The sequence below is a fragment of the Mesoplodon bidens genome (genome assembly GCF_964165515.1).
Source record: "Mesoplodon bidens genome assembly, chromosome: 6".
Classification (NCBI taxonomy): Eukaryota; Metazoa; Chordata; class Mammalia; order Artiodactyla; family Ziphiidae; genus Mesoplodon; species Mesoplodon bidens.
In genome coordinates, this window is record NC_138162.1 from 33,356,062 (window position 1) to 33,428,150 (window position 72,089).

The following is a 72,089-nucleotide window of genomic DNA, read 5'->3' on the forward strand; positions in this document are numbered from 1 at the left end:
CCAACAGGCCTGGCTTCAAGTCCCAGGACCAGGCCCATTTAGTGAGTTCTCAGGAAGTGATTCTTGTTTTCTCAAATTCTTGGAGTTGACCTGGTTTCTTCTCCAGTCTCTGACAATTAGACCAAGTGCAATGCGAGAGGCTGGAAATCAACTATGCAGTTGTGAAACCTTTGATTGGAAGCAAGATTCTAGGTTGCTCAAATGTGAGTTATGTAACCTACACATTGTGCAATGGGCAGGAGGACCTCACTGTGAGCGCAGATTTGGAGGTTATTTCTATTATAATAGCACCTCTGCCTCATTTCTACTGAGGCATCAAACCTCCCAGCCCCAGCACAGCTCCTGGTCCAAAGCAGGAACTTAACACAGATTTGCTATTTCTGGGGGACAAGAAAAGAAGCTCAAAGGAGAGAGGATCCTGGGAGTCCTTCCCTTATCTTCTCTATAAGACTGACCTACTTGCGGAAACCCATGTTGGCTGCTCTGGAAGCCATTTCCCCATTCTAAGATAGTAATTAGGACAGAGGAGGCAATCTCATTACTGATGATGAGGTTGACTCTGTAGCACTATATGTTTGGATGAAAAATGCCATCACAGTTCAAAGTAGTCATTATTATCTTATTATGTTACTAATCAAAAAAAATTTTTTTTTGCTTTTTTATGGTATGAAAACCACTATTTTAATATTCTTAGAAAACAATTCCTGTTCCATATTCATTTCTTCTACTTTTTCTATTTGGATATCCTTCTGCCAAAGATTTCTACCAGAAGAAAGAGCTGAACCAAGCAAAACTAAATCTAAGATGGCTACATGGCAGTCGGGCTAAAGGAGATTAGGGCTATGGTCACCCCAAGATGTGGAGCCATCGGGGGGCCATGGTTGTCAATCCATCTCAACCCTGCTCAACACTTCCTTCCCCTGGAGGTCTCCCCTTGCTCCTCAGCCAGAGGTGGCCTTTCTTCCTCCACACCTTGTTTCTCTGAAGACACTTCCCACAGCTGTTTGTGTGTCTTAACACTCTTAGTAAATTAAGAATTCCTTAAATTTGAAGACTGTGACCACATGGTTTGGTGGAAAGAAGATACACTCTGGAGACAAACAACCTTGGATTGATTATTTGGTTGTTGTTGATTAGCTGTGTGACATTAGATAAGTCACTCAAAGTTTCTGAATTGGCTTTATCATCTCTGAAACAGGGATGACACCACCTACTTTGCAAGTTAGTTGTGTTGATGCGGTAAGATCACATAAACACGGGGTTTGGCAGTACAAGTGAGTGCTGTGGCAGTAGACAGCCTCTCCCACTAACCAGCTCATCAGTTCTGTCAAGCTACTTAACCCGCTAAGCCTCAGTTTTCTCTTCTGTAGTATAGGGTCAACAGGACCCTCCTCATAAGGTTTTGAGAGGATTAAATGAGTTAATACATATGAAAAAACTTTCCAGCTAACTTGACACAGAGAGAATGCTCAATAAATGTTGGCTATTATCAGTGCTTCACCCATTGTCATTTCTCTCCCTTCCTCCTTGCTCTTCTGAAGCATCCTACACATTGCCTGGCAGAGAGGCAGGAGATACAGCTGAAGTGAAATGACGTTATGATGCACAGTTCATCACATAAGCTTGGGTGTTCATTTCCCCTGTGCTAATATTTTACAGTCTCAAGGATTTTTCCTTGAAGTTAATTTCCATATTTAAAAGGAAGACTTCAGCTAAAATGTCCAGATTTAGTTAGTTTAGAGGGGAAGGGAAATAAGTGTTATAAGAAAAAGAGAGACAGAGAGAGAGAGATTGGAGGACAGGAGCTACTAAAATGGGAAGGGACAGAGAACATTCTGGAAGATGATTGCTAGGTTACCCTAGCACAGGTCACTATACTCCTCCTACACTCATGTGTCTTGGATTTTGGAGGTATGCTCATTGTCGCTAGAGTGGGGATGGCTGGAGGATGGTTGGAGGTTGGCACATTTCCTACCTAAACCAGGAAAGTTTAGCATCCAGGAATGTGACCAGGACAGCCCCAGCCCCATAAGCATTTCTCATAAGAAGTGCAGTGAAGTCCCTGTTAGCCCCACAAGCTGGTGGCCCCAATGGCCCAGAGCGTGCTTCTCCAGAAAGCGAGTGTGTCATTCTTAGTCAGAGTTGTTCCCTCTCAGAGTCCTCTGGAGTCTCGGCCAGGCCCCTCCACCCTTGGTCTAGCAGCAGAGACCAATCCAGGGCAGTTGCTGGGCCATGGGCCATGCTGTCCTTGGCCAGCTCTCTCTGCTTCCACGGAGTCAAGCCTAGCATGCAGCCTGCAGAGTGGTTAGAGCCCTGGGTCTCTGCTGCAATTAGAGCATGTGATTATAAATTCCAAGATGATTCTATTTGGGACAATTCTCTTTTCACCAAATCCCAAACAATTCTTAAAAGCCACCCAGAGATCCACACTTGCAGCAACATTTCCTTTGTTTCAGAACCATCTCTGGGGGTGCCAGGGGCCAGGAAGAGAGTACTGTCTTCCTTTTGTTCTTTGATTCCTGGATGTGAATAGAAACCTATAGCTACTCTGGGAAGGGCTCTGAGGTCAAGGACATGGGGTGTATACACAGGAGGTTTCACCATATCCAAACTTTCTATCAAAAAGTTAGGTAACGGCATGGACATAACGTAAAATAGATAGCTAGTGGGAAGCAGCCGCATAGCACAGGGAGATCAGCTCGGTGCTTTGTGACCACCTAGAGGGGTGGGATAGGGAGGGTGGGAAGGAGGGAGACACAAGAGGGAAGAGATATGGGCGCATATGTATATGTATAACTGATTCACTTTGTTATAAAGCAGAAACTGACACACCATTGTAAAGCAATTATACTCTAATAAAGACGTTAAAAAAAAAAAGTTAGGTAACGGCTTTGGCCCACCCATTGGACCCGATAACATTTCCTTAAGGATCCTGCAGGAGACCCCATCTCCTTATCCACACAAGAATTTTCCAGATTCTGGAAATCATGCTTTAGGGTAAAAAGCGGTTTAACTTTTCTACAACTTGTAAATACATTAGGTCATGTTTCACTTCTTTCTTTGACTTGTAACTCTCCCAAGAAAATATGGGGGCTTGGCATCCTCCCCCTCCCCAGGATGTTTAGGAAATTGTATATTTGTGGTTTCCTTATGTTAAGGAAAATTTCCTTTCTTCCCTCCATCCCATCCTGGAGTTGGGCTTTGCTTGGCAAACTTTTACTGAACAGAAGGTCCTCATCCTATGGTCTTGCCTCCCATGTTTCTTGACTATTCTCTTCTCTACAGCAAACGCCCACAAGGAATATTCTTTTTATGCTCATGCTTCCACATAGCAGTCCCATGCTGGAAACAAACACTTCCGAATGCTTCCCCCCTCCCTTTTTCTTCAACTATAACTTTAAAAAAAATGAGATGTAATATACCTGCAATAAAGCTCACCAATCTCAGATGTACAGTCCAGTGATTTTTTGCATATATATATATATATATATATATATATATATATATATATATATATATATACCTGTGTAACAACCACTCTGATCAAGACATAGACCATTTCCAGCTCCTGGGAGCCTCCTGTGTGCCACTTGTCTGTCAATATTTCCCCACCAAAAGCCATCACTATTCTGACTTTAATTTTACCTGTTCTTGAACTTCATATAAATGAAATTGTACAGCATGTACACTTTTGTGTCTGGTTTCCAATGCTTTTCTACTGGGAATTCACCTTTTTTGACACGTGAGGGGGACTGAACAAATATTGACTGAAATAAATGTATAAAAGATCCATGTATGAATCTGATTTTTAAAAGAACATGTATTATAAGGAAAAGAGTTTCAGGGCCAGATAAGATCTTCTCTAATAAGGAAAGTAAGGGCATTAGCAAAACCGTTGCTCATAGGTAATATTACAAAAGAAGAATATGAAAGATATTCTTCACATACTTCCTCCTCCTCAGCACCCATAATGGTAAATTCTTTCTGCTGTTAGGTTCACATTGGATTATTATTTTTGAATTATTATTTTCGAGGAGGAGCCTGACCCCAGGGAAGGGGCACAGCTCTGAGTCAGGGGCTGGGTTGACACCCCCGTGAGGATGGCACAGTGGAGAGAGTCAGGGGACCTGGTCCAGATGCTTACTGGTTGTGTGTGCTTGGAGAATCACTCAGCATTTCAGCCTCAGTTTGCTACCATAAAAAAACCTATTGAGTGGATTAAAGAAAATGATGGCTATAAATGTGCACTGAAAGCTACAAAGCACTAAGCAGATTAGTTCCATAAACCAGTTGTGATGGTTCATTTTATGTGTTAATCTGGCTGGGTCATGGTGTCCTGATATTGGGTCAAACGTTATTCTGGATGTTTCTGTAAAGGTGTTTTTTTTAGATGATATTAACATTTAAATTGCTGGACTTTGAGTAAAGCAGATTGCCCCCCATAATATAGGTGGTCCTCATCCAGTCAGTTGAAGGCCTTAGTTGAACAAAGACTGAACCCACCCTGAGCAAGAATGAAGCCTGCCAGCAGATGGCCTTTGAATTTGAACTACAACTCTTCCCTAGGTTTCCAACCTGATGGCTTACTCTGCAGATCTTGGACTTAATGAGACTCCATTATCACATGAGCCAATTCCTTAAAATAAATCTCTCTCTCTCCCTCCCTCCTTCTCTCTGTGTGTATGTGTATCTTTGTGTGTGTGTGTGTACATATATATATATATATATATATATATATATATATATATATGTATCCTGTTGGTTCTGTTTCTCTGGAGAACCCAGACTAATGTGCCATTTTTCATGTACTTTACTGATACTAATGATTTCTTATTTATTTTGCTTCTTCTTTCATTCCAGATGCTATCTAGTTTATTGTTTCTTTTCTGTATCACTGAAGAATATATTTAAATTACATTTTATTTGTTTTGCTTGTTATTAGATCTATTTCAAGTAATAATTTTTCTCATCCATGAGAAAGGAAGGTGGAAGTCACTTTTTTGCAGACACACTACACGTTGCACTCTGAGCTAGGTTGTTAGTGACATTTAGAGACATTACTTCTTACCACCCCATTAATTTCAGCATGCTATGCTTATTGGTCATGTATCTAGACCTACTGGCTCACTGCTAGGCACACTCCACCCTCTGTGACACCAAGGTCAGGCTAAAATTTCCCTAGAAGTTTCGATGTAAATGCCAGTATTTGAATTGAGTACACCCAGCTTTGTCTGACACCTAGAATCCTTCTTCCTTCCCACCATAGTGAACTGATCAAATCAACATGTGAAACTTTCTGACATCTCTTTGGCCCTTCCCTAACACAAAGTTTCAATCCAGAATTATTTCTTCTAGACCCCTCCTTATCTTTTCTTGAGGGCCTTCCAGGCAAAGAGTACACCCAGTCCTGGCTTACTTTCTATAGAACCTGAGGAAAGGGAACTAATAGGATTTGGGGGAGAAATTTTATCTTCTTCCTTCCTAGTGAAGGCCCCACCCCAAATAATGGCCAGTTGTGTGTCTTTGATGATCACAAAGCGGGTCAGTGTGCTGTCAGACAAAAGGAAGTGGGGTCATTGTGGTCTGTGTCTTTTGTCATTAAAAATCCTGCTCTTGTTCTTAGATTGCTTCACCGATACATGCATAATTTCAGATTTTAAAAATTCCCATGTGATCAGATAGCTTTAGCTTTATTACTTTCATCTGACTTTGTTGAATCATGACTATATGAGAATATGATGGGTAGAATTTCAGTTTATATCACTGAGTTCATCTCAGGTCTCTATGAGCTCTCTTCTTCCTCCTCTTCTTCCTACCTCCTATCCCTTTCTTCTTCTAAAGAAAAGTTATGGAGGGGGGACTATTTCCCAGATTTTAAAAATAGTTTTTCCTGATATCTATCAGTTCTGTATAAGCACTTCCTCTTTTATTAGTAGGAGATGTTCTTCAGGTCTTTGATCGCACACTGGTTTTATATCAATAGATTTTGAGACATGCTCATTAAGCCATTCAGTCATATATTAATAGCCGAAAACGTCATCATTTGTTGTTTGGTCTTAGATGGTAACTTATTCTCTCCATGCCTCACCTTTTTCATTGGTAAAGAAGGGACAATAATATTCATCTTTCAATGGGTTTGTGGTGAGGATTACAAATAATGATTATTTCTCATTTATAATAAATGATTATTTATATTATTATCAGCTTTGAAAACTACTGATGCATTACATATATGCTTTTGTTTACATCAAATGTTTTATTTAAGAGAAAATAAATAATGTTTATGAGGTGCTTGATGTGGTGCTGGATATAACTCAATATAGGTACTCAATAAATGGTGGTTACCATTGTAGTTATTACAAGTTCAAATCATGGGTCTACGTATGAGAAGAAATGTCTGAAACAAGCATTTAAAGCGCTCAGTCCAAGCCCTGTGTGAAGCATCATAAGACATCATAAGCCCAAATAACAACTTCCCACCCCAGGGGAATATGTTCATAATCTAGCTGTGGTAGCACATAAACATGGCTGGCAAAGGCACAGGCCCAGTCTGTGCTCTAGAGCAGTGCTTCCCAAACTCTTCAATGTCATATCACACAGAGGAAATAAGAATATAATAAGGTTGAAGGGGACTGGAGGTGTCTATACGGAGCTCGATTTTTAAAAAGTCACTAATTTTTTCTTTATATGATAAATTATGATGAAACAAAGTTTTAAAGAATATATTAAATATTAAATTTATATAAAACTCCCAAATAAATGTTTTTAAATTTTTCAGTGAGTAATTCAGCTTGTGTTCATTAGCATAACTTTTAAAAATCTCAGTCCTTATGCTTGAAATGACTGCACAATCCCTGACCATGATTTTTTTTTTTTTTTTTTTCGGTACGCGGGCCTCTCACAGCCGCGGCCTCTCCCGCTGCGGAGCACAGGCTCCGGACGCGCAGGCTCAGCGGCCATGGCCCATGGGCCCAGCCGCTCCGCGGCATGTGGGATCTTCCCGGACCAGGGCACGAACCCGTGTCCCCTGCATCGGCAGGCGGAGTCTCAACCACTGCGCCACCAGGGAAGCCCCTGACCATGATATTTTAATAACTGTCTCTTCAAATTCTTGACCAGAAACTTTTCACATAGATGTGGTTCAAATTATAAGACATTTGCATAACAATTAAAATTTTCTACAGTTGAAATTGTATTTAAAGAACCTAACAACTCTTCCTCTTTTATTGGTAATAATGGATTGTTTATAATAATACAAATGGATTTCAAATCCCATTGAATTTATGTCAAACTTTCAAAATAATGATGAAGCTCTAATTTGTAAGACATGCAGGCATTCTTAGCGCACACACCCTTCAGCCAGCTAGTAAACCACTGTCAATGGAAACATCTCGCTTTACGGCTTTAGTCTGATTCAGGGTATCCCAACGTTGGCACTAGTGACATTTGGGGGCAGATAATTCCTTATGTGGGGACTCTCCTGTGCACTATAGGATGTTTTAACAGCTTTCTAGCTGCTACGTACTAGAAGCAATAACCCCCCGCATCTCCAGACATTACCAAGTGTCCCCTAGGAAGCAAAATTACCCCATGTTGAGAACCACTGCTCTGCGTATTAAATGAGAAACTTGTAAGGCACCTGCTTGCACACAGCATTGCAGTTATGAGCTGGGTTCAGACCCATCTCTTCCCCTTGCAGGCTGTATGACCTTGGAAAAGCCACTCAAATCCTCTGAGCATCATTTCTTCACTTTAAAATGGGAGCATCATCCTTACTGGGTCTGTCTCACTGGGTAATTAATGAAAATCAAATGAGATCTCAGATACAGCAATGCTAAGCTATCTAAGCTGTCAATACCGGCCTTGACACACTAGAACTGTGTGAGGGATAGTGTGGCAATGAGGCCTCATGGCTCAACTAAAATCCCTTCAAAGTGACTTGTGACGTCAGAGCGCTCAATACATTTTTGCTTCTATTGTTATCATCCCCATTCTTCAGGCGAAGCAGCTGAGGCTCTAAGAGGTAAAGGAGCTTGCCCGATATTGCACAGCACAGTGCATGGAAACAGGGTTAATTCAGAAAACATGAACTCCAAAGTTGTGTGTCTACAACATTCACGTGCTTCCCAGTGAACACAAGTGCCATGATTAGAAATAAAAAGCAGCTCCTTCTGTGAGCAAAGGGGGGTTGCCACTTATAAAACAGATCTCTGCCTTATGGTAGGGGTTGAAGAAAGTACCACGGGACAACAGGATAAGATAATTTAGATACGTTTCTCCTGCTTTCAATTCAGAAAAGCCAGATCTCCTCAAGAACTGCTTGAAGGAAGTTAAAAATGAAAGGGCAGAGCCAACCCTACCTCCATGCTATGAATCATTCACTCGGAGGGTTGAGTTGTGCCTTCCGCATCTGGGCTCTTTTATTTTTAACTTTGCAAGCCTCGGTTATTCTGGCTTCCTAGGGGAAACCCCTCTGGTGCCAGCAGCTTCATTTCAAGCCCTGGTCGTCCTGTGAGCCTCTGACTGGAGTAAGGGGAGCACAGAGGACGGCTGTCCTCTTAGCTGGCTTCCCTGAGGGAAAGTTCCTGATCTCTGGAGTCCTAAAGCCTGAGCCCAACCGCCACCATCACTGCTACCCGCTGTGCTCAAACACATTCAGTTCAGTCGCCTTGTAGAGGGAGTTCTCCCCTCTGGGTCTTGCCTGGCCTTGCAAATTATACTGAGCCAGGGGTGACTTCTCAAGCTCCCAATTCGTGGTTTGTGGTTACAGAATCATTAGGAGGGAAGCCTCTGCAGGGTGCAGGTTACACCCAGCCGGGCACCTCTTCTCTCCTAAGCCCCTGCTCTGGACACAGGATTCCCGGATTCCAGGCAGCCGAGGGTGGGGACAGTGCACGAAGATCAGCTGCAGCTCTTTCCAACAGAGTCCCAGCCACATGAAGAAAGAGGAAGTTTCGATTAGCTTGGGTACAGTGCCCTCCAGGAAGATGCCTGGCAAAGTCCTAAATGTATGTGAAGAGGTGGGATGTAGGGAGGGGAGCATCAGGTTTGGAGTCAGAGAAATCTGGGTTTGGAATCCCAGATCTGTCATCCATGAGCTGTCTACCTTCTACTAATCATTCAAAAGAATGAGCTTTTTCTCCTTTTTTTTTTCTTTCCAGATGCATATATATATTCAAAAAGACTAGTTCATTAACTTCTTCAACTCTGCACAATCAGGTAATTCTCTCAAACACAGTTGAGATGAGAATGTACAAAGAACATAGCACCCAGCACAGATGGGCGCTCAATAAGTGTTGCTTCACGTCCTTCCTTCAGCAACTCTTTGTTGAGCACCTGCTATGTGCCATTGTCCTGGGCCCAGTCCCAGATGGTCATTACTCTGCACTTTATAATGCTGCAAGTGTGGAATCTGCAGTCAGAACCCAGCCTTCACTCTAGTTCCTCTTCTTACCAGCCTGCAACAACAGGCAAGTCATTTCCCTTCTCTGAGTCCACATCTCCTCACTTGTAACATGGGGAGAACACTTACAGGATGGTTGTGGTGATGCCATGAGATCACACACCTAAGGCAGTGCCTGGTACAGTGAATGAGTTAATACATCTATCTTTTTTTTGCTTCTTCCTTTCTACTCACCTGCTAAGTACTTGAAACTGCTCAGAGGTGGGGAACTTCTAAAATGCTTCTGATTGTTGCCTAGATAGGTACAGATATTGCCCCTCACACTAGCTGACTGAATATTAGTAAGACTGGGTGTTCCTCACGCCAGCTGATACCTACAGGTTACCCTTTCTGCCTCTGTTTTAGCAGCACTAAACTCTGTCTATTAAATCACCTGGAGAACTTTAAAAAATGTAAGTGCCAAGGCCTTCCTGTGGAAGTTTCTAATGGACAGCCAGAAATGAAAACCACTGTTTCTTTTCCAGTTGTTCACTTTTCATTTGAAAAGGTCAAAGCTCAGAGAGGTTAACTGCGTTGCTGGAGGGCAATCAGGTAATATGGAGCCTGAATAGGAGTCCAAGCTAGTTGTCTAGCACAACAATCTTCCCATTACTTTATGTTCTCTCTTGTTGTCTCAGCGACCTTTAGGCACCTGGTTGGCTTTTCTGCTTTAAACTATAAATGAGGCTTGAGGAGGGCTCCCCAGAGCTGGTCTCCACAGAGCAGAGAGAGTAGGCCTCTCCGCTGGGCTTGGAATTTCATGGAGTATCTTCATTCCACAGATAATTCCTGAGACATCTGCCATGACCCACAAGCTGGGCTAAGCCTGATGATACAGTGTGAATGAGACAACAGCACCTGCTCTTGAGGAGTTCACGGCTGGTTGTTATGGGCTGAATTGTGCCCCCCTCAAATTCATATGTTGAAGTCTGAATCCCCAGTGCTTCAGAATGTGACTGTGTTTGGAGATAGAGCCTTTAAAGAAACAATTAAGTTAAAATGAGGTCATTAGGCTGGGCCCTAATCCAATATGACTGGTGTCTTTTTAGAACAGGAGATTGGGTCACATATACACACAGAAGGAAGAACATGTGAAGACACAGGGGGAAGAAGATGGCTATCTACAAGCCAAGGAGGAGGCTTCAGAAGAAACCAACCCTGACACCTCTTTGATTTCAGGCTTCCAGCCTCCAGAACTGTGAGAAAATAAATTTCTCTGTTTAAACCACACGGTTTATGGTACTTTGTTATGGCTGAGTCTGAGAAAACTCATACACTGGTTCTAAAAGGGAGACAAACAGGTAAGGAATTAGTCAACTAAAATACTCTGTAATAAACATCAGGATGATCATGAGCTGGGGTTGCTATAAGAGCCCAGGGGAGGTCCCTGGCCCTGGAGGAGGGGTTGGGAGGCTGGCAGAGATGGCTCCACTGGGGAAGAAACACAAGCTGTGTTTTCGAGAACAAGGAGGAGTTTGCTGGGGGAAGTGGGGGAGTGTAATACAGGAAACCAGACTAGGGAATGTGAAGGTGCAAAAGTAAGAGACAGCATGGCCTGCAGTGCCTGTGGGGTCAGGGGACAGGGGCATGTGTGGTGGTGAGAGATGAGGCTGTGAGATAGTCAGGGGTAGGTTATCCAGAGGCTTGGGCATGTCCAGCTAACAGGCCAAGGCTAGGTGAACAGGAGCCAATGAAGGGCATTTCCACAGGGGAGCACCAGGTCAAGTTTTGTACAGTGGCTCTGATGGTCACATGGAGGCTGGATTGGAGGGGAAAGACCAAAGGCAGGGAGACCATCAAAGAGCTGCTACAGCAGTCCTAGAGAGAAATATTAGGGGTCAGAACTAGTGCACAAGTCCAAGGTTTGGAGAGAATATAGTGAGTCCTCTGGTAAAACAGTGGTACAGAAAAAAGAAAGTGGAGAATTTTGTTTTAAAGACATTGTGATTGATTAGGTGAGAAAGAGAAAGGAATAGGAAAAGACAAGAATGACTTCCAGGTTTCTGGCTGGGACAAGTGGGTAGATGATGGTGTCAACTACTAGAGTAGAGTTCTTTTTCCCTCCTGTCTTAGTCAGCTTGGGCTGCCATATCAAAATACCTTGGACTGCGTGGCTTAAGCAACTGAAATTTACTTTCTTGGTTTTGGAAGCTGGAAGTTCAAGGTCAAGGTGGCAGCATGGTTGATTTCTGATGAGAGCTCTTCCTTGTTTGTAGATGGCCACCTTCTCATTATGTGGCCTTTCCTCAGTGAGTGCTTACAGAGAGAGAGAGCGAGAACAAGCTCTCTGGTATGTTTCCTTATATGGCACTAATCCCATCAGACCAGGGCCCCACCCTCATGATCTCAAATGACCCTAACTACTTTCCACAGGGTACATCTCCAAATGCCATCACACTGGGGTTAGGGCTTCAAAATATGAATTTTGGGGGATACAGTCAGTCCATAACACCTCCCCACTGAAAAGATATGACTAATGGTGCCATATATTCCAGCCATCTCCTTGTGCCAATTGATTTGAGCCTCTTTGATGATTACAAGAGGAGGCTTGCAAGCACATTTGTTTACATTCATTTCTCTATCCTTCCATCCATGGGGGGAGGTGGTGGAAAAGGAGCCTCAGTTGGAAAGTTTGGGCTAAACTGTGAGTTAATTGTGAAGACTTTGAGATAGCCTCATCCACCAGAGGGCAGACAGCAGAAGCAAGAAGAACTACAATCCTGCAGCCTGTGGAATGAAAACCACATTCACAGAAAGACAGACAAGGTGAAAAGGCGGAGGGCTATGTACCAGATGAAGGAACAAGATAAAACCCCAGAAAAAAAATTAAATGAAGTGGAGATAGGCAACCTTCCAGAAAAAGAATTCAGAATAACGATAGTGAAGATGATCCAGGACCTCACAAAAAGAATGGAGGCAAAGATCGAGAAGATGCAAGAAATGTTTAACAAAGACCTAGAAGAATTAAAGAACAAACAAACAGAGATGAACAATATGATAACTGAAATGAAAAATACACTAGAAGGAATCATTAGCAGAATAACTGAGGCAGAAGAACGGATAAGTGACCTGGAAGACAGAATGGTGGAATTCACTGCAGCAGAATAGAATAAAGAGAAAAGAATGAAAAGAAATGAAGACAGCCTAAAGAGACCTCTGGGACAACATTAAATGCACCAACATTCGCATTATAGCGGTCCCAGAAGGAGAAGAGAGAGAGAAAGGACCTGAGAAAATATTTGAAGAGATTATAGTCAAAAACTTCCCTAACATGGGAAAGGAAATAGCCACTCAGGTCCAGGAAGTGTAGAGAGTCCCAGGCAGGATAAACTCAAGGAGAAACACATCAACACACAGAGTAATCAAACTGACAAAAATTAAAGACAAAGAGAAATTATTAAAAGCAACAAGGGAAAAATGCCAAATAACATACAAGGGAAATCCCATAAGGTTAACAGCTGATTTCTCAGCAGAACCTCTACAAGGCAGAAGGGAGTGGCATGATATATCTAAAGTGATGAAAGGGAAGAACCTACAACCAAGATTACTCTACCCAGGAAGGATCTCATTCAGACTTGATGGAGAAATCAAAAGCTTTACAGACAAGCAAAAGCTAAGGGAATTCAGCACCACCAAATCAGCTCTATAACAAATGCTAAAGGAACATCTCTAACTGGGAAACACAAGAGAAGAAAAGGACCTACAAAAAACAAACCCAAAACAATTAAGAAAATGGTAATAAGAACATACATATTGATAATTACCTTAAATGTGAATGGATTAAATGCTCTAACCAAAAGACACAGGCTCACAGAATGGATACAAAACCAAGATGCATATATATGCTGTCTACAAGAGACCCACTTTGGACCTAGGGACACATACAGACTGAAAGTGAGGGAATGGAAAAAGATATTCCTTGCAAATGGAAATCAAAAGAAAGCTGGAGTAGCAATACTCATATCAGATAAAATAGACTTTAAAATAAAGAATGTTACAAGAGACAAGGAAGGACACTACATAATGATCAAGGGATCAATCCAAGAAGATACAACAGTTATAAATATATATGTACCCAACATAGGAGCACCTCAATACATAAGGCAAATGCTAATAGCTATAAAAGAGGACACCAACAGTAACATCATAATAGTGGGGGACTCTAATACCTCACTTACACCAATGGACAGACCATCCAGACAGAAAATTAATAAGGAAACACAAGCTTTAAATGACACAATAGACCAGATAGATTTAACTGATATTTATAGGATATTCCACCCGAAAACAGCAGATTACACTTTCTTCTCAAGTGCACAAGGAACATTCTCCAGGATAGATCACATCTTGGGTCACAAATCAAGCCTCAGTAAATTTAAGAAAATTGAAATCATATCAAGCATCTTTTCTGACCACAACGCTAAGAGATAAGAAATCAATTATAGGGAAAAAAACGTAAAAAACACAAACACATGGAGGCTAAACAACATGATACTAAATAACCAAGAGATCAATGAAGAAATCAAAGAGGAAATGAAAAAATACCTAGAGACAAATGACAACAAAAATACGATAATCCAAAACGTATACAATGCAGCAAAAAAAGTTCTAAGAGGGAAGTTTATAGCAATACAATCCTACCTCAAGAAATAAGACAAATCTCAAATAAAAAATCTAACCTTACACCTAAAGGAACTAGAGAAAGAAGAACAAACAAAACGCAAAGGTAGCAGAAGGAAAGAAATCATAAAGATCAGAGCAGAAATAAATGAAATAGAAACAAAGAAAACAATAGCAAAAATCAACAAAACTAAAAGCTGGTTCTTTGAGAAGATAAACAAAATTGATAAACCTTTAGCCAGACTGATCAAGAAAAAGAGGGAGGGGACAAATCAATAAAATTAGAAATGAAAAAGGAGAAGTTACAATGGACACTACAGAAATACAAAGCATCCTAAGAGACTACTGCAAGCAACTCTATGCCAATAACATGGACAACCTGGAAGAAAGGGACAAATGCTTAGAAAGGTATAACCTTCCAAGACTGAATCAGGAAGAAATAGAAAATATGAACAGACCAATCACAAGGAATGAAATTGAAACTGTGATTAAAAATCTTCCAACAAACAAAAGTCCAGGACCAGATGGCTTCACAGGTGAATTCTATCAAACATTTAGAGAAGAACTAACACCCATCCTTCACAAACTCTCCCAAAAAATTGCAGAGGAAGGAACACTCCCAAACTCATGCTATGAGGCCACCATCACCCTGATACCAAAACCAGACAAAGATACTACAAAAATTACAGCCCAATATCACTGATGAATATAGATGCAAAAATCCTTAACAAAATACTAGCAAACAGAATCCAACAACACATTAAAAGGATCATAGACCATGATTAAGTGGGATTTATCCCAGGGATGCAAGGATTCTTCAATATACACAAATCAAACAATGTGATACACCATATTGACAAATTGAAGAATAAAAACCATATGATCATCTCAGATGCAGAAAAAGGTTTTAACAAAATTCAACACCCATTTATGATAAAAACTCTCCAGAAATTGGGCATGAGGGAACCTACCTCAACATAATAAAGGCCATATATGACAAACCCACAGCAAACATCATTCTCAATGGTGAAAAACAGAAAGCATTTCCTCTAAGATCAGGAACAAGACAAGGATGTCCACTCTCGCCTCTATTATTCAACATAGTTTTGGAAGTCCTAGCCATGGCAATCAGAGAAGAAAAAGAAATAAAAGGAATACAAATTGGAAAAGAAGAAGTAATACTGTCACTGTTTGCAGATGACATGATACTATACATAGAGAATCCTAAAGATGCCACCAGAAAACTACTAGAGCTAATCAATGAATTTGGTAAAGCTGCAGGACACAAAATTAATGCATAGAAATCTCTTGGATTCCTATACACTAACAATGAAAGATCAGAAAGAGAAATTAAGGACACAATCCCATTCACCATTGCAACAAAAAGAATAAAATACCTAGGAATAGAAAACCCGTCCTGTCTGAGCGAAGAACGGACGCCCTCCGGCGACCTACGCGCAGAGGCGGGGCCAGGTCCAAGGCTGAGACCCGGGAGCTGTGAGAGCAGAGGCAGGGAAATCTCTCTGTGCAGCCTCGGAGGCAGCGGATTAAAGCTCCACGGTCCATTTGATGTGCCCTGCGTCTGTGGAGTGCATGAATGGACAGCGAATCATCCCAAATTGAGGAAGTGGACTTTGAGGACAAGATTTAAGACTTTCCCCCCTTTTCCTCTTTTTACAACGAATTATTCCAAATTAAGGAGGTGGACTTAGAGAGCAAGATTTCAGACTTCTCGCCCTTTTCCTCTTTTTACAACGAATTATCCCAAATTGAGGAGGTGGACTTGGAGAGCAAGATTTTTGATTTTTCCCCCTGCTCTCTTTTTGTGAATGTGTATGTGTAATCTTCTGTGTAAGATTCTCTCTGTATAGCTTTGCTTCCACCATATGTCCCAGTGTTCTATCGGTCCGGTTTTTTTTTTTTTTTCAATAATTACTTTCTAATTTTAATAACGCTACTATATTTCATACTTTATTCTATTTTACTTTACCTGCTCTTTCTTTTTTTCCTACTCTCCCTTCCTCCCTCCCTCCCTCCGCTCCTCCTTTCCTTCTTTCTTTTTCTTTCCTCCCTCCCACCCTTCTTCTTTCCACTTTCTTTTTCTTTCCTTCCTCCCTCCCTCCTGTCTTTCTTCCTTTCCTTCCTCCCTCCCTCCCTCCTTTCTTTCCTTCTTTCTTTCCATCCTTCCTCCCTCCCTCCCTCCTTTCTTTCTTCCTTCCTTCCTTTCTTCCCTTCTTCCTTTCTTTCCCTCTCTCTTTCTTTCTTCTACTAATTCTTTCTTTCTACTTTTTCTCCCTGTTACTCTGAGCCGGGTGGATGAAAGGCTCTTGGTGCTGCAGCCAGGAGCCAGTGCTGTGCCTCTGAAGTGGGAGAGCCAACTTCAGGACACGGGTCCACAAGAGACCTCCCAGCTCCACATAATATCAAGCAGCGAAAATCTCCCAGAGATCTCCATCCCAACACCAGCACCCAGCTTCAGTCAACGACCAGCAAGCTACAGTGCGGGTCACCCTATGCCAAGCAACTAGCAAGGCAGGAACACAACCCCACCCATTAGCAGAGAGGCTACCTAAAAACATAATAAGGCCATAGGCACCCCAAAACACACCACCAGACGTGGACCTGTCCACCAGAAAGACAAGATCGAGCCTCAACCACCAGAGCACAGGAATTAGTCCCCCCCACCAGGAAGCCTACACAACCTACTGAAACAACCTTAGCCACTGGGGTCAGACACCAAAAACAACGGGAACTACGAATCTGCAGCCGGCAAAAAGGAGACCCCAAACACAGTAACATAAGCAAAATGAGAAGGCAGAAAAACACACAGCAGGTGAAGGAGCAAGATAAACACCTACCAGACCTAACAAATGAAGAGGTAATAGGCAGTCTACCTGAAAAAGAATTCAGAATAATGATAGTAAAGCTGATCCAAGATTCTATTTCCATGATCCATAATCTTGGAAATAGAATAGACAACATGCAAGAAACAGTTAACAAGGACCTAGAAGAACTAAAGATGAATCAAGCATCGATTAAAAACACAATAAATGAAATGAAAAATACTCTAGATGGGATCAATAGCAGAATAACTGAGGCCGAAGAACGGATAAGTGAGGTGGAAGATAAAATAGTGGAAATAACTGATGCAGAGCAAAATAAAGAAAAAAGAATGAAAAGAACAGAGGACAGTCTCAGAGACCTCTGGGACAACATTAAACGCACCAACATTCGAATTATAGGGGTTCCAGAAGAAGAAGAGAAAAAGAAAGGGACTGAGAAAATATTTGAAGAGATTATAGTTGAAAACTTCCCCAATATGGGAAAGGAAATAGTTAATCAAGTCCAGGAGGCACAGAGAGTCCCATACAGAATAAATCCAAGGAGAAATACACCAAGACACATATTAATCAAACTGTCAAAAATTAAACACAAAGAAATCATATTAAAAGCAGCAAGGCAAAAACAACAAATAACACACAAGGGAATCCCCATCAGGTTAACAGCTGATCTCTCAGCAGAAACCCTACAAGCCAGAAGGGAGTGGCAGGACATAATTAAAGTGATGAAGGAGAGAAACCTGCAACCTAGATTACTCTACCCAGCAAGGATCTCATTCAGATTTGATGGAGAAATTAAAACCTTTACAGACAAGCAAAAGCTGAGAGAGTTCAGCACCACCAAACCAGCTTTACAACAAATGCTAAAGGAACTTCTCTAGGCAAGAAACACAACAGAAGGAATATAACTACAATAACGAACCCAAAGCAATTAAGGAAATGGGAATAGGAACATACATATCAATAATTACCTTAAATGTAAATGGACTAAATGCTCCCACCAAAAGACACAGAGTGGCTGAATGGATACAAAAACAAGACCCATATATATGCTGTCTACAAGAGACACACTTCAGACCTAGAGACACATACAGATTGAAAGTAAAGGGATGGAAAAAGATATTCCATGCAAATGGAAATCAAAAGAAAGCTGGAGTAGCAATTCTTATATCAGACAAAATAGACTTTAAAATAAAGACTATTAGAAGAGACAAGGAAGGACACTACATAACGATAAAGGGATCGATCCAAGAAGAAGATATAACAATTGTAAATATTTATGCACCCAACATAGGAGCACCTCAATACATAAGGCAAATACTAACAGCCATAAAAGGGGAAATCGACAGTAACACACTCATAGTAGGGGACTTTAACACCCCACTTTCACCAATGGACAGATCATCCAAAATGAAAATAAATAAGGAAACACAAGCTTTAAATGATACATTAAACGAGATGGACTTAGTTGATATTTATAGGACATTCCATCCAAAAACAACAGAATACACATTTTTCTCAAGTGCTCATGGAACATTCTCCAGGATAGATCATATCTTGGGTCACAAATCAAGCCTCGGTAATTTTAAGAAAATTGAAATTGTATCAAGTATCTTCTCCGACCACAATGCTATGAGACTAGACATCAATTACAGGAAAAGATGTGTAAAAATACAAACACATGGAGGCTAAACAATACACTACTCAATAACGAAGTGATCACTGAAGAAATCAAAGAGGAAATTAAAAAATACCTAGAAACAAATGACAATGGAGACACGACGACCCAAAACCTATGGGACGCAGCAAAAGCAGTTCTAAGGGGGAAGTTTATAGCAATACAATCCCACCTTAAGAAACAGGAAGCATTTCGAGTAAACAACCTGACCCTGCACCTAAAGCAATTAGAGAAAGAAGAACAAAAATACCCCAAAGCTAGCAGAAGGAAAGAAATCATAAAGATCAGATCAGAAATAAATGAAAAAGAAATGAAGGAAACGATAGCAAAGATCAACCAAACTAAAAGCTGGTTCTTTGAGAAGATAAACAAAATTGACAAACCATTAGCCAGACTCATCAAGAAAAAAAGGGAGAAGACTCAAATCAATAGAATTAGAAATGAAAAAGGAGAAGTAACAACTGACACTGCAGAAATACAAAAGATTATGAGAGATTACTATAAGCAACTCTATTCCAATAAAATGGACAACCTGGAAGAAATGGACACATTCTTAGAAATGCACAACCTGCCAAGACTGACTCAGGAAGAAATAGAAAATATGAATAGACCAATCACAAGCACTGAAATTGAAACTGTGATTAAAAATCTTCCAGCAAACAAAAGCCCAGGACCAGATGGCTTCACAGGTGAATTCTATCAAACATTTAGAGAAGAGCTAACACCTATCCTTCTCAAACTCTTCCAAAATATAGCAGAGGGAGGAACACTCCCAAACTCATTCTACGAGGCCGACATCACCTTGATACCAAAACCAGGCAAGGATGTCACAAAGAAAGAAAACTACAGGCCAATATCACTGATGAACATAGATGCAAAAATCCTCAACAAAATACTAGCAAACAGAATCCAACAGCACATTAAAAGGATCATACACCATGATCAAGTGGGGTTTATCCCAGGAATGCAAGGATTCTTCAATATACGCAAATCAATCAATGTAATACACCATATTAACAAGTTGAAGGAGAAAAACCATATGATCATCTCAATAGATGCAGAGAAAGCTTTCGACAAAATTCAACACCCATTTATGATAAAAACCCTCCAGAAAGTAGGCATAGAGGGAACTTTCCTCAACATCATAAAGGCCATATATGACAAACCCACAGCCAACATTGTCCTCAATGGTGAAAAACTGAAACCATTTCCACTAAGATCAGGAACAAGACAAGGCTGCCCACTCTCACCACTCTTATTCAACATAGTTTTGGAAGTTTTAGCCACAGCAATCAGAGAAGAAAAGGAAATAAAAGGAATCCAAATTGGAAAAGAAGAAGTAAAGCTGTCACTGTTTGCAGATGACATGATACTATACATAGAGAATCCTAAAGATGCTACCGAAAAACTACTAGAACTAATCAATGAATTTGGTAAAGTAGCAGGATACAAAATTAATGTACAGAAATCTCTGGCATTCCTGTACACTAATGATGAAAAATCTGAAAATGAAATCAAGAAAACACTCCCATTTACCATCGCAACAAAAAGAATAAAATATCTAGGAATAAACCTACCTAAGGAGACAAAAGACCTGTATGCAGAAAACTATAAGACACTGATGAAAGAAATTAAAGATGATACAAATAGATGGAGAGATATACCATGCTCCTGGATTGGAAGAATCAATATTGTGAAAATGACTCTACTACCCAAAGCAATCTACAGATTCAATGCAATCCCTATCAAACTACCAATGGCATTTTTCACAGAACTAGAACAAAAAATTTCAAAATTTGTTTGGAAAAACAAAAGGCCCCGAATAGCTAAAGCAATCTTGAGAACGAAAAACGGAGCTGGAGGAATCAGGCTCCCTGACTTCAGACTATACTACAAAGCTACAGTAATTAAGACAGTCTGGTACTGGCATAAAAACAGAAAGATAGATCAGTGGATCAGGATAGAAAGCCCAGAGATAAACCCACGCACTTATCTTTGATAAAGGAGCCAGGAATGTACAGTGGAGAAAGGACAGCCTCTTCAATAAGTGGTGCTGGGAAAACTGGACAGGGACATGTAAAAGTTTGAGATTAGATCATTCCCTAGCACCATACACAAAAATAAGCTCAAAATGGATTAAAGACTTAAATGTAAGGCCAGAAACTATCAAACTCTTAGAGGAAAACATAGGTAGAACACTCTATGACATAAATCACAGCAAGATCCTTTTGGACCCACCTCCTAGAGAAATGGAAATAAAAACAAAGATAAACAAATGGGACCTAATGAAACTTCAAAGCTTTTGCACAGCAAAGGAAACCATAAAGAAGACCAAAAGACAACCCTCAGAATGGGAGAAAATATTTGCAAATGAAGCAACTGACAAAGGATTAATCTCCAAAATTTATAAACAGCTCATGCAGCTCAATAGCAAAAAAACAGACAACCCAATCCAAAAATGGGCAGAAGACTTAAATAGGCATTTCTCCAAAGAAGATATACAGACTGCCAACAAACACATGAAAGAATGCTCAACATCATTAATCATTAGAGAAATGCAAATCAAAACTACAATGAGATATCATCTCACACCAGTCAGAATGGCCATCATCAAGAAATCTAGAAACAATAAATGCTGGAGAGGGTGTGGAGAAAAGGGAACACTCTTGCACTGCTGGTGGGAATGTGAATTGGTACAGCCACTATGGAGAACGGTATGGAGGTTCCTTAAAAAACTACAAATAGAACTACCATATGACCCAGCAATCCCACTACTGGGCATATACCCTGAGAAAGCCATAATTCAAAAAGAGACATGGACCAAAATGTTCATTGCAGCTCTATTCACAATAGCCCGGAGCTGGAAACAACCTAAGTGTCCATCATCGGATGAATGGATAAAGAAGATGTGGCACATATATACAATGGAATATTACTCAGCCATAAAAAGAAACGAAACTGAGCTATTTGTAATGAGGTGGATAGACCTAGAGTCTGTCATACAGAGTGAAGTTAGTCAGAAAGATAAAGACAAATACCGTATGCTAACACATATATACGGAATTAAAAAAAAAAAATGTCATAAAGAACCTAGGGGCAAAACAGGAATAAAGACACAGACCTACTTGAGAATGGACTTGAGGATATGGGGAGGGGGAAGGGTAAGCTGTGACAAAGCGAAAGAGAGGCATGGACATATATACACTACCAAACGTAAGGTAGATAGATAGTGGGAAGCAGCCGCAGAGCACAGGGAGATCAGCTCGGTGCTTTGTGACCACCTGGAGGGGTGGGATGGGGAGGGTGGGAGGGGGGGAGATGCATGAGGGAAGGGATGTGGGAACAGATGTATATGTATGACTGATTCACTTTGTTATAAAGCAGAAACTAATTAAAAAAATAAATAAATAAACTTAAAAAAAAATACCTAGGAATAAACCTACCTAGGGAGGTAAAAGACCTGTACTCAGAAAACTATAAGACGCTGATGAAAGAAATCAAAGATGACACAAACAGATGGAGAGATATACCATGTTCTTGGATTGGAAGAATCAATATTGTGAAAATGACTCTACTACCCAAAGCAATCTACAAATTCAATGCAATCCCTATCAAATTACCAATGGTATTTTTTACAAAACTAGAACAAAAAATCTTAAAATTTATATGGAGACACAAAAGACCCTGAAGAGCCAAAGCAATTTTAAGGGAAAAAAAAAAAAAAAAAAAAACGAAGCAGGAGGAATCAGCCTCCTTGACTTCAGACTACACTACAGAGCTACAGTAATCAAAACAATATGGTACTGGCACAAAAACAGAAATATAGATCAATGGAACAGGAAAAAAAGCCCAGAGATAAACCCACGCACCTATGGTCAACTAATCTATGACACAGGAGGCAAGGATATACAACGGAGAAAAGACAGTCTCTTCAATAAGTGGTGCTGGCAAAACTGGAGAGCTACAAGTAAAAGAATGAAATTAGAACACTCCCTAACACCATACACAAAAATAAACTCAAATGGATTAAAGACCTAAATGTAAGACTGGACACTATAAAACTCATAGAGGAAAACATAGGAAGAACACTCTTTGACATAAATCAGAGCAAGATCTTTTTGACCCACCTCATAGAGTAATGGAAATAAAAAGAAAAATAAACAAATGGGATCTAATGAAACTTAAAAGCTTTTGCACAGCAAAGGAAATGATGAAACTAGATGAAAAGACAACCCACAGAATGGGAGAAAATATTTGCTAACGAATCAATAGACAAAGAATTAATCTCCAAAATATATAAACAGCTCATGCAGCTTGATATCAAAAAAAACAAGCAACCCAATCCAAAAATGGCCAGTAGACCTAAATAGACATTTCTTCAAAGAAGACATACAGATGGCCAAGAGGCACAGGAAAAGATGTTCAGCATCACTAATTATTAGAGAAATGCAAATCAAAACTACAATGAGGTGTCACCTCACACCAGTCAGAATGGGCATCATCAGAAAATCTACAAACAACAAATGCTGGAGAGGGTGTGGAGAAAAGGGAACCCTCTTGCACTGTAGGTGGGAATGTAAATTGATATAGCCACTATGGAGAACAGTATGGAGGTTCCTTAAAAAACTAAAAATAGAAGTACCATATGACCCAGCAATCTCACTACTGGGCATCCACCCAGAGAAAACCATAATTCAAAAAGACACATGCACCCCAGTTCATGGCAGTGCTATTTACAATAGCCAGGACGTGGAAGCAACCTAAATGCCCATCAACAGCCGAATGGATAAAGAAGATGTGGTACATATATACAATGGAATATTACTCAGCCATAAAAAGGAACAAAATTGGGTCATTTGTAGAGATGTGGATGGATCTAGAGACTGTCTGTCATACAGAGTGAAGTAAGTCATAAAGAGAAAAACAAATATATATTAAGGCATATATGTGGAATCTAGAAAAATGGTACAGATGAACTGGTTTACAAGGCAGAAATAGAGACACAGATGTAGAGAACAAACGTATGGACACTGATGGGGGAAAGCGGGGGTTGGGGTGGTGGGGTGGTGGTGGGATGAACTGGGAGATTGGGATTGACATGTATACACTAACATGTATAAAATAGATAACTAATAAGAACCTGTTGTATAAAATAAATAAATAAATAAAATTAAATTTAAAAAAATAGTGAAGACTTTTTCTGACACAAGCATGGAAAACTACATTCCTGAGGACCCAATCTATGTGAGGACACAATCTATGTGGGATGTCAGCTGAACTTCATGCACCCCTGCCCCAAAGATCTCATTTTGTAGATCCAGGGGAGACTTTCTCAGGAGGTCAGCCTCAGGTTACGGACATCTTGCTTCTGGATATGAAGGTCCTTAGGGATGACCCTATCTCTCTCCTATCTGAGACAGGCCTGCATCTAATTCCTCAGGCAAGGGACAGTCTGCTTACCTGACTTCTAAGTAGTTTGTTAGGATGAATCATGTCTCAATTCTCTAAGAGGGTTTACTTTGTTGGAAAGAGTGTTCTCTTTGATCTCACGGCTTAGAGTGTGTAGGTTTTGTTCAGTTAATCACGTAGCTGGTGTCAAGCTTAGTCAGCCTTCATTTTTTTGAGGCTATATGGCATTCAAAGGGTTTGGGCACTGGCCCTATAGCCAACGTGGTTTCACTTCTACAGCAACTGGAGCCTGAAGCTTTTTTCTAGCTCTTTGATAATTGATCAATCAGTCTGGTCTATTCTAAAGTGTCCCTCAGATGTACGAGGTGACTGAAAAGGTGGGCCTTTAAAAGAACACACTCTCTTCTGAGTGATTCCCACATGGTTGAAAGAGCCATCCTGATAGACTATTTTGCCTAATGCTTTCCAGTTACAAAGCATGTTCATTCTACCATCACCTTAACCTCTCAAATCAGCTCTAAGAGGCAGAAAGGGTGAGGTAGATGGGCTTAGTTTTGCAAAAGAGTAATTCTGACACTGATTAAAAGATTTACCCAATATCTCATGGGTTAGGTGTTATGAAACAAACTCACATTTAATAATGTGCCAGATTCTTTGCATACTAATGTAGTTAATCCAGAAACCAACCAAGTGGAATAGATATTATTGTGCCCATTTGAAAGACAAAAACATTGAATCATGAGAGATTTAAATAGTGGTTTCAAAGTCCTCCAGACCATGGGTAGCTAAGGCAACAGTGACTCCCAGTCTTCTATTAACTAATCCAGTGTTTTCATTGATTATGCTGCACTTAAATTATCCAAGCCTGACTATAATGAGGAAAATAGTATTTCCACTTAGTTGGATTTTGGGTAAGAAGAACCACAAGTAGAAAAGTGGGTCATCCTCCCTATTTATAGATAGATTTTGATGTTTTCTTTCCTTCGTATATAAAATGAACAAGGCTCAGAGACATGAACCCACTGTCCCATGCACTCTGTCAGAAGTCTAGCATTCCAACAATCAGACATCGTAAGCCAAGCGAGACTCCCCGAGCTTGATTGCATCGTTCGAGACCACAGGCCAGGGAAGCAGCCCCTACGTGGATAAGGCCACATCTTCTCTGATTGTTGTTTATTTTCCTCTTCCCATGTGCTCTGTGGTCTGGCAAGGAGCTGGGTACCTCAACAGTGAAGCCACCACAGTGGCAATCCTCCCCAGTTCCTGGTCTGAGTAAGCCCAGCTCAGTTTCTCAGGCTGACAGAAATTGTAATCTAAATGAACTGAAAACATTGAACTTATCTGACAGAGCATTTGCTAAGTCCAAAGACATGCAGATTCAAGGTCACAGAACAGGAAGACATTCTTCTGAAAACTGAAAGAATGGGGCAAAGGCTTTCACCTCAGCAGCCTCTGGCCTCTCTTCCTGACGCTAGCTCTCGGGACCTACAAGTGCTTGCTCACAGTTATTCGTGGCGTCACTGGGTCTCAGCTCTTACTGGCTGTGAAAGGGAGAGAGTCTAGGGCTACCATAGGTCAAGAGCTCATGTGCTCCATCTCATTTAATCTCCATTTACCTCCTTTTCTGTGAAGTGGCTGTTGAAGCCCATCTTATAGTTGAAAAAACTGAGGCTCTCCAAAGTGCGGTACTTTGTCTAAGGTAATTGGCTAAACTTGCATTTGAGCCTGAATCTGGTTGCCTGCTAAACCTGTGCTCTCTCCATCATTCTACATTAACTGTCGGCACACACATAGCACTTTCTATTCTATTCTATTCTATTCTATTCTATTCTATTCCATTCTATTCCATTCTATTTTTATCCTATTCTACTGTAAGCCATGGCTATTTAGAGCCAAACCTTTACTCTCCAGTAGAAATGAGCAGTTTAAAGGCAATTACCCTCTTGCTCAACACTTCATCCCTCACCAGACCCAGAAGGGGGGTGGAAATAGTTGGTACCCAATAACTGCTTGTTTTTATTGATTTAAACACTTAGATGTGCATATACACCATGATTGTTTTTGCCTAAAAGCCAACACCCAAAGGCCATGGGTGGGATTTTCCTGTACCCAGAGCTGATTACTCTCTCCACTCTAACTAGATTCCTTGCCCATCCTCTTGGGTAACAGAAGCACCACTCAGGCAGTGAACTCTTTCACCCAACATAGCTCTAATCAGAGGTGCGAAGGGAAGCTAGGTTATCTGGAGCAGGTTATATAGGATAGTGGTGCTTTGGACTCTACAAATTCCCAAATCCATGTTGCAAGGTCTGTTTTCAATCTTCAGGCATTGTAGGCATCTCCTGGGGCTATAAGAAGAATGCTCTCATTTCAGGACAGAGTATAGCCAAGAGCCAACTTGGCAAGGGCCAGAGGGATATAAATTCAGAGTGACAACCTAAGGAACATGGTTTTAATAGAAACATACTTCTATTTCTTCTCCAATCACATGTTGACTGTCTGTTTTCATGGGGAGACCTGAACTAAAATGAGGATTGTCAGAACTGGTAATTGAGGGGCTCTGCTTTTCCCCTAAAGCTTCCCTGCCCTCCAGATGACAACTGTGAGAGATCGCGTGGGTGGCTGGGGACTTGGTGAAGTCAGCATTACAGAGCAGCCAGGGAAAATGTAGGTATGATTTGCTTTTTACCATGGGGTGCAATCCTGACAAAATTCATTCAAGATCATGTTAACAAATACCCGGACTGCATTGGGCACATGCTAGGTGGCAATGTTTCAAAGGTGAACAAGATGCCTTCTGAGGAGCTTGTAGTCCCATGGAGAAGACAGACATGTAAAGAATTATCTATATTAGATATACTGCCTGTGTCACAATACACATCTTTGGACATAGGATGGGAAGTGGAGAGAAAGCAACTTCAAAGAGATAGCCTAGAAAGGCTGAACAGGAGTTTGCAGGATGAACAAGGGGGAAAAGAACATTCCAGAGAGATGGAGGCATTAAAAAACAATGGAATGTTTGGGGAATTAACATAATACAGTTTGTGAGGACCAAGGTTGTTTTTGGACATGGTAGGGAAGTAGAAGTCCCTGGGGAATTATGTGGAGGCGAGATTACGAATGGCCTCATACACCACACCAAGAAGCTCAGACTGTCCCCTGTGGCAACAGCATGGGAGAGACATGGTCAGAAGTGCTCTGTGGAACAATTGCCATGGCGATAGCATGGTAGGTGAAGGAGATGGGGATTCAGGAGACAAAAAGACCAGAAATGGGGCTGATGTGGTGGTGTAAGCAGGAGGTGATGAGGGTCTGAATCAGGACAGAACAATGGGACTGAAGAGACAAGAAGGATTGGGGAGATAGCTAAGAGGCATCCTTCATAGATTGCTGTGATGTTATCCTGCAGAGAAGTCACTTATTGCCTACCAAAGACCTTGCCAGGGTACCAGGACCTCAGGATGGCTACTCCCCTTACTGTGAGATCCTTTGGTAAAGAGAAATGCAGAGTTTCAGAAAGGAATAGATTCTCACATACACACAGGGTTTACTGTTTACAGGGCTCCTTCATGTGCATTATCTTATTTGTCATTACAGGAGTCCCGAGAAGCACACATTATTAGTATTTAAAATTATGTTTCTGTTTTTCTGATTATAAAAAATTATAGAAATAATAATCATAGAATGCCTAAAATACTTAAAAAAAGAAGTAGAAAATTAGAATTGTCCTAGTACCCAGATTGATAATTAGTTAACATGTTGGTAAACCAGTTGCTTATAATACAATGTTAAGTGAAAAAAAGATACCAAAAATATATTTCAATTCCAATTTTATAACAATAACAACAACAAGAGATTTCTTTTTAGATTTTGTTGTGGTTACAAAATTGGGATTAAAATATAAATAAAAATGTTTTTCTTTTCTTAGCATTAAATTACAAACATTTTTCTATGTTGATAAATCAAATTCGCATGCCTAATTTTTCATTGCTGCATAGCTTTCTAACACACAGGTGTGCCGGAATTTATTAATACAACTATCAGCTGATAGGTGTTCATGGACATTTAGGTTATTTCCATGGATGGGAATTTTTGCTCTCATGAATATGTTTTGCTGAATACCCTCTAACGTACATTTTTCCCCTTTTATTTCTAATTATTTCCTTAGAATAAATTCCTAAAAGTGGAATCTCTGGGTCAAAGAATATGTGCATTTCAAAGACGATGTTAGTTGTCAAATTGCTCCCTGGAATTGTTTATTCCAATTCACTACACTTACCTACAGTGAATTAGCCAGCCTATGTTATCCACCTTCATCAGCACTAATCATTCTTTTAAAAAATCTGTCAGTCTGATACACATAAAATGATATCTCATTATTGGGTTAATCTGAGCCTACTTATCAGGTGTGTGGTTGAATTCTTTTTCTCATTTCATGGATAAGGGTTACTGACTTGCCACGGATTCAGTAAGCGTCTGAGAATGGACTCCTCTGGCAGTGCTCTTCCCACTGTATGATACTGCCTCTTGGCGTGGGAAGGGCCGCCCTGACTTCTCCACGTTGACGGGGCTTCCTTTCATTGAGGTCACACCCTCAGGAGTCCTGGCCTGCATGTCAAGGCCAGAACACGCCCTTCCTCCTGAGGGTCAGCAGCTCCCTCAACCTGTCGCAGGACCCAGCATCAGGGTCAGTTCATGCCGTGCTCTGCGTGGAGGCCACAGGTATGGTGTGCACTTAGGTGGTGGTTCCCATCGAAGCTGAGATGGAAAATGACATGAGGAACTGAACCCCATGTTCTTTTGGGAAGGAAAACTTGGGCTATTAGCCCTCTCTCGAAAACCCGTCCTTGTTCCCTCACTGCTTTTAGGATCTGGTCCAGGCTCTGTAGTCTGGCACGCAAGACCCTGAGAACCTGGCCTGGACTGCCTCTACCACAGGGTCCGTGCCATGGTCTCTCACACCAGCATTGCATCGTTTGTCTACACTTCACGTTTGCCTAGAACTTGCCTGTTTCTTGTCCTTCAGGCCTCAGTTTCAATGTCAACTTATTCAAGAAGCTGTTCATCTTTTCTTTGTTACCACAGCCCTCTGAGCTTTCTCCACCTATAGTCCTCCCTTGGGGATAGGACTGTCTGCTTACATGTTTGCCTCCCTTCTCGAAAGAAGGGAACGTGTCTTCCTCATTCCTGAACCAAGCACCTGCACAGCCTTGGCCAGAGGTGGCACATCCAAAGGTGCATGGACTAAATGGACCTTAGTCCACAGAGAACCTACAGGATTCCATTTGTGATTGGTCATAGATTCCTTCATTCACTCAACAAGTGTTCACTGAAGGGCTTCAACAAGCGAGATGCTACTGGGCACAGCGATGCTAACAGACACTCCTGTTCCAGCATCGAGGTGTTCATGTTTCCAGCAGTTCCAAGTATTGGCAGCTCGCAACTGACTCTCTCTTTGGGAATGTCCTCAGCTGAAGAGAACCACCGAGCCCAAGGTTTCACCTCCTTCCTTAAGGCAGCCTTCATGCAAGACAGGTCAATGGGAGGGTGTCCACTGAGGTCCAACCCACTTGTCTCGATCTGGGACAACTCTGAGGGCCCATCCCCAGCCCCAGAGTTCTCCACAGGGCCAGCTGAGTCCTTTATGGCCACTGCATTGCAGTTCAACTTGCCTGCCCCATCCTGTTTCCCCTACTCTCCCATCCCAATGGCCTCCCCAGGAAACTTCTTGGATGCAAACTTCCCTCTCAGAGTCTCCTTGCTGGGGAACCCACCCTGCAACAGTGATAAACAAAACAGACATGATACCTGTTCTCACAGAGCTTTGGGGCTGGCTTTGTCCATTAGACCCACCTTTGTTTCTCCCCAAGGCTAAATCAAGGACATCCAGCCCCAGTACTGCTGTGCTCATGGTGACACCTGCCAGTGGCCCAAGTACAGACCCATGTAGTCACACCATTCCCTACGGCCATCCCTAAGTCAAGAACGGCACTGACTCTGCAGCTTGCAATCATCCACGTTTGTTCCATAAATCTGTCATTTAGTGTCTTCTGAGCCCCAGGTCCTTATGCTGGTGCCAGGGACAGATACTTAAGAGGTAGCTCTTGACCTCCAAGACCATTGTCTGGAGGGGAACATGGGCAAGTAACCAGACCACTGGGGACACATGGAGTTAAGTGCCCCAGCAAAGACCTGCAGAGTGCTGTGGGAGCTCAGAGGAGGACGTGATGCTTACTTAGGGGGCATGAAGGATTCCCAGAGAAGTAGCAGGAGGAGAGCAGGGTAAGGATGGTATTGAGAGGAAAGAGAGGGGAAATGAATTTCAGTTTGAAGACATGTGTGTGTAAAAGCATGACTAGCAGTGAGTGAAAAGCAAAACCAGGCATTACTTTATGGAGCTCCCCAATTGAATGAGGTAGTCTGCAGGGACAATTATCTTACAGATATCTTATCTTTCTCTGATTATCTTTCTCTATCTTACAGATAGAGAAACTGAGACCCTGGGAGGATAAACAGCTAGACACAGCCATTGGAAGGGGGTTGCCTGTGACTTGAATATGAGTCTTCTGACACCAAATCAATGGCTCTGTCTAGTGCCCTTGTTGGTGCTAGAGATTTTCTTTAGCAATCAGCATTGTGCCCAATGAGAATTAAAAGCACTCTAATGTCAAGGCTTGGCTCTTGAAGCGCTTATATATGGCATTAAAAAATTGATAATAACACGGGACAAATGCAGGAGTACAGGCCCATGCAAATGCCCTGGGGTCAGGGCAGAGCTATGCCCCAGAGAACTGTCCTTAGCCCTGTTTAATATTTGGTACCAGTGATTTGGACAAAGACATATAAAGTCCGCTTATCACATCTGTGGTTGACACACAGCTGGGAGGGATAGAAGAAATGATTGATGACAAAATCAAACTTCTAAATGATCTCAGTTGGCTGGAACGATGAGCCAAATCCAGTGAGATGAAGTGCAGCAGGGGTCCATGCGAGGGCCAGCATTTCCCTTCAAACAGTCAATTGTGCTAGAATAGGAGAGGGGAGCCCAGCCTGGCCCCCAGCTGTGAGGGAGAGATCCAGGGACTTCCTCAGGCCTCAATCTAACTTACCAAGTATTGAAGTTAAAAGTGTAACAAACTAGCACATATATGGTCTGTGTGGAGATTATAATTATAGTTGTGGCTCACATTTAATAGGAATTTTATAAATTACCTCAGAGATGACTTAATGGGACATTTTATGAATCCCTCGGGAGGTGGCCTGGTGCTGGGGGACAGCATCTTCAGGTGGAAGAGGAAGTTACTTATGCATTGCTTCATCTGGACAACACTCGCTGTGAGCTTACCCTATTCCAAGTCCTGGACAACACAGAATATTAGCCTAGGAAGTGTTGGGACCTGGCAGAAGGACTTGCCCTTGCATTCTCCCACTTACCAGTTGTGTTACTCTGGGAAAGTCATGGAGGCTGGCTAGGCTTCAGTGTCCTCATAAAATGGGCCCACTCATTCAACCTTGTAGGGTTTTGTGAGCAGTGAATGAGATTATGTATGTAGAATGTTGGACACAGAGCTTAGCCTGAAATTACTATTGAAAAATGATGCTTACTGTTAGTATCCAGGCAAATCCAGAGACATCCATTAATAGTCAGTGGGGTCCCAGGTCCCTTAGAGTTGGGTTTAGGGTCAGGTCTTCAGTCTTCGGGTGGGTTTCAGGAAAGGATGATTTTTTTCTGTAATTATGCCTTTCCTTTATATGTGTGTGTGTGTGTGTGTGTGTGTGTGTGTGTGTGTGTGTGATAAATTTCAAGACTGAGGAAGAACTCAGACTCCAAATCACTGGGGCATGAAACAGATGAGAGAGAGAGAGAGATGGTAATTCACTTACCAAAATGGTGTCCCACCATGGGCATGGGACCTCAGGTACAAGAAAGTATCTGAATTAGGGTCAAAAGTTAAAAACTATACTGTCAGCCAGGGACACATGGGGCTGATTTCCATAATTCTGGGCTGGGGTGTCCTTAATCTACTTTGTTTCAGGAAAGGTTGATCTTCGGGCCTCTGGGTCTGTTTCCTCATCTGAGATATGAGAGGGTTAGACCAAATTAGTGGTTCATAAATGAACGTGCATGGAAAGGTACTGGCCCATGTTGAAGTCAAGTCCATGACATCCCACTCAGATAAATTCCCAACTGCTCCATGGTGGGCTACCAGGAAGATAGGGTGATCCTTGCCATAGGGAGCCGTGCAGAAAAAAACACTGGCAGGTCTTTTCCTGCCACCTTCACCAGCCAGACCCTTGGGCTACCTTGATGAGTGTTTTTCCCTACTCTGAGGGATGAAGGAGGAAGAAGCTGGGGGTTTGGTGAAGCTGAGGTGCTCACCCACTTCTCTGAGTGTGTCCAGGATACTGTGAATTGAGTGAAGTAGTGAGAGTGTACACTTTCCATTTCCATCAATAAATCTCTTCAAAATTTTGTTTTTGATGACAGTATTAACAATGAAATTATAAAACTAATTGGAGACTCAAGTTCACTTTGTATTGTAACAATATTGCATATCTATACTATCTTGATTGACAATTTCTACCAAGAAAAATACTGTCTACAGCATAAATAATAAAGTATAATTTTATATTCTATTTTTATTTTAAGATTCACAGAAACTTCCTTTAAAACGACAGTGTTAGATTGTTAACTGTCTTTTCCTGGAAAAGATGGTTTTTTATGAGATTACATCTTTCTTTTTTTGAGGGGAGTGAATGTTAAAGTTCTCATCCTTTTTTTTTTTTTTTTTTTTTGTGGTACGCGGGCCTCTCACTGTTGTGGCCTCTCCCGTTGCGGAGCACAGGCTCCAGACACGCAGGCTCAGCGGCCATGGCTCACGGGCCCAGCCGCTCCATGGCATGTGGGATCTTCCCAGACCGGGGCACGAACTCGTGTCTCCTGCATCGGCAGGCGGACTCTCAACCACTGCGCCACGAGGGAAGCCCTCTCATCCTTTTTTGAAATGTTTATGAAAATTGATGGACACTGTTATTTTTGTTTTTTATTATTTTTAATTGTATTACTTAGAAGAGTAAAAAGTTAATAACGTTATGATTGTTCCCCCTTTTAAAAATTTCCCTGGGGCTTCCCTGGTGGCGCAGTGGTTGAGAATCTGCCTGCCGCTGCAGGGGACACGGGTTCGTGCCCCGGTCCGGGAAGATCCCACATGCCACGGAGCGGCTAGGCCCTTGAGCCATGGCCGCTGAGCCTGCGTGTCCAGAGCCTGTGCTCTGCAACGGGAGAGGCCACAACAGTGAGAGGCCCGTGTACCACAAAAAAAAAAAAAAAAAATTTCCCTGGTCTATGAAATACAAAAAAATACCTGAAAACAGATTTAGGAAGAATTTATGAATTTTATTTCTAAAGTAAGGAGGTAACTCTCCAGTGCGGCTTGAGAGGGAGTCTCAGTTCTCCAGAGTCTAATGTTGAACTCTGTGTCTAGCAATAGGCTGGGTACAATATGGAAGATATAAAAGGACAATCGCTGACTCTAGAGCTCTTGGCATCACACTTGGAAGATGAAACAAGGGTTGGAACAATTTGATATCTAGATGTGGCAGTGAGCCGGCTGCCTGTTAACTACAGATGGATATACATGCAATTTAGCTCAGCATTCAAGGCTCTTTGTGATCGTACTCTAACTTGCCATTAGAACCTTATTCCTCTCCCTCTCCCTTGTATCCTTAAACTCTGTGCTGGGAACTTCTTTGGAAGTCTGGAGAAATACATATATATATATATCTCCTCCCCCCAAAATCTATAAGACCATATAGCACGTTACCACCACTTCTCAGAATCATGTTCTGCCTTATTGTGCACTTATCTGTATACTTCTCTTACTTCTTTTCCCTTTAGACAGACAGATGGCTGCATCAGAGCAGGAGCTAATGTCTTTCTCTCATCCTTCTGGTTCTAGCACAGCTAATAAATATGAGATGAGTTGAATGGAATTGAATGCCTCTCCCTAGTTCATCTGACTCAAATAATCCACACTAAATTACTGGGTCTTAAATCTGATCAGGAAACCTCAGAACATCAGATGTTACCTCCTACCTGCTGTCTCCCTACTTTAGACTCAGAACAAGCCTGAAATGGCCCTGTCTGAATTGGTTTTCTTTGGATGAAGTCATGACTAGACCTGAGGTGTTAGTGAGAAGAAAAAATAAAGTCAAGTTTTCAAATCTGAAAACTGTTGGCATGGGTTTTTCTGATATTAGTGAGGAAGACATGACCACTCCCATTTTACTGACTCGGCAAGCTCCTTCTTTTCGTAAGACAGTCCAGCATGGAGCTGCAGAACCTGGGGGCTAGACAAGGCAGTGGCCCTGGCTACCTGCTAATAATAGATGGATGTGCACATAGCTTAGCTTGGCATTCAAGGCTCTCTGTGGTCTTAACCCCAACCTTATTTCTCGTCTTCTTCAGTTCACCAACTTCAGCTCAGTGCAGCTCAGCCAATATTTGCCATTCCCTGCACAGTGACAGGAAACTGAAAAGGCACTGGGGATACTAGGATGAAGAAGACCCAGGCCATTCCTTTGAGAGGAACAACATTAAGTGCTTCTCAGAGAGGTGTGAAGTTAGCCAAATAGGAAAGGGAGAAGGCAGATGCAGATAAGACTCTGGATCACACTGCAGAAATTGGTGATGCCAGAACAGAACTGGACTTGTTCGTTGTAGGTCCCGTGTATGCCAAGTTAGTGCACTTTTTCATATAAATTTATATTTGTTTTCTAGTAATAATCATGTTTTATAACATTACAGCGTTTGTTTTAATTATTGAATCTCTCCAAGCCGTGTTTATTCGTCTTTAAAATGGATGTTAACATACATACACAGTAGCTACCTCAAACAGTGGCATCAATAGCATATAAAAAGTGCTTCACAAATTACCAGATATTATTTTATTTTCACCAGTTTCTGCATACGTGGTATAAAGTAGTGTTAGATAGGCTATAGGGAAAAGGAGTGGTGCAAAATAACTAGGACCTCTTCCAAGTCACATTCACGAATTGCTCGGTGACCCCACATAGATCACTTTATTTTTCTATCCCTCCCTCGTGCCTGACATAGAAGACAGGGGAGATTGTATCTGCCTTATATCTACCTCCTCCAGAGATAGAGAAGATGATTTAGAGTCCAGGAGACAGTGAGTACCTATGGGAAAAATGGAAGGCAAGATTTTTTGTCATTCTCTCTCTTCCTCTTGTTCCTTTTTTTTTTTTTTTTTTTTTCGGTCTTTGCCAAAGGCAGTTTCTCATAATGTTTTTATTTTCTAAGGCTGGCAAGACCTCTAGCTTGGAAAACAAGAGTACTTAACTGTTAGGATGACCTGGTTTTGATTTCAAACTTGGAGAAGCATGACAAATATATTGAGGACAAAGGATGCATGTCTACCTTAGAAGTAAGCACAGCACTAGGCAGATGGCTGGAGTGGAAAGAGCATTAGGACCCGGGTCAGGACACCTGGGTTTGAATGCCTGTTCTGGTTTTCATTAACTATTTGACATTGAGCAAATCAATTTACTTCTCTGGGTTCTTACTTTTCTTATATATGAAGTAATAATAGCACTATCTATCATAGAAGGTTTCATGTCCATGTAGGTATGCTGTATATTTGCTCTTGTAGCTCATGCATTTGGAAGATGATGCTGTGTAGAAGACTACTTAATCTCTGTAAATCTTTGATGCCCAATGGGGAAACATCACTGCCTTTTCTTCTCTATCTTCACTCACTCCCATGGTGATCTAGTGTTTCATGGTCTTTAGTATCACCTATATGTTTATGACTCTCATCTACCTGGATATTCTGTGCTTCCACTTGAATGTCTAATAAGCATCTCAAACTTAACATGTGCAGCACTGAACACCCAGTCTGCCCTCCCCAGACTGCTCCACCTACAATCATCTCCGTCTCTGTGAACTGCAGCTTCTTCCAGTCGCTTAGGCTCAAAGCCTTGAAACCTTTCTTGACTGCTCTCTCTCAACCCCACATTCAAACTTGCAGCAAATCCTGGAGGAACTCGCCACTTCTTACCACCTCCAATGTCATCATCTTAATCTAAGAAATCATTGGCTCTCACCTGGATTCCTGCAACAGCCTCCTGACTAGTCTCCTTGCTTCTGTACTTCCTCATAGAGAAACTCTTCTCAAGACAGCAGCCAGTGTCATCCTATTAAAAAAAAAAAAAAATCTGATCCTGTCACTCCTCTACTGAAAACCTTTCTAAGACATTCCACTGCAACAGAGTCAAGCACAGTTCTTTCTTATCCTAACCCCCTGGACCAGTATGGCCAGGGCCCCATACCTCTCTGACTTCTGGCTGCTTTCACTCTAGCCACACTAGTCTCTGCTGCCGCAGAGCACCCCAGACTTTCACTCCAGTGGCTTCTTCTGCTTTCAGTACTAGCCTCCCAAATAGCTCCATGCCTCACTCTCTTGCCTCCTTCAGTCTTTGTTCAAATGTCACCTTCTCAGCAAAGCCTTCCCTGGCCATCCCATTAAAACTGCTCCTTGATTCCTGCCCTCCCGATCCCTTTCCCTAGTTTGTTTGTATGCATAGCATTTCTTTCCTTCCAACATGCTAGAATGTAAACTCTGTGACAGCAGGTAGTTTTTATTGTTTTATTCACTGATTTATTCCTTATTCCTCTGTACATGCCTAGCCTCTAGCAGGTACTTAATAAATATTTGTTGAATGAATGAATGAACAGGGCATGCTACTAAAAATAAGGAGCATCGGCACATGTAGTCTTTTTTTTTTTTTTCAGTACATGTGCCTCTCATTGTTGTGGCCCCTCCCATTGCGGAGCACAGGCTCTGGACGCGCAGGCTCAGCGGCCATGGCTCACGGGCCCAGCCGCTCCGCGGCATGTGGGATCTTTCCGGACTGGGGCACGAACCCGTGTCCCCTGCATCGGCAGGCGGACTCTCAACCACTGCGCCACCAGGGAAGCCCAGCACATGTAGTCTTGAAAACAATCATTGGTTACATTATCTCCGTTTTACAAACTATTTAATTGAAGCTCTGAGAGATTAAATAATTTGCTTATGTTTATACAATGGGTGTGTTTATGGTCAGATTAAATCAGGCCCACAATTTTCAAATCCATATTCTTTCTATTACACTACAAAGCAGGATACATGTGAAAAGATCCTAAAATTTATGCTTTTTTTTTTTTTTTTTTTTTAAATCTCTGGCCTTACCTCCTTGCATAGTTCCTTCAGGCTCTGGCATCTATCGGGATGGTTGGGTAAGAGAGGATTCGTGCCCCAGTGCACATCCTACAGAGATCTGTCCGCATGCTGAGCCTTGGCTCTGGTCCCAGACAGAACATTCTCTGTCCCCTCTCAACTGGGGCATGAGAGTGTGGACAACCAGGCTGGGGAGGGCTGGTGTTTCATGAAAATGTCTCTGCCTCTGACGAGTCCCTTGGCTTCACGTCCCAGTCCCTGGACGTCCTCCCCCGTCAGGCGGGCTCCTGTCTCTAGCCTTCTGAAACAACTTTTTGCCTTCCTTCACACAGCTTTTGTCTTCCTGCTCTTAGTTTGACGTTGTGTCTGGCCACACGGACCATGCCGGCTATTTTTACTCACAGCAGCCACCAGCCCATATGGTTCCCATTACCACAAACTGTTACCTTCTTTGAAACCATTTTGCAAGTGAGTGGACTGCAGACAACCAGGAGGTCAAGTCCACGTGGCCATTCACAGGGCTCCCAGGAGTGGCCTGGGCAGGTATGTTGGTCTTGATGAATGTCCTTTAAAACCAAAGTGGGTTGGACAAAATGCTGCTTAATTCACTTTTTTTTAGATTCCCTTCTCCTTTTCCTCTACGTTCAGTTCTGTAGGTTTTCAACAAGGTCAAGTTTCAAAGGCAGGCTGCTTTTTACAGGGACATGAATTTGAGTTTTGTGTCTCCATTTGGGGAGCTTGCTCCATGACAGTCTCTCGATGGGACATGATGTATGTTAACCCCTTGGGGAGTGACATGCTGCCATCAGTGCAGAGTATACAGGTATATGGTGGGATGAGGTGGGTCCTGAGCATCCCCTGACTCTGAGAAGATGATGAGAGACTCCAGGGCTTTGACGCTATTGCTCACATCTCCTTCGGCATGTAAAACACTTGAATTCAGAAAACATTTCAAACGCCTCATTTTATTTGAGCCTCACGATCTTGCTGTGAAACCGGGTTTTTCATTTTCATTTTACAGATGAAGAAAGTGAGCTGTGAGCGGCTAACTGACTTTCCCAAGGCTGCGTGAGAGTCTGAGATGGGAATCAACCTCAGCTCCTGGCCAGAGTTCAGGCCCCAACAGAACAGATGCCTGAGTGGCTTGAAACAAAACTGGGTAGGGCTTGCTCAAAGAAGAAGCTAGCAGATTACAGTGGGGCCTGATGGGGCTTGTTGCATTGAAACTGGAAGTTGGCAGTGAGACCCAGGCTCGCTGGGGTACTATAAAGCTGCCGCCACTCTGGCTGAATGACATTGAAATGGACGCAAACAAAGGGCTTCTTCCTGCAGTGTAGAATGTCACCTGACCAAGGCCCAGGAGCTATTATAATGCGCTGAGCTAAGCCTTCCAGAGAAGTGGGTAGGTGAAAAGAAGAGCTCTGGGCTGCGAATGAGATTGGAGGCCAGCCCAAATCGTTCTGAGATCCTTTCCAGTGGGGGACCATCTGTGATCCAAGACCCTCCTACCAGGCCCTCCGTGGTATTCTTGGCTCCCCTCCCCCTTTCCTACCGTCTTCCAGCTCCACCTGTGTCCTTTCAGCTCCTCAGATGCACACAGCTCTTTCCTGCTTCAAGGTTTTTTGGGCGTGTTGTTCTCGTGACCTAGAACACTCTTCCCTGTTCTTTGCAAGTCAGACTTTGCCACAGAAATGTCTCCATCTCAGAAAGTCCTTCCTTGGCCACATAAATGGGTTGAACAGTGACCCCCCCCAAAAAAAAAAGATATGGTTCACGTCCCAACACCTGGAAACTGTGAAGGTGACCTTATTTGGAAAACAGGCTCTTTGCAGGTATAATCAAGTTCAACCTCTTGAGATGAGATCATCCTGGATTTAGAGTGAATCTTAAATCCAATGACAGGTGGACTTATAAGAAGAGCAGAAGCATAGAGACACACAGGAAGATGAAGGTGATGGGCAGGTGGATGCAGGGATTGGAGTGAGCAGCCCAAGCCAAGCAATGCTGACAGCCACCAGCTGGACAGGGCAAGGGAAGGAGTCTCCCCTAGAGCCTTCAGAGGGAGCACAGCTCTGCTGATGCCCGGATTTCAGGCGCCTGGCCTCCGTAATTGTGAGAGAATGAATTTCTGTTGTTTTGAAGCCACCAACTCCGTGCTATTTTGTTACAGCAGCCCTAGGACATAATACAGCATCTAATTTAAGCAGCTCCCCACCACCCTCTGCGTATACACACGGACACGTATTCACTATTCAGTCCATTTTGATACTGTCATGTCAGTGATACATTTTTAATACCATCATCTGGGGTGACTTGAGCTTTGTCCTTATTCCCACTTCTTGAGGGCAGGGACCACGCCCACACCTGTCCTTCTCACATTTACGCAGCTCCTAGCACATTACTAGGTCTATAGTACATGCTCAAAAATACTTACGAAATAAATAAGATCTGAGTTGTCTGGCTTCATGTCTCTCCCAACACTCCACTCCTACCACACTCCTCTCCCCACTGCCTTCCCACTTCTCAGTTCTTTCGCAACACAGCTCCCGTGGCCCAAAAGGCTGCCAGCCCCTTCTCTCCCTGGTGTACTCCAACTAGTTCTCCAAGGCAAAGTACAGAGTCTTCCAGTGGAGGCACGGCCTAGTTCCTTCCACGTGGCCAGTGTTCCCGTCTCTGCTGTAACATGTAAAAGAGGGAACAGGATGTCTGAGTACTTAACTGACTTCCCACAGGCTTCATGCTCTTTGGGAGGCCAAGACCTTGCCTTGTTCATACCTGTAACCCAGCACCCAGCACAAGGCCAGCACTGAACATACACTTCACACAAGTGTGTTTAATCAATGCGTCCACAGAAAAGGGCTATTATAATCCAGTTTTAAAAATATTTTTTATTTTTCAGAGTTACAGAAAAATTAAGAAGATATTACAGAGTTTCCATATACGCTGCGCCCAGTTTTCCCTCTTATTAACAGCATGGTACTTTTGCTACAATTAATGAACCAATTCTGATCTATTATTATTAACTAAAGTCCATGTTTTGTTCAGATTTCCTTGTTTTTTACCTGATTTTTTCTGTTGTTATTGTTCCAAGACCCCATCCAGGACACATTACATTTAGTCATCATGTCTCCTTAGGCTGCTCTTTTTTTTTTTCTTTTTCTTTTAAATGATTTAGTTTCAACTTGACATTTAAAAACTTTTTTTTTTACAGTTCTACTGAGGAATAAATGACATATATCACTGTGTAAGTTTAAGGTGTACAGAATTAAGGTTTGATTTACATATATTGTGAAATGATTACCACAATGGGTTTAGTTAACATCTATCATCTCATATAGATACGGTAAAAAGAAAAGGAAAAAGCAAACTAAGATCAGGAACAAGACAAGGCTGCCCACTCTCACCACTCTTATTCAACTTAGTTTTGGAAGTTTTAGCCACAGCAATCAGAGAAGAAAAGGAAATAAAAGGAATCCAAATTGGAAAAGAAGAAGTAAAGCTGTCACTGTTTGCAGATGACATGATACTATACATAGAGAATCCTAAAGATGCTACCAGAAAACTACTAGAGCTAATCAATGAATTTGGTAAAGTAGCAGGATACAAAATTAATGCACAGAAATCTCTGGCATTCCTGTACACTAATGATGAAAAATCTGAAAGTGAAATCAAGAAAACACTCCCATTTACCATTGCAACAAAAAGAATAAAATATCTAGGAATAAACCTACCTAAGGAGACAAAAGACCTGTATGGAGAAAATTATAAGACACTGATGAAAGAAATTAAAGATGATACAAATAGATGGAGAGATATACCATGCTCCTTGATTGGAAGAATCAATATTGTGAAAATGACTCTACTACCGAAAGCAATCTACAGATTCAATGCAATCCCTATCAAACTACCACTGGCATTTTTCACAGAACTAGAACAAAAAATTTCAAAATTTGTTTGGAAAAACAAAAGACCCCGAATAGCCAAAGCAATCTTGAGAACGAAAAACGGAGCTGGAGGAATCAGGCTCCCTGACTTCAGACTATACTGCAAAGCTACAGTAATCAAGACAGTGTGGTACTGGCACAAAAACAGAAAGATAGATCAATGGAACAGGATAGAAAGCCCAGAGATAAACCCACGCACATATGGTCAACTTATCTTTGATAAAGGAGGCAGGAATGTACAGTGGAGAAAGGACAGCCTCTTCAATAAGTGGTGCTGGGAAAACTGGACAGGGACATGTAAGAGTATGAGATTAGATCATTCCCAAACGCCATACACAAAAATAAGCTCAAAATGGATTAAAGACCTAAATGTAAGGCCAGAAACTATCAAACTCTTAGAGGAAAACATAGGCAGAACACTCTATGACATAAATCACAGCAAGATCCTTTTGGACCCACCTCCTAGGGAAATGGAAATAAAAACAAAGATAAACAAATGGGACCTAATGAAACTTCAAAGCTTTTGCACAGCAAAGGAAACCATAAACAAGACCAAAAGACAGCCCTCAGAATGGGAGAAATTATTTGCAAATGAAGCAACTGACAAAGGATTAATCTCCAAAATTTATAAGTAGCTCATGCAGCTCAATAGCAAAAAAACAAACCACCCAATCCAAAAATGGGCAGAAGACTTAAATAGGCATTTCTCCAAAGAAGATACACAGACTGCCAACAAACACATGAAAGAATGCTCAACATCATTAATCATTAGAGAAATGCAAATCAAAACTACAATGAGATATCATCTCACACCAGTCAGAATGGCCATCATCAAGAAATCTAGAAACAATAAATGCTAGAGAGGGTGCGGAGAAAAGGGAACACTCTTGCACTGCTGGTGGGAATGTGAATTGGTACAGCCACTATGGAGAACAGTATGGAGGTTCCTTAAAAAACTAAAAATAGAACTACCATATGACCCAGCAATCCCACTACTAGGCATATACCCTGAGAAAACCATAATTCAAAAAGAGACATGGACCAAAATGTTCATTGCAGCTCTATTCACAATAGCCCAGAGCTGGAAACAACCTAAGTGTCCATCATCGGATGAATGGATAAAGAAGATGTGGCACATATATACAATAGAATATTACTCAGCCATAAAAAGAAATGAAACTGAGCTATTTGTAATGAGGTGGATGGACCTAGAGTCTGTCATACAGAGTGAAGTAAGTCAGAAAGAGAAAGACAAATACCGTATGCTAACACATATATATGGAATTTTTTAAAAAAATGTCATGAAGAACCTAGGGGTAAAACGGGAATAAAGACACAGACCTACTTGAGAATGGACTTGAGGATATGGGGAGGGGGAAGGGTAAGCTGGGACAAAGCGAAAGAGAGGCATGGACATATATACACTACCAAACATAAGGTAGATAGATAGTGGGAAGCAGCCGCATAGCACAGGGAGATCAGCTGGGTGCTTTGTGACCGCCTGGAGGGGTGGGATGGGGAGGGTGGGAGGGAGGGAGATGCATGAGGGAAGGGATGTGGGAACAGATGTATATGTATGACTGATTCACTTTGTTATAAAGCAGAAACTAATAAAAAAAAAGAAAGAAAAAAAAAGAAATCTAGAAACAATAAATGCTAGAGAGGGTGCGGAGAAAAGGGAACACTCTTGCACTGCTGGTGGGAATGTGAATTGGTACAGCCACTACGGAGAACAGTATGGAGGTTCCTTAAAAAACTAAAAATAGAACTACCATATGACCCAGCAATCCCACTACTAGGCATATACCCTGAGAAAACCATAATTCAAAAAGAGACATGGACCAAAATGTTCATTGCAGCTCTATTCACAATAGCCCGGAGCTGGAAACAACCTAAGTGTCCATCATCGGATGAATGGATAAAGAAGATGTGGCACATATATACAATGGAATATTACTCAGCCATAAAAAGAAACGAAACTGAGCTATTTGTAATGAGGTGGATAGACCTAGAGTCTGTCATACAGAGTGAAGTAAGTCAGAAAGAGAAAGACAAATACCATATGCTAACACACATATATGGAATTTAAGAAAAAAAAATGTCATGAAGAACCTAAGGGTAAAACAGGAATAAAGACACAGACCTACTTGAGAATGGACTTGAGGATATGGGGAGGGGGAAGGGTAAGCTGGGACAAAGCAAAAGAGAGGCATGATCATATATACACTACCAAACGTAAGGTAGATAGATAGTGGGAAGCAGCCGCATAGCACAGGGAGATCAGCTGGGTGCTTTGTGACCGCCTGGAGGGGTGGGATAGGGAGGGTGGGAGGGAGGGAGGGAGACGCAAGAGGGAAGGAATGGGGGAACAGATGTATATGTATGACTGATTCACTTTGTTATAAAGCAGAAACTAATAAAATAAAATAAATAAAAATTTATAAATGTTATAAAAGATTTAATACCTCTACCTCTCCTTTTTCATCCTCTCCCCAAAATTTTACCATACTTTTAATTATATCAATAACCAGTGTTTGCTTCATTATATCAATGTAAATATTGTTCACTGCAGAACCTATTAGTATACTGTGGTTACATGTCCCTATTTTTTTATTGAAGTATAATTGACCTACAACACTATGTTAGTTCCTGGTGCACAACATAGTGATTCTATACTTCTATACATTACAAAATGGTCATCACGATAAGTCTAGTTACTATCTGTCGCCACACAAAGTTACTACAATATTATTGTCTATATTCCCCACTCTGTACGTTTTATCCCTGCGACTCATTTATTTTGTAGCTGGAAGTTTTTACCCTCTTAATCTGCCCACTACTTTCCCTCATTCCCCTACCCCTCCTTAGGCTCATCTTAACTGTGACAGTTCTAGGCTTTCTTTGTTTTTGAGGACCTTGATTGTTTTGAGGAGCACTGGTCAGGTGTTTTGCAGAATGCCTCCATATTGGAATTTAATGTTTTTCCCATGATTAGACTGGACTTATGGGTTTTTAAGAGGAGGATGTCACAGGTGTAAAGTGCCACATCATATCATCACATCATATCAAGGATACATACTATCAACATGATTTATCGATTTTGATGTTGACCTTGATCACGTTGCTGATGTAGTATTCATCAGGTTTCTTCACTGTAAAGTTATTCTTTTTCCCCCTTTCTATACTGTTCTCTGGAAGGAAGTTACTATCAGAAGCTACATTTCATTTTTAAGCTATACTTATGCTTTAATTTAATAAGTAGTGCCTTAAGTCACATCCACCATTGATTAATTGTCACAACACTCTACATGGGAAACTGAGAGAGAGAGTTTAAACTATATTCCCAAGGTCATACAATTAGTAAGAACAAAGATAAATTCAGTTTTATCTGACTCCAAAGTCTGACCTCCATGCCCTTTTTATACTGCTTCCCTAGAGTACTAATCCACTAAATTCTTTACATGGCCTTCTAAGTGTCCCAGGTCTTGCTCTGGTGAGAGTGAAATGGAAACCTAGACTGGCAGAGCAATAATTTACCATCTACACTGTCTCTGAAAGCCAGTTAACATGCAGATCTAGTCTGTGTACCAACATAAATTTCTTTATGCTCCCCCAACACCATGAGCAAGAGTCACAAACTCACATCAGCTTTGCTTGGGGAATCAGACTCCAGCTTTGGCAATCTAGCTCAGTTATCCAACACATTCAAAGCTGGGAGGAGTGGGGGGACAAAAAGTGCTTTAGGATTATTTTCAAGGGTACAGGGGAGAAATGCAATATAACATCCCAAACTTCAGTTAAGTGACCTGAAGTCCCAAAGAGTGAAAGTGACTCGCCAAAGGCTACACAGGGAGATACTGACAGAGCTGGAACTAGAAACAATGTCTTCAATTTGGCTCAGGACTGTTTTAATTTAAGACAAGCGCCTCCAAGAAGAAGCAACGTCATGGCTGATCATTGTTTGCACTTGGCAGGCTCCATTGGTAAGAGCAGGGTCTGAGAAATGGGCTTCCCATCACTGGTGTGCCATTGTCTTCATACCACCCTGGTGCTATTTGGGGGGCCATGTTGGGACATATAACTAAACTCCTATGAGCCTCATCTGTCCTCCAGGAGTAAAATCCTTAGCCTTCTAGGTTAGCCAGGACTGACAGGTGAAGGAACCACAACAGGGTATATAAAAAGTTTGGAAGCGCTAAATAAAGAGGGGGAGATTCAATGATCCAAGATCTGTTATCTTCCCTTCCAAAAAGGAAGACATCCTGCTTCTCACTGAGGCCATTTACAGAGCTTGGATGTGAGACAGGATTGTAAGCCCACTGGTCTATAAGACCACAAACAGAAATCAGGTAACATGCATTGGACATGTTTCCTTTTACAGGGTTCTATGGGATTATAACATCAAGGGCTACTATGATAAGTCTAGGCTATCAAAAACTATTCAGAGTAGATTCCTTTTAAAATAGTTGTATAATAATAACCTCCATAATGACAAGCATTTGCAGAGAAATTTCTCTCCTATATCATCCCATGGCTATGATATAGGTGAACCTGATACTCTGGTAAACTTGACATGATTGTACATTTTGGTGAACTTGACAGGATTGCCCCTATTTTACAGAGGAATAAATTAAAGTTTAGAGAAGTTAAATCTCTCGCCCAAGGCTATGGAGCTAAAGCTGGGTTCAAGACTTCAACCATGATCTTTTGACAACTTGATGGTGATTATCTTTGTTTCCTATTTCTGTTTGTAACACAAACGTATCGAGTCTACATAGCCCAGATATTCGAATTAGGTAACAACCAAAGAGGTAGTTTTAGGAGATGGATGAGATATTCTTTTTTTTTTTTTTTTGGCTGCGTCAGGTCTTAGTTGCGGCACATGGGATCTTTTGTTGTGATGCACGGGCTCTTAGTTGCAGCGCGTGGGCTTCTCTCTAGTTGTGGTGCACTGACTCCAGAGCACGCGGGCTCAGTAGTGGTGGTACACAGGCTCCAGAGAACATGGGCTCTATACTTGTGGCACGCAGGCTCTCTAGTTGTGGTGCGCAAGCTCAGTAGTTGCGGCGTGCAGGCTTAGTTGCCCCGCAGCACGTGCGATCTTAGTTCCCAGACCAGGGATAGAACCTGCGTCCCCTGCATTGGAAGGCGGATTCTTAACCACTGGACCACCGGGGAAGTCCCTGGATGAGAAATTCTAATTCCACAAATCGAGAAATAAAAAGGGGAGTGAGGAGGTGAAGGAGTGTGGGTGGATTCTTAGGGGATCTTGTTGCTCTAGGGAAGGCCAAAGATGCACTGGGGAACTGGCTGAGGAGGAAGAGAAGAATAAGGTATAAGTGAAGCTACCAGAAGGGATGAGGGGAGTTTTAAGATGGGCACAGAGTGGGAGAGGTCTTAACTTTATACCTCTTTGACGTTTTCTCTGCCTCTCTCAGGCAGACTCTGTTTCTCCTCCCTCTGTGCTCCCTTCCCTACTTGTTCTGGGTAGCTCTTGGCACTACAGCTGCTCTTACAGGGGTTCTCTCTCCCATTCTATGAGCTCCTGAGGGCAGGAGCTGGTCTGATCCATTTCCATCAACCTAGCACTGCCCTGCAGAGAGCCTGCTACCATGTAGACATCAGACTAGGGCTGGTTAGTGAACAAATGAATAATGAATGAATGACGATTGATGAGATGGGTTGAAACAATCACTGGTCTACCTTCTTGGGACTTTGCTTTCTGTGATAAATCTCAAACAAAGTTCTTTTCAAGTGTGAATATAAAGGTTATGCAGAAGGAATCTCTAGAAATAACAATGGTGGAGGGACACAAAGGGTGACTAGCTCAGTGGGGCTGAGTGGGTAGAGAACCCCTTTTGATAATGGATCAAATGGATGCAGGGGGAAGACAACACCACCATGACAATAAAGTTTTGAGGGACAATGACCGAAAGAGTTGGGTATTGAAGAGAAAAATCTTAAGACTATAGAAACAGATAGAGATAATACAAAAATTGCAAATACTTTTTAAAAATTCTAAGAAATAATCTAACTTCAAAGTGAGAAGCCAAAGGACAGAGATGATTAGACCAGGGAAGAGGCATTTTCCTTCCCCTCCAGGGAGTGGTGGCTCAGGCATTGAGTCAGGGAGGGCTACACTTGGAAAGTGCCCCCTGCTCACTAAAGGGAAGATTCTGAATATGAGGAAAATGAGGGTGTTTCCAGATGACAAGCAAAGTCCATCAGTCAGTAAGTGAAGGCCACTCAAACTCCCCTTTTCAAGACTCCTTTCTGTTTAAAAACAAACTAAATGAGCTCTCCTAATATGTGGTTTCTGGTTATAGACATGATGACAGACTCAGCTCACCTTCCCCATTTCTATCCTCTCTCCAGGACCCAGGAGTCAGGGATGAGGAGTGGGTGGAGGGTGAAGGGAGGAGTGACAGGACTGAGGTTTCTCAGAGGACAATGCTGGGGGACAGGGGAAATAACACCGGTAAGGAAAGTCAGCTTACTGTGTGCTGGGCACCGCATGGCATGTTTTTACCTAGATCACCTCATTTCATCCTTATCACAGCCCTGTGACATGGGCACATATATTACTTCCATTTTAGTACTGAGAAAACTGAGGCTCAGAGAGGTTAAGTAATTTATTCAAGATCATACAGCTCATTCGTGATGGAGTGAGGATTTGACTCCAGGTTCTATGCTCTTAATTACCGTGGTGACTGCAACCCTCTCTTTTCCCTGAGTGTCCACAAAATATTGGTTGATATCGTGGAAACATACATCACTTTGGAAATAGAAGTCATTAAAACAAGAGATATCTAGGAAAAACCAGAGAATAAAATGCCTAGCACACTGCCTTACATATAGTAGGTCTAAATCAACATTTCCCTTCCTTTTCACCCAGTCCCATATATAGGGCCCTACTGTTATGGGTTCCTTTGATGAATAGAGAGATAGACCTATTAGTGTGTGCTTCGTCCTAAGGTTCCCTGGATGCATAGGGGTCTGGCTTTCAAGCATTCATTATACAGATAAGCAGGGAGCGCTCTCTGAGACGGGGGTACAGGCCTAGTGGATGTGCACTTCTGGTCCGTGGTGGGGCGCAAGACCCAGGCCGCCTGCACGCTTCCTTCTTGCTGTGTTGGTCTTTGGGAAAGAATTAAATTCTCTCTGGGAAAGAATTAAAACTTTTCTTGGGCAATAATGCAAAGAGAAGATGTCCAGCTTCTGGCATCTTCCACTTGGCTTTAGTGAGTCAAGAGTCTTGTTGAGAAGAGAACAAAAAAGATTTCAAAATCCCCAAAGCTCCCTTACTTGTCAAGAACTACTTCTAGTGTGTTACTCTGAACAACTTGGAATATGAGGTGGGACAGGCTGCTGGAAACACAAAGAGGAAGAACAAAGGCATCCATTGCAGGGGTTCATGGGGAACAAATAGGAACAAGATCTCCTAGTCAGTGTTCTTACTGCCCCTGCCTTTTGAGGGCGTCAACATTTGAGGGCAGGGATAGTAGAATATTCCACTATGAGAGAATCAGAGCATTTCTTTGCTTCTCTTAGTATAGTAACAACAGTACTGACAGGAAAACATTAACAGCACCTAAGAGAGGTCACACTGTGGACACTTCATATGTGCCAGGTTTGAAGTCCGTTACATACATGATTTCACTGAATTCTCACAACAGTCTCATGAGGCAGGTGCTAGCACTCTTCCCATTTCAGAGATGAGGGAATGGAAGCACAGAGAACTTGAAATAAATTTTCCAAGACCTCCAGCTACAAAGTGACTGAGCTGGGTTTCAAATACTCAAAAAATGATTCAGAGTCCATGCTCTAAACCCCAAGACTCCACTGCTTCTTGGTCATGACATGAAGTTATACCTATTTTGAGGTTTACTATGTGCCAGCTTCTACTATAAATGTATTACAAATACTATCTCCTTTGATCCTCGATAATACTACAATACGGGATCATTATCATCCCCGCTTTGCACATGAAAAAACAGAGGCAGAGAGAAGTTTTAAAACTTTCGTAAAACCATACAGCTAACAAGTTATCACAGCAGAATTTGATTCCAGACGGTCTGGATCTGAGTCTCTGCTGACATGGCTGAGCCTCAGGATTCTGTAGGCCAGGAGGACTAGACACATGGGGAAGACCCTGGGCCCTAATGAGTGAGGGAGGAGAACTTGAGCCCATCAGCCACAGAAGGCAGCAGCCCTGGAAAAGAGTTGGTCCCCTGATTTGAAGACAGCACTTATTCCCCTTCTCTTCTGTGTATTCATCAAGGCTCACCTGGAGCAACAGAAAACATTCCCAAGTGACTTGTCTGTGATCTCTTCCTCCTGCAGCCAGACCCTCAGGTGTCGCTTGAAACACAAGTCTGACCCTTTTACTTCTCAGGTTACAAACCTTCAATGGTTCTCATTGTCTAGAGCAGGAATCTGACAATGGAAATGGTCTATATCTGCATTGCCCAATACAGTAGCTCCTAGACATACTGGGCTATTGAACACTTGAAATATTGCTTTTGCCACTGAGGAACTGAATTTTTTATTTTATTTAAATTAATTTACATAGCCTCATGTAGCTAGTAACTACCATATTAGACAGCGCGGGTCTAGAGTATGAAGTCCCATGTCCTTAACCGGACAATGAGACCCTTCCAGACCTAGGCACTGCCTTCTCACCAGCCTAGAGTGTTCTAATCACTCATCCTTCACCTGCAGCTGCTTGCAGCGTCTCAGTCCAGCTGAGTTGTGCTGTGCTTCCACGCTTTTGCACAGCACTGGGACTAGGGCAAGACAAGGGAGGCTTCTAGGACACGTGGTTTAGGAGGTGCTCAGGCTCAGTGTCATGCAGTACAGAGTCTGGAAAGCCCTTCAGTGCCTTCCCTTCTCCATCAGTTCCCACTCATCCTTCAAGCCCCATCTCAAATGCTGCCTCTACTGGGAAGCCTTTCCCAACACTCCCAGCCAGAAGTGGGTCCCTTCCCCTCTATGTCACCTGGAGCTTACACAACACTTTGCCATCCTCCATCTCACACCCAGCCCCTGCCTGTTTTCCCATCTTCTCCTCTGACTGGTCAGTTCTTTAAGCCCAGGGACCATGAATCATTAACGTCTACATTCTCAATGCTGTCCTAGCCAGAGAAGGGGTTTATTCAGTGAATGCAAATCAAATTATTGAATTGGATTTTTGTGGCAATGGAGGTCTTCCATTCATTTGGCCTGATCCGCAGTGACAGCACCTGTGGCCCCCCTTCCCCTGCCTCATTTTCAGACATGTTATAATTTGGGGTTAAGCCAGGACATGTGATGTCAGCAAACAGAAGGGAGGGGAGGAGAAGTGATTCTTATGACTTTACGTCTAAATTCTCTTCTAGGTCCACCTCGACTTCTCCTCTGCAGGCACCCCATTCCCCCCAACCCCTGGCCCGTCCACCCACGTGGCACCACCTTCTCTTCCCTTCCTGTCACAACATGGCCGTGTTCTGTCGGCCTCAGCCAGACATTGGCCTCTGTCCCACCTCTTCTTACCTCCAGTAGAATTGGATACTATTGGTCCTTGGCAACAACCTTGAGGCTACACTTGTTCCTCTACCAGCAGTAATTAGTTACTGAATAAACAGCAAGAGAGCCTCAGGATAGGCCCACATGCAGAACTTTCAAACTGGGTGGAAAAAGTCAAGAGGTAATGAAACTTCTGCTCTGAATCACGTCTGGAGAATGAAATGTTAGAGAGAGCCAAATCCTGAAACACATGAGAAAAATAGGAGAATGGAGCACAGTTCTCATTGGGGTTTCTGCGTCTTTGCAACGTCGCTGGGAGGGGAGAAAAATTCATGTGGATGGGCAGGGCGAGGAGGCTGCTTAGCTAAACCTCCCTTTGCTCTGGGTTTTGTTCTCTTCTGTGCCCGTGGTGTTGACGGAAGTTTTATGTCTGTGGACAGTTCAGAAGAGGTAAAAGTGTTGAAGATTCCTCTAAAATGTGGAACACCTAATATGGGACAGGAAATTACAGCCACCTGGGTTGCCTGGGGTCAGGGCTCATCTCAAACACACTCCTAATCAGAGGAGCTGCAGCCCAGAGTGCGGAGGTGCCTTGCTGAGAACATGGAACACGTTAGTAGCCAGGGATTCCGGGCCTTGAACCCGGGTTCCCTGACTCTCAGGTGACTGCTCTTTCTGCTGTAGCTCAACAACAGAGGGAACGTGGGTTTGGAAAATACAAGATGACTTTCTTTCTTAACTGTCTCCACTTGTGTCCTTACAAATGTCCCTGGCAGAGAGGAGGGAGATTGAGAAGTTCATTATCAGCTCTGAGGCCGTCACACCTTCCCAATGGGGTGGACTGGGACGAGCTCAGAAGCTAGGGTCAAATAACCTGGACACAAGTCCAGGTTCTTCCACGTTTTTGCTCCTGACTCTGAGCACATTACTTAACTTTCTGGGCTTCGGCGTCTCGTCCATGAAGTGGGGCTGGTAACCCTGATCTCCCAGACAATTTATGGGATTAAATGAGATAATGGATATACGGTACCTAATTCAACAGATCTGTTTATCAAACTGAGCAGTTGCCCCGTGCTTACTCTGGGGATTCAGAGGTGCCAGTTGGATGCCCAGGAGGTGGTAGACGTCCATCACGGCCAGCTGGTAGGGGAAGGTTGGGGGTGGGAGTTGTCCTCACCTCACCTGAGGAGTTCTCCTCACTCCTGGTGCGCTCAGCTGCAGCCCCACTTCAGGCTGGGCTGAGCTCTGGCTGTCCCTGCCCCTCCCCCTCCCCCCAAGACATCTGGAGCAGCTGACACAAGCACCAATGAGGTAATGTTTTTATTTGCTCTGTTTGTTTTTTGTTTATAAACCTGGGCTCCTGGGAGAAGCCAGGTCCAAAGGCAGGTCCCAGACGTGAAGGTCACCCCTGAGGCTGACACAGGACCACAGGGCCCTGGGCCCAGCTGGGGAAAACCCCAGGCCACCACACCTAACGAGCCTGTCCCAACTGCCCTGCCCTTGCACTGTTCCAGCACTTCTCCTCCATGCCCAGGCCTGGGCGGGAGGCTGCTGAGGCAAAGCCAAAAAGGACCCTGCCCTGGAGACCCTCGGGGGCTCTCAGACAAGGCCCAGAGGCTATTACACAATGCAATGTGGTCGCGTTATGACAACAAAAGCTCATAGGATTCTTGGAGGATTAAATTAGTTATAGCAAGACAGCAAGAAAAGTTAATTATATTACGGAAAGGGAAACACAGAAGCTATAGAAGCAGCAAGGAGGCTTGGAACCCAGTGTTGGGGGTGGGATGTGCTGGAATCCACGCTGGGCTCAGCTTTGAGGGGATCACAGAGAAGTGTAAAACCCAATCCCTGGCCCCCCAAAGCTCTTAGGTCTGATGAGAAAGAGGACATGTGAATCATCACACGACTGTATGAATCCTGCAGGAATACCCTCCAGCATCAGAAGTTCCTGAACTTCCTAGAGCCTGTCTCCTCTACCTGGACCTATATCCTCAGGGTCATAATTCTCCTTATCTTACACGGCCTTTGTGAAGAGCACATAGAAAGTGCTTCAAAATTGTCTGTCTGGGAAGTGGGGTCACTAATCCACCTGCTTCCCTCCCCCATTGGTTAAAGATTGCTCTGTGGGGTGTTAACTTCCTTGCATTTTCAGGTTTGCCCAAGCATAGGTACTGAGAAGGTACCCATGGGTGTCCTACCTCATGTTAGAGAAACCTCAGGGCAGCCTGTGAGCGAGGTGGTGGTGCAGCTGGGGGACTGTGCCCCAGACCCCTCCAGCAGTGGCTGGAGCGAAAGATGGGTTGAAAGGGGGTGAGATGGGCACAGCAGAGTGAATGCAAGCTCTCTGTGACAGCATGAGTGTGTAAAAATGTGAGAAGGGAGAGGGAGTCCATTTAGGCAACAGCTGTGAGAGACCAGGTGAAAAATAGACCACATCACTTGGAGTGAGTGAGGAGGAAGGAGAGGCACCATTCTGGAGAGCCGTCAGGGAGGCAGAATTCACAGGACTTGGTGACTGATTGTGGGAGAGGAGAGAGAGGGAGGGTTGGAATGAGTGCTAGGTGTCCAGCTGGGGCAGCTAGCCAGCTGGTGATGCTGCTCACCCAAACAGGAAATTTCAAAGGTGGAAGAGGTTTATTTTTTCTTTGAAATGCAACAGGGGTTTTCCCTTTCCCAGGTGGAGAGAAAACGAGTCCTCAGCTTTCCTGTGAGCCTCTACTAAGCAACTCACGGTCTATATGAAACAGAAAGGAATTCCCAAATCACGCAAATAGGGCTGAGGCAGGCGCAGGAGTGTAGGCACAGGACTTTTTGTCCCCCTCCTCCACTTACTTTTACCTCCACAGAACTACTACCTTCTGCCCTGTCTTATAGACTCATAGACACTCAATTCTGGAAGGACTCTTTTCATAGGTGGAGAATCTGACCACATAAAGAGATATACCCAGGTTTACAAGGTAGGGATCAGAATCTCCCCTGTAACCCAGGCCCAATTCTCATTCCTCTGCCCCTACCCTGTCCCTCCCCTTTGTACCTCGTTTTTGTACACTGCCAGCTTTCTCATCATAGAATGGGCCTACAGATGCTCTGAGGTTTTGGGTCAGCATTTCCTAACCAAGCAAGCAAACAAACCAAAAGACTTGCAAGTGTGCAGCCTTTAGAATAGCTGATGCCATGTTTCAGGTATTACCTCTCTTAAGCCCCAATCCTCTCCTGTTTCATCCAGGATAAAACTGGTCCACAGAGTAATAAAACAACGTGCCCAAGGTCTCACGGCCAGAGATGAGACCCAGGCCTGAAATCAGGTTTCCTGGATCTCACCTCATTTCTAACATGGGATTAAAACCATGTCCATAGATGAAGCACACTAGCTCATAGAAGATTCTCATTAAATGTTGTTTTCCTCTCTGTCTAGTCTGATGTCTTCCAACAAACCACGCTGTTGCTCCCACAGTTCCTCCAGCCTGTGCATTCTGGAGGATTTTCTGGATTACTTTGCCCTTTATGAGAGGACAAGAATGCTATAGAGACTCCCTTCAGCTCAGACAGCTTCTCTCATTGCTCTGAGCCCATGTCTCATGACCCTCAGGATAAAGTCCAGACCCCTTACCCTGACATTGAGGTGTCCCATGTGTACTCCAGCCCCTCTGATTCTGCCTTCTTTTTTGTGTGTTTTTGCGGTATGCGGGCCTCTCACTGCTGTGGCCTCTCCTGTTGCGGAGCACAGGCTCTGGATGCGCAGGCTCAGCGGCCATGGCTCACGGGCCCAGGCGCTCCGCGGCATGTGGGATCTTCCCGGACCGGGGCACGAACCCGTGTCCCTTGCAGCGGCAGGCGGACTCTCAACCACTGTGCCACCAGGGAAGCCCCGTGATTCTGCCTTCTTTTTGAAACCATCCTGACCACGTGGGCACAGTTCCTTGCTCTCTCAGTTACAGCTCCATGGTGAGAGCACTCAGTAAAGTCCCTGCCTGTTTGGGGAATTGTACCCCCCGGTAGACTGTGCTTCTTGAGAGTTAGACAAGACTTATTCACATGGTGTGCCTCTGTTGATTAGCACAGAGCCTTGCACAGGGTAGTTACTCAATAAATATTCATTGAATTAATGCAGCAATAGATAAGTACATAAATTCAGGGAAACAATGAATGAGGATAATATAATGATACTTGCCCTTAATGAAAACGCAGAATTATTGTGGTAAAGATACAAGATGTGTGAGAGCAGGACAATCTATGAGGTGCCAGACAAATATGGACCATTATTCCCATGGGTTTATAAAAAAGGACCATGAACAGTTAGCATGTGTGCTCACATGGCCTGTGTTGGTACTGTATGTGCTGCTGTTTGGATGGCAGGGTCTGAGGAGAACCTTTCAAAGTAACCCTGTTTATTGTTATGGAGGGAACCATGTTGTAGTTTCTGAATAGAGGTTGGCATAGAAGAAGCACTCAGATCATAATCAGATCAATAGGCAGATTCAAGATACAGGGCAGTCTACCATTTCCACTTAGTGGGTCACCTGGAATGTCCAAAGGGCTCAAGTTGATCTTAACTTCTTAACTTCACTCAGCTTCTCGAAGACTCAATTTTCTCTACATTAAATGGAGACATAAGAGCAACTGCCTCCCAGAGTTGCTGTGTTAGGGTCATGTAGATTAGACAATGCATGGCTGGAAGGTACCTGTCCTGGTGTCTGCCCCCTAGTAAATGCTGCCCTCAGTGATAATGGTATTGATGAGGCCGGCAATAGACTGCTCCCAGATCCCAGGACAGCACCGGGCTTGTAGGTTGTGCTATGTAATGTTTGTTGAAAAACAAATAAAGTCAGATATTCCAGGGGAACTGAATCAGGCAAGAGGGATAAACATGTGGAGTGAGTTACTTGGGAAAACAATTGAAGCCAAGACTAAATGAGTTCATGAGAAATCAGGTTTGTTTCTTTGTAAGAGATGGATGAAAAACATGGTGAAAAAACAGGAAATTGGGATCCTGGTGAACCAGAAAGAAGGGCAGTAATTGAAAAAAGCCAGATGGCTTCTTCTTTCTCTTAGCATTGGGTCCATCCCACAACAAACAGGGAAGTACTTCATATGAATGATACTGTGGTCATTCAACTAGGCTGGACTGCAAGGCATGCTGGGGTCTCGGGGATTCTTTGGGATCCCTTGGCTGGGTAACTGACAAAAAGGTGAGATAAGGCTAATCTTTGATGAGATATGAATAGTGAGGATGAATGAGGGAGATTGATTCTAAGTGCCTACCCCAGCGACAACTAATTAGACCAAAGATTCACTCTCTGGTTAGAGTCTAGACATCAGGTAATGAGCAGCAGCCTTGAGAATCCGACTTGAGCATCTGCCCTACAGGAAAACTCCATATTATTTGCTGACAAGGGGACCCACTCAGGTTCTCTCTAGAGAAGTTGTGACTATGGCACTTAGAGAAAATTCAGTGAAAAAGAGTAAAAATAGTGCAGAAAGCTGTGAGTGGAGGGAGAAACAACTGAAGCTAGAGAGAGAAACAGAGGGAACTACTGGAGTAGGGAGCCCAATGACAGCTCCTAAGGAGGACAAAAATTCCAGGCTGCTGTTGTTTCTTGGACCACAAGGCATCATGGGTGCTGTGCTCCCTGAGGCCTGCAGAACAGCTGCCAGTTTCTGGGCCTTCCTTACTTCCCCGAGTATCTTTTCACAAAACCTCTGTATCTGAGGCAGCCCGACTTTTTGTTATCTGCAACCTGAAAGAGACACCTGTCCATGTGTCCAGTTTCGGGCTTGAGCTGAACCTACACAGAGAGCTACAGGGAGGGTCTGCAGAGGCGAGCCCTGAACCAGGTGTCTTCATTCCTCCAATCTGCATGCATGGTTGACTCCAGGTCTGCCAGGTTTAGGAAACAGCTCCATTTATTGACAAAAGGCCTGGGGTGGTAGGGAGAGCCCAGGCCTCAGAAAGAAGGCAATTCAATTTGAAAGAGACAGGTCCTTAGGACCCCAGCCAAGAGATCTAAGGTCTCAGACTAGGCATCTGTCCAAGCAAGAGATGGGGCTCATGTCAGGAGTTGGGGGGATGCCTGGGGTATCAGTGGGCATCGCTTGTTATAGATGGGGGTGTGCTTTAAGCAGCCCAGAGGCACAGACTGCCTAGTGGCACAGAGCTGCCCAGTGGCTACAGCCAGGCTCACTAGACACCAGTCATTGTTGGCAGTGACCAGTGGCAGGACCCCTCTCAGAGCTAACTTGCTCCATTATGGACAAAACTGCTGAGTAGGCAGGGTAAGGCTGGACTTGTAAGCTGAAGGTTTCATGGGCTGTTGGAGAGCCAGCTTGGGGAAGCAGGAGCTGACAGCTTCACTTGTGTTGATCCGTATTGTACAGACATTGGTTAGATATACCCTCTGCTCTCCTCCAAGGTGTGGTGTTGTCAAGGCCATGTCCCGGTCTTTCTTATACTTCCAGCACTCAACATGATGCTAGGCACATGGGAAGTATTTAGTAAATCACCACAGAATTTATGAAGAAACATTTAGAGCTGGGGAAATATTGTCCTAAGAACAGCACAAACCCCAGATACCAAATCGCATCCTCTTCAACCCAAGATCTTCTCAGATAACTATAGGTAGGATCTATTAATACACTACATGCTTGCAGCAGACGTTGCTATGACATGGAAGAAACAATTTCTTATCTGGAGATACTGGCTCAAATCCTGCCTCTAGCAGTTACCAGCTGGGGGCCTCACAGAGGGTTACCTAACATCTCTGGGTTTTTTCCTCATCTGTGAAAGTAGGAGATAATGCCTATTCATGGGATAACTGAGGATTTGGTGAGACGACATATGAGAAAATAGTAGCCCACAGCACAGCTCAATAAATGTTTGTTGAATGGCAAATGCCATTCTGGTGACTAAAGTTCACCATGGCTCAGTTCTTCTTTTTGCCTTGACTCCTCCCCCTGTTGTCTGTCAAGGACCACTCTGCGTTCAGCCTGGTTCTTTCACAAACTAAGAGGGACATTCACAAGGTGGGCTGGCATCTGGTAGGAAGCCACAATTGGTCACCTACTGTCTATCCTTGGGAGATAGGCAGTGATAGACAGGCTCTAAAAGGGGAGTCCTGGGCACTGAGCATCTGAATACATCACTGGAGCCACTTCTCAGAGAAAGCCTGGGCACCTCCAGAGGGGGGACTCAGCAGTGCCAGCTGACTGGCACCCCTGGCAGCAGGGGGTTCATATTTTAGCAAGCCTCTGAGCTTATGCAAGTATCATTTGGGTTAGAGAAGCCACAGGTTTAGGTTTGCTAACTACATTATTAAATAAGGCAGAATGTCAAGAGAGAGGCAGAGATGAAGGTTGTGGACTTAAAAAGCTGTATATTGAGAAAAGGCCATGAAAACTTCTTTATATCTTCCCTGAGAAAAATGTGAACAGAGCAACAGATTTCAACTGCAGAGAGCATGAGGACTCATGTGGAGGATGGTGGAGGGCTGCAGGCTGGGATGCATCACTGAGGAGTGGGTGCATCATTGCATTCATTGCCTGGAGAGTCTGAGCCAGGCTCTCTGTGTATTATCACTCATCCACACTGTAGTCCTACATAATAGAGGTTACTATGCCAATTTTAGTGAAATGGAAACTGATACTCAGGTTTATTAAGCAATTCAACCAAACTCATGACATTATTTAGAGTCAGAGCTGGGACTTGCCTGTCCAAAGGGTATTGTTCTACTGAATCACATTGACCAGGGACTTTTCTGGTTTATAAATTACCTTTTAATGTAAATGGTACTTAATCTAGCAAAAGTCAGAGGAGAAGGATTGCAGGGTGAACCTTTTATTTAAGGAGGATGTTGGGAATCTTCTAACCAACTTTCTGTTGTACCTCATCAACCTATGTATTTGGCATGTCACTGTAATTGCCCAACTGCCCAATGGTTCTACTGAGAGGCTCTGTTCTCTCTGATCTCTCCGAAGCATGAAACTCTGTGGACCCATTTTTCCTCTTGGTTGGTTGCACCAGCCATGGACTTATGTGATAACTCCCTAGTTGTTCTACCTGCTCAAGGCCCTCTCCACTCTAATCTATCCTCGCAATGGAAGCCAAAGTGATCTTCCCAAAGTATGGCTCTGTTTCACATCCCAGTTTTGCACTCAAATCTAAAGGGCTCTCTCTTGCAGGTCATATTTAGTCCAGTTCTGTGGTCTGACATTCAAGGACTCCTGCAATTCTTTCAATCGCCAACCTCTCACCTGCAGCCTATCAGAAGTATTTACTGATCTCTAAACTCTGCTGTTATTTCTCACCTCTGTGCCTTTTCTCATGCCATCCCTAGAGATTTCTCCTAGGGATAAGTATCAAAATCATACTGATAATTCAAGCCTGAGGACAAACACTGCCTCTTTCCCTAATTCCACACCTCTTCCCCTTTGCACTGAACACAGTACCTAGAAAACGACTTGTGATCAAGAAATTCATACACAATCATGCATATATTAATGGAGCCCCTACTACGGAGCACTGTGCTAGGTGCTGGAGAACTGCTGAGCTGTATTGCAGGAAGCCAAGGTTTTGCCATCTGGATAGACATGTTAATGTTTAGTCTCTTTTTGTGCTGCAATTAGTTAAGATTTGTAGTGAACTTCATAGTTTAAAAGGTATCTTTATATCCATGCTCTTATTTTATCTTCAACACAGTCTGGTGAAGATACATAGGTCAGAGTGTCACATCTAAGCCAAGGTTCAGAGAGGTTTGAATAACTTGTTTCAGATCATATACCCAAGAAGAAAGGAACTGGCTTTTCAATCCCTTAAATTCAAATCGCTTATGTTTGTGAATCTTAATTTCTACAGAGCTTGAGGCACATGTCTTTCTTTTCCTTTTTTTCAAATCAATTTTTAATTTTTCAACTATGTAATGCATGCATATGATTTTTTAAAAATCAAATACAACTAAAAGTCTTATAACAAAGATTGGTAATTCTCGCTCTGTCCCTATTTACCAGTTCTGACCCCATAATCACACATTTCAACTACGTTAACTGTTATTTAATTAATATTTGTGAATAAAGTTTGTATGCTGTTTCTTGATATAGCAATTTTAGACATATATTGAGCTAAGCATTATTTGCTGACATTATCCTGATATGGTAATTGAGTAATTAGTTCTCACACACCACCATCTTCGTGGGTGTGAAATCGTATTTCACTGTGGTTTTGATTTGTGTGTCTCTAATGATGAACGATGTTGAGCCTCTTTTCATGTGCTTATTGGTTATTTGTACAACTTCTTTAGGGAAATGTCTATTCACATCATTGCCCATCTTTTAAACTGGGTTTTCATTTTATTATTGAGTTGTAAGAGTTCTTCATACATTCTACATACAAGTCCCTTTTCAGGTATATGAGTTATAACTATGTTCTCCTTATATGTGGGTTATTTTTCACTTTATTGATAGTGTTCTTTGAAGTACAAAAGTTTTCAATTTTGATCAAATACAATTAAATCTATATTTTCTACTGTTATTTGTGCTTTTGGTATAATATATAAGAAGACTGCCTAACACACTGTACTTTAAATGTATTCCTATATTTTTTTCTAAGAGTTATAAGATTATAGCTCTCACATTTAGGTCTATACAAATATTGAGCTATTTTTTGTATATAGTATTATTAAATTTATTTTTAGATGGTTTATATCATTCAATTTATAAAATTAATTTACCTTTTTTTTACTATTAATATTTCAATTACCTACTACAGTTATGGAGAGAAGTTATTATTTCTATATATTCATTTGTATATATTTACTCATAACCAGTAAGTTTTATAAACTCTAATAAGTGCTTAGTTTTTTTCTTTTGGGATTAAGAACAGAATTTAATAACTGATTTTTAAATCTCCTTTTTAATAGATTTATCTCTTTGTACTTTATTTCACAGACATACTTCTAGAACAATGTTAAATCATAACAGATAATAGTGGACATCTGTGTTTTGTTCTTAAATTTAATGGTAATGCACCTGATGTTTAACTATTAAGTCTGAAATTGACTTCTCATATTCTTTACCATGTAAAAATTATCCTTCTATTCCTTCTGTATTATTTCAAGTTTAATAAGGACAGTATGGTAAATTTCCTCATGATGATCATGTTTTTTTCCTCCTTTACCATCTGAGGAATGATGTAATGCAGTTATCAACATTTTCAGTATTGAACTATCCTTGCATTTCTGAAACGAATCCTGCTTGGTCAGAGTGCATTAATCTTTTAAGATACTGCTGCTTTGGATCTGCTCACATTTTATTTATTGTACTTGCACAAATGATGTTGCCCAACATCAATATATGCCAAATTCCCTTTCTTGGGCCAAGCCAAACTGTATTAGGAAAGTAAGGGGAGATTATCAAGAAAAGGCTCAGATGAGATTTCATGATCTCATTTCTATTCATTTTGGAGAATCTGGTCACTGTCCACCTGACAATATGCTTGTTGTATATCACAGTTTCCCACTCCAAGGTCATGCCCCTATTTTAGCAAAGCACAGAAAGAAAGTGCAGAAGCATTACAGGGCAGTCCCAGTAACATAAAACTGCAATCCCATGGTAATGATACCAATATTTACCAAGTGTTTATAATATGCAGCACTGTACTTGACACTACATATATTATTTCCTCCTCTCCTCCTCCTGCTCCTCCTCCTCCTCCTCCTCCCCCTCCCCCTCCCCTCCTCCTTCTTCTCCTTCTCCTTCTTCTCCTCCTTCTTCTCCTTCTCCTTCCTCCTCCCCTTTTCTTCCTCTTCCTCCCCCTTCTTTATTATTATTATTATAATTGGCTGGAAAACACATTGGGATATTAATTTGTGTTTTGCTTTTGATAAGAGGTTGGAAAAACGTGTCTGGAGAAAATTTCCCCCCTCTTGACAGAGTTATTAAAGGCCTTCGTGTTGCAGGCCTGCAATAAGAAAGCATCTAGGGCTTCCCTGGTGGCGCAGTGGTTGAGAGTCCGCCTGCCGATGCAGGGGACACGGGTTCGTGCCCCGGTCCGGGAAGATCCCACATGCCACGGAGCGGCTGTGCTTGTGAGCCATGACCGCTGAGCCTGCGCGTCCAGAGCCTGTGCTCCGCAACGGGAGAGGCCACAACAGTGAGAGGCCCAAGTGCCGCAAAAAAAAAGAAAAAAAAAAAAAAAAGAAAGCATCTAAAAGACACCCTCATGCCTACTTCCACCTCCAGGCCGTTGTTTGAGGAACTTATTGAGGGAAGTTAGTATTTGCGGTGGAGAAGGAGACAGAACTGGCCCTACAAGGTAAGCAAAGGTTATCATCCCAGAGCCTGGCATGAGGGAGCATGCTGTGGCAGGTCCCACAAGTGCCCAGGACTTATGCAGCATCCTTAGAAGTGCCAGGATCTCTGATGGGGTGGTGCACAGTTGTCCCAGAATTGACCACTGAGAGTGGGAGACTCTGGAGAGTCTGAGACCACTGCGATCTTTACAAACTAGTCCAATGCTCATGCTTAGCATGATAGCAAAGAGTTTCCTGTTTGTGAATGGAAATATTTTCATTTTAACATCTCAGTGAATAATTATATGAACTTAAGAATAGAGTACATTCGTCCATCTTTCAGGCACCATGTACATAGCCAAGAAAGGAGACAGAGTTCCCCTAAATTCCACCTTACCAAAGAGTGGTTAGGGAGCAAATTCCTATCTTTTATCTATACAACTCTCATTCAAACCTTAGGAGGATTTTTGTTTTTACTATTATTCTCATTTTCAGATGAAGAAACTGGCACATACCTGGAGAGGTTATGTGTCCAAGGTCATGATATCATTCTAAGTTGACCTGAGTTCAGAAATCATGGCTCAGCAATTCTGCTATGCTGCCTTAGTTTTAAAACAACATCAACAAAAAAGGTATTTCTTACTGAGAGACTATTTTGTGCCAAGCAAAAGGCTAAATGCCATATGTATGTATGTATGTATGTATGTATGTATGGATAGATATGGATATATGCATGTATGCATTTATTAATTTATTTATATAATCTCCACCCCCTATAAGAAATATTCAAGGATGTTCTTCCTATTATATTAATCATCTCATCTTATCATAAAGCAAAAGATGGAGAATCATTCCACTAGTTGCTAGACCAAGTGTCTAGCCCCAGTTCTGCTGCTAACTCTGTACTTCAGTTTTTTCATTTGTGACATGAGAACAGCAAAACTTGCCTTTCCATATTATTATGGGTATTGAGTGAGGTATTAGAAATAGCAGGATCTTTTTAACTGTAAAAATATGTGCACACGTGGACCTTGCCTTCTATCGAAATTACAGTCTGTACTGGTCATTGCTACCGAGAGACTTTCTCAGCAGTTACCAGGATACTAAGATATACATTACAATGCAGAGGGGACCAAGACACCAGGAGCTGGACGCTGGCCTTGGAAACTGATTGTTTACATTTGTTTGTAGTCTCCTTGAAGCAGAGGTTAGGTCATAGTTCTTCTGGGTCTGGCAAAGTCAGCTGGAAACTGCTAATGGCCAAGCCATCTCAACTGATTGCTTCTTTTCCAGTCCTTCCCTGCATGCGGGGAAAGCAAACAAGATGCACTCTCATCACCACTCCAAAAAATCTCTCTTTGGTGGCTCTTCCAGGCAGCAGAAATGCTGGAACTTCCTGTTAGGCAGTCCATCCATAGGGCTCAGAGAAATGATCTCCTGGTATAAAGCAAGCCATCCCAAGAAATGTCCGAAGCCACTTGCTGTGCAGGTGTCTGCACTCAGGATATCAAAGACACATGTCTGTGTTCTGAGGTTGCTGCTTGGCATTGACCATAGCCAGAGTTGCTCAGGACAAGCTGCTAATCCAGGATAGTGAGGGAGGGGTCTAAAGTACTTGTAAAAGAGTCACTACAGTCACCTTCACTGGGGTCACAGCTCCCCAAAAAGCAGCCAGACTATGTCAAAGGCAATGGGGGTTTCCAAGGAAAAGTAAGTAGGAAACCACTGAGATTTAGAGATAGATTTCTTTTTCCATCAATATTGGGAAAGTGTGTCTGGAAATGAAGGTATTTTGGGGACCCAATAAGCACCATGAGGATAGAGACCTATCTTTTACTCTGTGCTCAGATGCCTGACATACTAGATGCTCTATAAATATTGGTTGGCCACTGAGGGAAGGAGTATTTTGGCAGTGAGCGAGGTGGTCCCATTGGCTTGAGTCTTTGTACGATTGAACAATTTCTTCTGATGAAGGAATAAATTCTGCACTAACCCAGTTTCTTTCTCATCAAGAATTACAATGCCAGGTGTGAAGAGAGAAACAGCCCTAGGCACAGAATCAAAAGTTCTGGGTCTGAATATTGATGCCTCCCCTGACCAATTGTGTGGCCATGGAGAAGTCAAAGAATTTTGAACTTGAATCCCCTTATCTGAGAATTTAGAGTAATAATTCCTCCCTCAGAGTTTTTGTTTTTGTTTTTGTTTTTCATTATTCGGATCACACATTTGTGGGGAATCTGCCAGTACAGTTTCTGGGAGGTGGCAGTTAAGAGTAAGAGCACATACTCTGGCACCAGGGCATTAGAATGTGTTCACACCCTGGTTCTGCTACTTATTAACTGTGTGTCTTTGGGTTAGTTACTTAACTTCTTTCTCTAAGTCTCCTCTTCTTCATCTCTAAGAAAAAGAATAGTAATACCTATTCCACTGGCTGGAGGGGATAATGAATGTAAATACTTAACATGCTGCCTAGAGTATGATAAGAACTTATTATTGTTATTATTATTAGAAAGAGGAAGTGATTTCTCATTTGCATATCAGTGTTTGATAAGATGAAAATGCTTATTGCTTATTAAAGATTTTCCTTTCTTCCTTTTTTAATTTTATTTTATTTATTTATTATTATTATTTTTTTGCGGTACCCTGGCCTGTCACTGCTGTGGCCTCTCCCGTTGCAGAGCATAGGCTCCAGACACGCAGGCTCAGCGGCCATGGCTCACGGGCCCAGCCGCTCCGCGGCATGTGGGATCTTCCCGGACCGGGGCACGAACCCATGTCCCCTGCATTGGCAGGCGGACTCTCAACCACTGCACCACCAGGGAAGCCCCTCTTCCTTTTTTTAAATAAACTTTTAAGAGCGTAGCCACTCCATGCCCTTGCAGAATTTGAAGGCAGCATATCATTTTCTGTATTTTTCCCTTCTTACTTCTTTTGAAATAGAACCACTAAAATGTGAGAAAACTTTATAAACTGGATAACATCCTTTGCCCTTCCCAGATCTTCAGGATATAACCCAAGCTCATGATGCAATTAAGAAAGAAATATAAACCAAGGGACACCGATCTCACTGAGGCAACATGCAGCTATTTCTCCAGTGTGATCTTGCAGAGACTTCTCAGGTCAGACAGGGTTTCTGTGCCTCAAGTTTCTCAGCTCTCAAAGGAGATCCCTGACTCACAGTGTTGAGGTGAGGCTCAAAGTACGTGGCATATATGGAAAAGCTTTTAAACTGGAAGAAGACTGAGGATACAAGTGCTACAAGGCGGTCCTCAGCGCAAATCCTTCATGGTCCCTTCTTCTGGGTGGTTGAAACACCCTCCAAGGATCCTCCTCTTTCCTGCTTAATGAGCCAGCCACAGCTCTCAGAAGATTTATGATTTCTCCTCTACCATGATCTCTGCCCACATGCAATTGCAGCATTTCCATGATCTTCTTCTTTCACAGCTGACATCCCCCTTCTTATTATAAAGCAAAGAGGCTGCTTACAGAAATTCTGAAGGTCAGAATTCTCAGTCACATACTCCTGCTGCTTTGCAATCTTAATGAGTGACAAATGCATTCCCACAGGAAAGATTATTCTCGCCAGAGCTGGCTCAACACCACCACCTCCATTCCCTACCTTCTTCTCATTTTCCACTTGCTTCCTGTGAAACCCTGGGGAATGTTTGAATGAATTCTGTGATTAGAGGACACTGGGGAGAGGAGCAAGGTCTGAAGCGCCCAGAACTAGTACAGGTTCCTATCTTGGCTACACAGGGCTCAACATTCAGAGGATTAATCAAGCTAGGTTACTTGTGGGCAAGACTGGGTCCAAATACCTGGTTGTCTGTGTTGTACCCTATTGTTTTACCAGATGCCGTGCTATGTCTAACTTTATTCTCACAACATTGTGAGGTAGAAATAATTTCCCTGTTTTCCAGATGAGAGAATCGAGGCTCAGAGAGGTGAAGTAACCTATCTGAAATCACACAGCTGGTGAGTGGCAGAGATGGAATTTAAATGTGAATCTGCCTGACACTCAACTTCAGGTTCTTTCCCCCCATAGCAAACTACCTTCAGACAGTGAGTTAAGATAAGTTTGTGGGCCAAATCCTGGAAATATTTGCCTTGGTAGTAAAGACATTTTCCAAATGAAAATAGAGTATTAATGAATAATTTCCCAAGGAGACTGAAATGCTGGAATGCTTGTGATAGCACTAATGAAAATCAGCAAATGTCTCAGCTGGGCAGTTTTCCTCCTGAATCTTCTAGTCTCAAAGACCCAGAGGTTATTTCTGATTACATCAGCAGCTTCACAGTCCCAGCTTAGGAATCTCTAAACCACATATGTGACTCACATGTCGTTGTTATAACAGTAGGAAACACATTAACTTCGGCTTTTAAGAGCGTTCAGTGGAAAGCCAGGCTTCCAGAAACCAGTTTCTCGGTTTGTGAAACGCACAGTCTAAGCCTTACTCCTGATGACAGTGTCGTAGCGTGAGGCTGTACATTATGTGGCCTGACAGCTCAACGAGACTATCTGCTTTCACGGACACATTCCATTGAACTTATAGCAGGTGACTCATGAGTAGTTCACCACCGTGACATTTTGAGTTGCAAGCCATAGGGATTGTCAGTTGATTCAACAGTATATTAAAAATGTTTTTTAAAACTTGTATTACAAAACCATTCTGTGGAAGTCATAAACAAGAGTTCTCTCGGTCTCACTCAGGGCCGACAATAATGCTGGTCGATTACAGGCATTTCTGAATGAAGGAAGATGTCACTTCTTTTTTTCCAAGTACACGCTGTTGATGTTTTCTTTATAGATTTTTATGTGCTTAAAATCAGAGTTTTTCATAGCTGGATTTCCAATGTGGAGTCTCAGAAATACTTAACATTCTGTAGTGTTAATGTGGGAGTTAAGACCCAAAGCATATTCTAGGGAAGAGGAATTGGGTAGGACAGGAATTATTAGATGTAGACACAGCCAAACGTAAGTTCAGTGTCAACTTCTGCTCCCTCCCTCACTGCATGGTCTTAGAACAGTCATTGAACTTCTTTGTACCTCAGTTTTCTTGTATCCAAACTGGGGAAAACAATTTTACTTCACAGGGGAGTCCGTGAGGATTAAAATAAGATGATGGGCGGTAGGTGTTACCTGGTACGTAGTAAGTGCTCAGAAATGTGGCTTCATTCATGGGAGCAGTGGACAACCAGATGAGCAGTGAAACAAGTTCTCAAGGCAAGACGCAGGGGCTGGGAGAGAGCAGAGGGGGAGGAATTTGGTAGGGCCAGAGTCACGGAAAGGGAAGGAGAGAGGACCTGGGAGCCACTCTTACTTAATTCCTACCACCATGTGCCAGGGATTAGACTGGGTGTCAGAGGAAACGGGATGAATTCTGTTCAGAGACATGAGAATCTAATTTGCATGGACTGGTCTGACATAAGAGCTTTGCTCTTTGGGGTTGTCTCTCACCTGCTTTTTTGGGTGATATAAGGAGAAGGGGAAAGGAACATACACTTTTATTTACTCAAGGGAGGAAATAAAAAGAGAGTGAAAGATAAAAAATACAGAACCTAATTAGGCCATTAAAACTCCGGTGAAAACTGAAACGGCAGTGCCCTGAGATTCCCTTGTCCTGTTCTAGGTTCTTGGGCGTAAAATGATAGAGCACCAGGGGTCTAGTAGTTATTATTGGAAAATTAAATAAAACTATACCCACCAAGATAAAGACCTAATTTAATAGTTCTCTAGATTTTGGTTTGTTTACTGTAAGGAAAGTAAAACCAGCTTAATTTGAGTTTGTATTTGTCTTTGCAGAGGAGTTTTATGTGGCTGATTTTGCATATACACAAGCACTGTTTTCCAAGAGATGCCAGCAAATGCACAGCTGGGAGATATGCTCCGGATTTGCTCATAAAAGTCTTTATCGTCTTTGGGGAGGGGATTCGACTGGTCTTGATGGGCAGCTGGATGGAAGACTCTAGTGAAGGAGGGGACATGACCAAGCTCATATGCACACAGAGGCTCAGCAAACAAGACTTCACAGTAGCCTCTATAAAGTGACTTCAAAAGATTTATTTCAACAGTGTCCATCAAAATGTGAATGTACACTAAAAAGCCACTATGGACCTAGACTGCATTATATCTACTCAGTGGGGTGTGTGATGAGGCAGAACTTTCCCAGTCCCACCCTACCCTGAGAACTCCATTAAAAGTTTGTTGACCATTTTTTACGGTACAGATACCAAGTTACGTTAGAGGCACATAAAGTCTAGGGCCAAGCAAACTCATTGGGGGTGATGTGGGTGAATGAGTGGACATGTTGATGCTCTGTTCAGATCCCCTCAGATCCCTTTTACATTTTTCTGCACCTCTTCCCTGGCTTCTGGTGTCTTTGTTTCTAACAGATGCTACCTTTGGGCCGCTACAGCCACTGTACCCAACAGCTCCGAGAGCTGGAAATACCCAGGGGTTTACACCATGCACCCAGGGGTTTACTGACTTGAGTGAACAACCTGAACACTCAGCTCCCTGGCCTGGAGTCTTGATATGCTCAGGTGTAATTTCTTCTCCAGAGCCTCCTGTGGGATCAGGCTGAGGCTGGACTTTGCCTGCGATTGCACCCTTGCTCGCCTTCTTCGTCTTCCTTATCTCGCTTCCCTCACTGCTCTTCTAAGTTCTCCTGGGAACACGTCCCTAATAAATCACTTGCATTCGAATCGTGATCTCAGGGTCTGCTTCTAGGGAAACTGACCTAAGGCAATGAGTGAACCCAAATGCTTCATATTGAAATGGTGTGTGTGTGTGTGTGTGTGTGTGTGTGCGCGCGCGCGCCTGCACACACACACTCATGCAAGCAATTTTAACTATGGTAAGCCTCTTCTCATGGCATAAAGGGGGCCTGATTGGTAGGGGGATGTTGTAGCTCTCTTTGGAAGGATAAAATTGATTCTTTCCATTCCCATGTTGGGAGTGAGGCAGGAATCCCTAGGATGGGATTGCAGACTGTGGATGTTGAGAGAAATCTCCGCTAGAAGCTATGAGAAAGCTGGTGCTTTGACTCACAGTGAATTAGGAGAGAGAGAGAGAGAACAGCTAGTAGCCTGGAGTAGTTGAGGGTCTGGTTGATGCACAGTGTCCTGTAACTCCTACAGCAGCTACTGTTTTGAGCTTTGGAAGCTGGAAGAAGTCACAAATGCGTGGAGTATGCAAGTTTTCCTCAGGAATTCCTAGGAAATAATGGGGACCATGAGATTTTGATGTTTTTCAAGAGACAGCTATCAATTCAGTAGGCATTCAGACCACATCAGGACACATTTCTAATAATCCAAACAGCCCAAAGAAATAGTATGTATGCTTATAGACTTGGCTGCCTCTGGGTGTCAGAGCTCACCATCAACAAAAACATCCAAAGAGAGACAGGAGGGGCTCAGATCAGGAACACTGCAGCTGGGTGAGAGAGGTAATCAACCAGGTGATCCTTTCAGGAGATCAGTGATTCCATAACTAACTAGAGCGTGCGCTAGGCAGAGACACTGTGGCATTTGCTTCTTTTTCCCTACGAGAAACCATGCGTTGACATTTGGTACAATCTTCATAACTTCCCCTACTAAAGCGTGACAAGGACTAAAGCTGGACAAACTAAAGGTTCAGAATTCTATAACTCACCAAATAGGCAGGAAAATGATTCCCTCTTTCATCAGTAGCGTTTCATCAATTGTGCTCTCTACCCAGCTTTCATTACACAAAATTGATTACTAGGGATTTGGGACACATCACAGGTAGGCTTGGCCCTGACATATCTTCTCTCATGCTAAATTATGAGACTCTCTGAGACCCATCCCCATTTGCCTCACCTGGCCCTCTCTGTCATTCCTACCACGTACACGAATTTCATCATGGTGCTGCTGGTCCGACGGGAAGATAAGTTTGAGCTCCTGGGACAGTGTAGAAGGGATAACAAGTATAGGCCAAGAAAGTGAAAAAAAGGTGTTAAAAAATTGACATTGGAGTCAGGTGAACCCAGTCACCTCAATTTTTTTAACTTCCTCATGTTTGAATGAGTCTTTGAAAGAATACAGACTATTTTGGCTCTGATCTTAAGAGACCTTAGCTTCAAATATATGATCTGTTTTCTCTTCAATACGAATGCTCACTCTGGGCTCTGAGCCGGGTTGTCTCCTCATGGAATAGTGGCTGAAGCCCATCCCTCCTCTTGGAAATTATCAAAAGAGCTGAAAACCCTGCGAGGGGTGGGAGGTGGGGAAGAAACCTCTCCTTACTTTGGGGGAAAATAACAAGGGCAATAGCATCACCATCAGGATCTGGGATTATCAAGGCCAAGAAAAGGATAACCATTGATGGAAATTACCAAATGGTACAGAAAAGAACAAGGAAATAGCTTCATGAAGAATGGCCAGCTGTAAACTCCTGTAACACTTCACAAATCAGAGTGGTAATGAGAAAGAGAGGAAGCAGGTCTATGCCCTTAGCCTTCCCTGTAGACGATGCAGTCTGGAGAAGAGAGGGTTACACTGTGTGTGGAGGACTTGCTTACTCTCCCTCTCCATTCACCCGAAATCCCACTGGGATATTCTAATCTCTTTGGAACACGCTGCATTATCTGTACTTTTAGCACAGCTCACGTTTCAAATGGCAGGCTGCGGAGCAATCTGATTGTTTTACGGGCTCAGCCAAGAGAGGAGCTCCGATTCCTTTCTCTTGGCCAGGTGCCCTCTTTGAGGGAGAAGACCTGTGGTGTATAGAGACCAGCCAAGTGCTTAAAGATTTCAGAAACTTCAAAGGCAGGGGAGGAGCCAGAAACAATAAAAAGGAAAATGATAAACATTCAGCTTAAAGACGGGCTGAGTTAAAATCCCTGAGAAATTACTCTGAGCAGAGTTAGGGGCTGTTCTCAGAGGCCCGTGGCAACATTCCATGGTGTTACACAACGTTCCAAGAAGCAATTATTAGCTTTGTTTTAGTTGTGATTAGCACAGTTAATGACTCGTGGAGGTGGAAAGACAATGAAAGTGGGGAAGATGTGCCCACAGAAAGGGGTTTCTTCTCCAGTCCGGTACTCTCCGAATCAGGGGAGCGCAATCCCACCTTCCAGAGGGCCTATCACGCCTCCAGCTTTTTGGAAATTCCATTTTGGAACTATTGCATAAGAAGAAACATGATTGTTTTCAAAAGGCAAAAGCCCTTCCTGTAGAATAGCTTGATGAGATCTGTGTTAGTACAGGACTCATCACTTCCTGTGGGCAAAGCTATACCATGGGGCTCGACATCCTTAGGGTCACGCCTACACAAAGGCCAGGGGAGAGTCAAAGTGATGAGCAGAAATGCTAATAGGTCCAAAATATTGGAAGAGCTCAGTCTGACTATTCCAGGGATCTTAAATAGCTCAAGCAGAAGAAAAACAAAAAACAAAAAAAAAAAGTAGACAGATTTAATTCAATTTAGCAACTGTTTGTGAGCATTTCCTATGTGCCTGACACTTTTCTAGGGACATGGGATATACCAGTGAACAGGGCAAAGAGCCTTTCTCTCATGGAGCTGACATACCAGAGGATGAGACAGATGGTAAATAAAAGTCACAGTACCAAGCTGTATGTTGGAAGTTGATAACTGCTGTGGAAGAGAAGGAATGTTGAGCATGGGAAGGGTGCTGGGAATGTGGGGAAGTAGGCTGCAGAATTAAATAAGAGGTCAAGGTTGGTGTTGTTAAGATGGTGAGATCAAAGCAAAGACATGAAGAAGGCGAGGAAGTTGGCTAGAGGTTTCTGGGGGAGGAGATTTCTGGAAAGAGAGAAGAGTTCCCTCAAAGAGGCAAGCCAGGAGTGTGCCCTGTGTGTGCCAGATGGCAAGGAAGCCAGTGAGGCTACAGCGGAGTGAGGAATGGGGAGAGAGTGTGGAGACTCAGAGAGATCAGGGCTTAGGTGTGGTCCTGTAAGGTCTTTGAGGTCATTGTGAAGATGTTGTCAGGATACAATATTGCAAACATGAAGTCTGAATGCCTAGGGGACTTGAATAGCTCAGACAGAAAAAAAAATATATGGAGAGAAAAAATCACACAGTCCCTGCCTTCAAGAAGCTCACTGTGTAGTGGGAAAGGTAGATAAGTAAACATATAATAATAATACA